Genomic DNA, 72,089 nt, shown 5'->3' with positions numbered 1-72,089 from the left:
TTTAAACATTCCAAAAATTCCTGTGAAACACCTGAAAGGTTAATAAACTTCTTGAATGTGGTTTTGAGCACCTTGAGGGGTGCAGTTTTTAGAATGGTGTCACACTTGGTTATTTTCTATCATATAGACTCCTAAAAATGACTTCAAATGAGATGTGGTCCCTGAAAAAAAAATGGTGTTGCAAAAATGAGAAATTGCTGGTCAACTTTTAACCCTTATAACTTCCTAACCAAAAAAAATTTTGGTTCCAAAATTGTGCTGATGTAAAGTAGACATGTGGGAAATGTTACTTATTAAGTATTTTGTGTGACATATCTCTGTGATTTAATTGCATAAAAATTCAAAGTTGGAAAATTGCAACATTTTCAAAATTTTCGCCAAATTTCCATTTTTTCCACAAATAAACACAGGTAATATCAAAGAAATTTTACCACTATCATGAAGTACAATATGTCACGAGGAAACACTTCAGAATCACCGGGATCCGTTGAAGCGTTCCAGAGTTATAACCTCATAAAGGGACAGTGGTCAGAATTGTAAAAATTAGCCCGGTCATTAACGTGCAAACCACCCTTGGGGGTAAAGGGGTTAATATATTTTAATATTTAAATTAATTAAATATGGTATACACTTCCTTTGTGGAGATTTGATGGTATAGAATAGGCACACTTGTGCACTGGTATTTATTTATTCATATTTAATTCATGGCTAGTACTTGATATATACATGGATTTTGAAAAAATACTATATGCACTTTGTTGAAATAAATTGTTTTGGGCTATATATCATATATTGAATAAGGAATTTAATCTATGTATGAGGCGTATTTAATTATGTATTCGGTCTTTTTAAGGTTATCTACTCATGGATATATTTAAATTTACTTGGAATAGGTACCCATATTGACAAATTTCTAACAGCCTTATTGACCCAGTTTGTACATTTGATACATGTATTGTGTTTGCTTTTTTTGTGTCTGCATTCCCTTTTTATATATGTATTGATTTTAGTGTTATGTAACTTGATGTTGAAATAAAATTTCTAAAGTCTTTTTTCATTTTGGTTTTTACTTCCGTGTTTATTTATGGGATGTGATTCTGAATCAGTTTTTATTTTTTGTGCCCCTCCTTTCCAAGCTATGTCCCTCTGTAATAAAAAGGCAAATTTACCCTACAACCAACTGGGTGTTTATCACAGAACTCTGTGGGCTTGGCCATGTTTTGATTGGCCCATCACAGAGGAGAAATAGCAAATGCCAACATTTTTGGTCAAAGGAAAAATAATTTTTTTTATTACTGGAAGGCAGCATGTTGGAGTGGAGGTTTAGCGGCACAGTGAATAAATAAATAAATAAACACTTCCAGAATTGGTGAAACTGCAGTAATTGGAGGAGCTACTTAGTTTACATTAAAATATCTAGTGATATTTAAATGTGAATGGATAGAAAATAGCAACATTATTTCTAAGGAAAAAAAAAAGTTTTTACAGCAAGACTCTTTACATAGCAGATGAAGTTAAAAAATATATTGGTTAAATATTACATAAAATAATAAAAGTCTATTTAAATGCATTTTAAAAATAAATGTATGATATGTGGCTCCCTGGAACATTGAAACATAGATTCATTGAGAAGCTGTTCCCAATGTAGTAGTGCACTGTCAACTAAAAGCTTGATTAAATATGAGTAGTTTATTTCCTTCAGTTGACTTCACCTGAGCTGTCATTGTTTTGAATCATTTTGTAAGAAATGTTCTTTTAGTGTACTTTGGGAAAGCAGTAATTCATGCATAACACAACAAGCTTCTCATACAACATCATGGTAAAGTATGCAATTCTCCATAGTCATAATGTCAACCTCACAAGATTTCTTTGTTGTCAGAACACATTTTCTGGATGACATGGTATATAATGCATTCCTTTGACCTCTGGTTAGAGTAATGTACCTTATTGAAGTACTTTAGTATTTCATAAGTTGCCAAGCAACTGTCGTCATGTTATGTTACCTTGCCACAAAAGCAGAGATAAGCAAAACTATATTAATCATTTTAAGGTTATATGATTATAATATACTAGCTGAAGAGCCCGGCGTTGCCTGGGCATAGTAAATATCTGTGGTTAGTTATAGCACCTCACTTCTCTTATTTTCCCATCACGCCTCTCATTTTCCCAATCACATCTTTCATTTTCTCCCTCACATCTCTCATTTTCTCCCTCACGCCTCTCATTCCCCCCTAACATTTGTCATTTCAACCTCACATCTGTCATTTTCTGATCACTCCACTATTTTTCCTCACTCCTCTCATTTTGCACTCACACCTTTTCATTTTCACCTCACACCTCTCATTTTCACCTCATCACCTCAGTATACAGTGGGGCAAAAAAGTATTTAGTCAGTCAGCAATAGTGCAAGTTCCACCACTTAAAAAGATGAGAGGCGTCTGTAATTTACATCATAGGTAGACCTCAACTATGGGAGACAAACTGAGAAAAAAAAATCCAGAAAATCACATTGTCTGTTTTTTTAACATTTTATTTGCATATTATGGTTGAAAATAAGTATTTGGTCAGAAACAAAATTTCATCTCAATACTTTGTAATATATCCTTTGTTGGCAATGACAGAGGTCAAACGTTTTCTGTAAGTCTTCACAAGGTTGCCACACACTGTTGTTGGTATGTTGGCCCATTCCTCCATGCAGATCTCCTCTAGAGCAGTGATGTTTTTGGCTTTTCGCTTGGCAACACGGACTTTCAACTCCCTCCAAAGGTTTTCTATAGGGTTGAGATCTGGAGACTGGCTAGGCCACTCCAGGACCTTGAAATGCTTCTTACGAAGCCACTCCTTCGTTGCCCTGGCGGTGTGCTTTGGATCATTGTCATGTTGAAAGACCCAGCCACGTTTCATCTTCAATGCCCTTGCTGATGGAAGGAGGTTTGCACTCAAAATCTCACGATACATGGCCCCATTCATTCTTTCATGTACCCAGATCAGTCGTCCTGGCCCCTTTGCAGAGAAACAGCCCCAAAGCATGATGTTTCCACCACCATGCTTTACAGTAAGTATGGTGTTTGATGGATGCAACTCAGTATTCTTTTTCCTCCAAACACGACAAGTTGTGTTTCTATCAAACAGTTCCAGTTTGGTTTCATCAGACCATAGGACATTCTCCCAAAACGCCTCTGGATCATCCAAATGCTCTCTAGCAAACTTCAGACGGGCCCGGACATGTACTGGCTTAAGCAGTGGGACACGTCTGGCACTGCAGGATCTGAGTCCATGGTGGCGTAGTGTGTTACTTATGGTAGGCCTTGTTACATTGGTCCCAGCTCTCTGCAGTTCATTCACTAGGTCCCCCCGCGTGGTTCTGGGATTTTTGCTCACCGTTCTTGTGATCATTCTGACCCCACGGGGTGGGATTTTGCGTGGAGCCCCAGATCGAGGGAGATTATCAGTGGTCTTGTATGTCTTCCATTTTCTAATTATTGCTCCCACTGTTGATTTCTTCACTCCAAGCTGGTTGGCTATTGCAGATTCAGTCTTCCCAGCCTGGTGCAGGGCTACAATTTTGTTTCTGGTGTCCTTTGACAGCTCTTTGGTCTTCACCATAGTGGAGTTTGGAGTCAGACTGTTTGAGGGTGTGCACAGGTGTCTTTTTATACTGATAACAAGTTTAAACAGGTGCCATTACTACAGGTAATGAGTGGAGGAAAGAGGAGATTCTTAAAGAAGAAGTTACAGGTCTGTGAGAGCCAGAAATCTTGATTGTTTGTTTCTGACCAAATACTTATTTTCCACCATAATATGCAAAAAAATAATAAAAAAAACAGACAATGTGATTTTCTGTATTTTTTTTTCTCAGTTTGTCTCCCATAGTTGAGGTCTACCTATGATGTAAATTACAGACGCCTCTCATCTTTTTAAGTGGTGGAACTTGCACTATTGCTGACTGACTAAATACTTTTTTGCCCCACTGTATACATGTTTGTCATCTCCCTTATATATAGTATTCATCTGTATGTCATCTCCTGTATATAGTATATACCTGTATGTCATCTCCCCTGTATATAGTATATACCTGCTGTGTGTCATCTCCCCTATATATAGTATATACCTGAATGTCATCTCCTCCTGTATATAGTATATACCTGTGTGTTATCTCCCCTGTATATAGTATATATCTGTGTGTCATCTCCTCCTGTATATAGTATATACCTGCATGTCATCTTCTATATATAGCATATACCTGTATGTCATCTCCTCCTGTTTATAGTATATACCTGTAGTTCATCTGCTCCTGTATATAGTATATACCTGTGTCATCTCCTCCTGTATATAGTATATACCTGTATGTCATCTCCTCCTGTATATATATGTACCTGTATGTCATCTCCTCCTCTATATAGTATATACCTGTGTGTCATCTCTCCTGTATATAGTATATATCTGTGTGTCATCTCCCCTGTATATAGTATATACCTGTGTGTCATCTCCTCCTGTATTAGACCTCGTTCACACGTTATTTGCTCAGTATTTTTACCTCAGTATTTGTAAGCTAAATTGGCAGCCTGATAAATCCCCAGCCAACAGGAAGCCCTCCCCCTGGCAGTATATATTAGCTCACACATACACATAATAGACAGGTCATGTGACTGACAGCTGCCGTATTTCCTATATGGTACATTTGTTGTAGTTTGTCTGCTTATTAATCAGATTTTTATTTTTGAAGGATAAGACCAGACTTGTGTGTGTTTTAGGGCGAGTTTCGTTTGTCAAGTTGTGTGTGTTGAGTTGCGTGTGGCGACATGCATGTAGCGACTTTTGTGAGATGAGTTTTGTGTGGCAACATGCGTGTAGCAACTTTTTGTGTGTCGAGTTGCATGTGACAGGTTAGTGTAGCAACTTGTGTGCAGCAAGTTTTGCGCATGGCGAGTTTTGCGCGTGGCGAGTTTTGTGTGGTGCCTTTTGAGTATGTGCAAGTTTTGTGTGAGGCAAATTTTGCATGTGTTGCAACTTTTGTGCATGTGGCAATTTTTCCGCGTGTGCAAGTTTTTCGTGTGGCGAGTTTTCCATGAGGTGAGTTTTGCACTTGTGGCGAGTTTTGCAAGAGCCTAGTTTTTGCATGTGTCGAGTTCTGCGCGTGGCGAGTTTTGAGCGGCGACTTTTGTGTTTCGACTTTTATGTGGCGAGGTTGGCGTATGTGTGGTGAAATGTGTGCTGAGGGTGATATGTGTTCAAGCACGTGGTAGTGTGTGGCGCATTTTGTGTGTGTGTTCATATCCCCGTGTGTGGTGAGTATCCCATGTCGGGGCCCCACCTTAGCAACTGTACGGTATATACTCTTTGGCGCCATCGCTCTCACTCTTTACGTCCCCCTTGTTCACATCTGGCAGCTGTCAATTTGCCTCCTACACTTTTCCTTTCATTTTTTCCCATTATGTAGATAGGGGCAAAATTGTTTGGTGATTTGGAACGCACGGGGTTAAAATTTCGCCTCACAACATAGCGTATGATGCTCTCGGGGGCCAGACGTGTGACTGTGCAAAATTTTGTGGCTGTAGCTGCGACGCCTCCAACACTTTTCCTTTCACTTTTCCCCATCATGTAGATAGGGGCAAAATAGTTTGGTGAATTGGAAAGTGCAGGGTTAAAATTTCACCTCACAACGTAGCCTATGATGCTCTCAGGGTTCAGACGTGTGACTGTGCAAAATTTTGTGGCTGTAGCTGCGACGCCTCCAACACTTTTCCTTTTACTTTTCCCCATCATGTAGATAGGGGCAAAATAGTTTGGTGAATTGGAAAGCGCGGGGTTAAAATTTCACCTCACAACATAGTCTATGACCCTCTCAGGGTCCAGACGTGTGACTGTGCAAGATTTGGTGGCTGTAGCTGCGACGCCTCCAACACTTTTCCTTTCACTTTTTTCCCCATTAATGTAGATAGGGGCAAAATTGTTTGGTGAATTGGAACGCGCGGGGTTAAAATTTTGCCTCAAAACATAGCCAATGACGCTCTTGGGGTCCAGACGTGTGACTGTGCAAAATTTTGTGGCTGTAGCTTCGACGCCTCCAACACTTCTCCTTTCACTTTTTTCCCCATTATGTAGATAGGGGCAAAATTGTTTGGTGAATTGGAACGCGCGGGGTTAAAATTTCGCCTCACAACATAGCCTATGACGCTCTCGGGGTCCAGACGTGTGACTGTGCAAAATTTTGTGGCTGTAGCTTCGACGCCTCCAACACTTTTCCTTTCACTTTTTTCCCCATTATGTAGATAGGGGCAAAATTATTTGGTGAATTGGAACGCGCGGGGTTAAAATTTCACCTCACAACATAGCCTATGATGCTCTCGGGGTCCAGATGTGTGACTGTGCAAAATTTTGTGGCTGTAGCTTCAACGCCTCCAACACTTTTCCCTTCACTTTTTTCCCCATTATGTAGATAGGGGCAAAATTGGTGAATTGGAACGCGCGGGGTTAAAATTTCACCTCACAATATAGCCTATGACGCTCTCGGGGTCCAGACGTGTGACTGTGCAAAATTTTGTGGTTGTAGCTGCGACGGTGCAGATGCCAATCCCGGACATACATACACACATACACACACACATACACACATTCAGCTTTATATATTAGACTAGATGGCAGCCCGATTCTAAAGAATCGGGAGTCTAGAATCCATATATACTTTATTTATTCAAATGTAAGAATAATACAATTAATAAATAATAGTAAGAAAGAACAAAAATAATAGGCAGTATATGGAGAAAACACCAAACAAAAGTTCAAAATTGGTGTGAAAATGTCACTGAACCACTTCACAACTAAATATATATAGTTTTGGTAAATGGTATTATCATTTTTTTGACGAAATTCGGCAGGAGCTTGAAGAGCAACGTCACTGAGGTAAAAATTCAAAAATCACACCAAAATGGCGGGCGGAGTGTGTCACAGTACGGCACGTTTCTGATTGGTCGCTCACAGCAGGCGTCAACCAATCAGACACTGGACACTGTTGACGTCACTTATCTCCGGACATTAGCTCCGGACATTAGCTCCGGACATTAGCTCCGGACATTAGCTCCGGACAAAGCCACGGAAGTTGGCACAAATTGCAGGAAGTAGTATTCTAGGCAATTATATATTAGATTACTATTTTATGATCCCCAAAAAACATATGAACTGTAGGGCAGAGTTTTATCCTCTTAGCGCCCAGGCGATTTCTCATTTTTGCTCTTTATTTCTTCCTCCTCTTCCTCCAAGAGCCATAACTTTTTTATTTTTTTGTCGATACATCGAGTTTGCATATTGCAAGACTTGTTGAAGTTTTGAATGACACTATTATACCATGTAAGGTACTAAAAAGCAGGAAATCATTCAAAGTGGAATGAAATGGGGAAAAAATTGCAATTATACCATAGTTTTTTTTGGGTTTGCTTAAACAGTTTTCACTGCATAGTAATAATGACCTGGAAAAATAATTTTCCAGGTCAGTATAAGTAAATCAAACTTGCATTTTTTATTTAAGTGGTGAAAAAAATGCAAACATTTATAAAGGGATTTCTGTCTTTCTGTTTTTACATTCTGATACCTGTAGCATTTTTATTTTTCCACCAGTGGATCTGATTGACGGCTTATTTTCTGTGTAACAAGCTGATGGCTTTATTGATACCATTTTGTGAGTAGGTGTGATATTTTTATTACTTCCTATTATATTTTTTAGTGTAGTGTTGTACCTGAAAAACTGCAATTCTGGTGATTTATTATTTTCCTGTTTACAGTGTTTAGTATACAGATTAATTTATGCTATTTTGAGAAGACAAGTCTTTTAAGTTTTAGGCTATTCCAGATATGTTATTTTTTAATTACTTAATTTATAAAGAAGGAAAAGAAGAATGATTTGAATTGTATATTTTCTTAACTTTTTGTGCTTGAAAAAAACCCTGTTTTTTTACATTTTTTATTCTTATTTTTTAAATCGTTCAGGGGACTTGAACCACATTTGTATGATCATATATACTATCTAATGCAATACCCCAGCAAGTGCAGCATATGATGAATATCTCATTCCTTGTAGCTCAGTGTGTGGCTGAGCTTCATTATAGGAACCAAGAAGGCCAGTGACCCTGGCTTTCAGCAGACCCTCCACTGCCATAGTAACCCTTTGATTCCTCTCTAAATTTATAGTTGTATTTAAGTTATCAGTAGCTGGCAAAGCTCAACTCTGTTAGACACAAATACTTGTTATTTCATTTAGCCGGGTATATCCATTCTAGGAGCATATCAGGTTAAGTAACGGAATAATATTTATACAGATTCATTAGCATCCTTTAACACATGAAAACTACTATTAGAAATCTACTTGATGGAGCATTAAATAGTTTTTTGTAGGGAAACATGTGAAAGGTAAAATAATAGATTTGCAAGAGAAAAAAAGAGCAGTGCTACATGGATAAAAAAACGAGTGATAGATCCATGTAGAATTCGTCCATTCCTTCAATAATATTTCCTGACAATGCAAGCGAGTTGGCAAGAAGCACCACAGGTGTAAAATACTGAAGAACAAACTTTCTTACATTTGATATTTTTGTTACTAACACATTTTCTTTCCTCACTATCACTGAAACCTGGCTCACCTCCTCTGACACAGCCTCTCCCGCTGCACTTTCGTGTGCTGGATTTCACCTTTTCCACACCCCCTGCCCCTTCAGCAAGCATGGCGGAGGAATTGGTTTTCTCCTGTCAGATAACTGTTCTTTCATTCAAATCCCACTGCCACCCTCTGTCATCCTCCCTTCCTTTGAGGTGCACTCTGCGCATGTACTCCCCCACTAACCTCCAACTGGCTGTCATTTATCAACCCCCAGGGCCAGCCACCACCTTCTTTGACAACTTCACCACCTGGCTACTTCATTTCCTCTCAGATGACATCCCCACTATCATCATGGGTGACTTCAACATTCCCACTGACGCTTCTATCACATCTGTCACTAAACTTCTGTCTCTCACTTCCTCCTTCGGCCTCACTCAATGGTCATCTGCAGCCACTCACAAAGATGGACACATACTGGACCTCATCTTCACCCGCCTCTGCTCCCTATCTAACATTTCTAACTCACCTCTACCTCTTTCTGACCACAACCTACTTACATTTTCTTCCCTCTACATGTCCACAATCCCCATGTGGACGTATTGCTCATGCTCAGGATATTAGATCATGCATGCTGCCCAACATTATGTACAATAAGTACACAAATACAAACACTTTATTTTCTCTCACCAGCGTTACATAGGCTGCCATATACTGACAAGAATAAAAAATGCAAGATGTATTTATTATTATTTTGGCCAAAATTCATCCTTAAAAAAGCGCTCCCATCAAAGTTGTTATCCCATTAATATATTGCAATCATTATATTATAAAGCACTGTGTAATTACAATTGCTCATTTTGCCTTTTTGCCCAGCTAATTCTTCTCTTTTCTCTGCTGTTTATTGAAACAGGATGTCTCTTGTCCCTACACAAATTATTCGCCTCTTCAAATCCTCACCAAGCTGTTCCATTCCTTCTCCGTGCCAGGGGCTTTTGCAGTGACTTTTGACTCATACAGGGAAAACTGACTTCCTGTTTCTACATTGAACTTAGAAAGATGCAGTTAGTTTTTAATCTCGTGATCCCATAGACCTAATAGAAAAGGGAAGAATTATCTGGGTTATAGGGCAAAATGAGCAATTGTAAGTAAACATTGCTATTTAATATGATGGATCTAATATATTAATAGGATAAAACATTTGATGGGGGTGCCATTTTATGAGATTTCACTGAGAAGAGGGGAGGAAAAGACTCCTACCATGAAGTCCATATACAAAGTGTGGTGGATAAGTAAGCAAACAAGTGAACACCTTGTATTGTTAGAGGTATTCATGAGACCCAGATCCAAAAATATAATAGGGACTAAAAAGATTTCCAAGTAAAGACAGTATAACGATAGAGAAAGACATCGCATCATGTCAATGAGATATCCCATACACTCTCGGTGTCATCACTCATGTATACGAGTGATTCTTTGGATAATTCATCATATGCTATGACAACATGTTTTGGGACTAGACCTAAATGTAAACGAGCACTAAGACACTTCCACTGCAAATGGAATTTCAATGCCTCACTAGACGGGAACAAACATGATATGAAGGTAGGAAGGTATTTCATTCTCTCCATATTCTAACTTTGACATGTTTACAGCGGCTAAAGATTTACATATATTTGCTAGGACACTAATTTAAAAAAAAAACATTTTCACGATCAAACTCTTCATACTGTGTTCCCTACAGAAACAGAGCAGGATGCTTTGAGAAATTTGGAGGAAAATTTGGAGGAACTTGCAACTGAACATGATGCCCTTGAAATTGGTAAGAATCCCTCTAACATATGCCCTAAATCCAAAAAATTCACAGCCCTTTCCACATGTCCCAATGTGGACCTATTTGTTCAAATTGTGCCCAAAAATTTTGAACAGATCCCTAGGCGAGTTAGGCATGACAATCTTTCAAGCAGTGAGCGTACATCCATGGATAAACCACAAAACAGGAAAGATGTAGTTATCTAGCCACTAGATAAAGGTGACAACATCTTCATTTGGCCAACTAAAATGTACAAAGCAGAAGCTTTCCACCAGCTTACTGTAGAAACGATGCCTGCTATAAATAACTTACATACAATTCTTCCGTCAGCTTCTGTACACAACTTCACAGCCTGCTAAAGTTGGCAAAATTCTATGATGTTATCTCTAAAGAACTGTTTACTGCATCACGTGTAAGGGAATCTACAATTTCTACACTATATCTGTTGCCTATGATACACAAAGAGAAAGAGACACCACCAGGTAGACCCATTGTCTCTGGTACAGGAAACTATTTGGAACATTTAAATGGGTTCATAGATGCCAAGCTACAACTAGGGTTGAGCGACTTTTGTTTTTATAGGATCGGGTCGGATTTCACAAAACCCGACTTTTTCAAAAGTCGGGTCGAGTGAAATCGGCCGATCCTATAGAAAAGTCGGGGTCGGCCGAAACCCAATGCAGTGCATTGGGTTTCTAATGGTTCCCAGGGTCTGAAGGAGAGGAAACTCTCCTTCAGGCCCTGCGATCCATATTAATGTGTAAAATAAAGAATAAAAATTAAAAATATTGTTATACTCACCCTCGGACGCGCCCTGGTTGTGACCAGGAGCCTTCCATCCTAAGAATCAGTACTTGTTGGACCTTTCGATGACGTCGCGGCTTGTGATTGGTCGAGTGAGCGGTCACATGGGCGTCACGCGACCAATCAGAAGCCGTGACGTCATCGAAAGGTCCTTCAAGCGCTGATTCTTAGGAAGGAAGGCTGCGGGTTACAACCAGGGCACGTCCGAGGGCGAGTATATACCAATTAGTATTATACTCACCCTCGGACGCGCCCTGGTTGTAACCTGCAGCCTTCCTTCCTAAGAATCAGCGCTTGAAGGACCTTTCAATGACGTCACGGCTTCTGATTGGTCACGTGAGCGGTCACATGGGCATCACGCGACCAATCAGAAGCCATGATGTCATTGAAAGGTCCTTCAAGCGCTGATTCTTAGGAAGGAAGGCTCCCGGTTACAAACAGGGCGAGTCCGAGGGTGAGTATAGCAATATTTTTTATTTTTATTCTTTATTTTACACTTAAATCTGAATTCCGACACCAATTCCCAATATCTTAAACATATCGGGAATCGGTATTGGAATTCCGATTCCAGATTCAGAAGATCGCCGACTTCATGGCCGACCCCACACAGGGGTCGGGTTTCATGAAACCCGACTTTGCCAAAAGTCGGCGACTTCTGAAAATGGCCGACCTGTTTCGCTCAACCCTAGCTACAACCCTTGGTGGAATGTATTCCATCTTTCACAAGGGACACCATAAAATTTCTCAAAAAAGTTGATGGGCTACATATTGGTGATGGTGTTAGGTCTCGAGTTCCCGCTTCTGCACAGGGGGAATCTCGAGCCATCTCCGCTGCGGTCTCCCATTCTTATCCAGCCGCAGTGGAGTCTGCTCAGCAGGGACGTCGGTCCCAGCGTCTTGCTCAGTCTCACGCTGTACAGAGAGTTACTGCTGCTTCTTCAGCTTCTGCCATTAAAGTCAGTGCTGGTCAGCAGCGAACGGACTTCTCTGGGACTAAGTCCTTGTCTGCACACACTGAGCATGCCCAGGGCAAGATCTCCCGTTGGAGATCGAGGGTCATGTGCTCAGGCTCTGCAGCACATTCCATTGGTCCTCTTGGCAGGTCTTGGAAGGGCAAAGTTTCTGTGGCCACTTCCTGTGCTGCAACTATATAAACTGCGCATGACCGCACGGCTAGTGTTCTATTGTTAATGTGTGTATGTTGTGAGTGCAAGTCGTCCTTGGATACCCCTACCCTATTGAATGTCTGTTCGCGGAAGGTGTATGGTTGCTATCTAGCGCCCGACTTAGCCTACAGCACGAATCACACATTACAGCGTCCAGTTGCTGTGACCGCCAGTACGGCGCCGTGCACTTCCTCTGTGCTTTCCTTACCCAAGCCTGGGTGGTTAGTGGCGTTCGTCAGTGCGGCACCGCATGCACTCTTGTGCCTTAAAATCGTTATTTAGTTTCCTTACACACCCAGTTGCGGTGTTATGCCAGCAAGGGTCTAATCGGACTTCAATCCTAGTTGGGGTTGAGTTCGCTGACTACTTGCTCGCGCTCTATGTGCGGTACCGCGGTCCTGTGACGCAACAGGATCGCTTCCTTCACGTTGGGTGAAGTTTAACCCACGTGTGTATACTTATGAGTACCGCCATATAGTCCGTCGTTACTTGGCAGCAGGTTCCATCTCTGCACGGTGGACCCCGGGCTGTGAACGCACCATACTCTATCTGTCTTATATTTGGTGCATTCCGCTAGCCCTAACATTACACTAGCGCCAGGGTCTGGCTAGTAATGACGGACAAACAGCAATCCTTGCGGTATATCCAGCAGCTGGAGGGTAGGTTTGCAGCTCTTGAGAGCGCAACCTCAGCTGTGGATGTTACCGCAGTTGCTGTACAGGCTGCTAGCGTGGCTGCAGCAACCCTGTCTATTGCCACCCCTGCTCCGACATTTTCTCGCCTCCCGCTGCCAGAAAAATTTTCTGGTGATAGCAAGTTTTGTAGGGGATTTGTGAGTCAGTGCTCTATTCACCTCGAGCTCCTGGCTGCACGTTTTCCCACAGAGCGGGCTAAGGTGGGATTTATAGTGTCTCTCTTGTCGGACAGGGCGTTGGAATGGGCTACGCCGCTGTGGGAGCGTGGCGATCATGTGGTGCAGAGTGCTCCGCTGTTTCTGAGAGCTCTGAAACAGGTCTTTTTAGGACCTCAAGTCACCCATGATACTGCGCTCCAACTGCTGGCATTAACTCAGGGTGAGTCCTTGGTCAGTCATTTCGCCATCCAATTCCGCACTTTAGCTTCTGAGCTGGATTGGTCGGATAAAGCTCTTATCCCCATATTTTGGAGGGGCCTGGCTGACCACGTTAAGGACGCTCTGGCCACTAGGGAGATTTCTGCCACACTGGAGGAGTTAATAACTGTCTCCACTCGAATTGACCTCCGTTTTAACGAGCGGAGGTTAGAGCGAGCCCAGTGTAGGCAGAGGTTTCGGCTGGCTCCTACCTTCGCCAAACCTCTGGAATCTCCGGTCCTGGTTCCTGAGTCACATGAGGCCAGGGAACTGTCACAAGCGGGATCTAAGTCCCGGACCGCTTGTGCACTCAAGGTCTGTCATGTTTGCCAGCAGTCAGGACATCTAGCCACCAGATGTTCTCAGCAATCGAGGAAACGTCAGCGTCTAGTGGTAGTAGGTGGAGGTACACTAGACACAGCGACGTTTGCCTCTAAATTGTCCTTTAAGGGGACAATTACTATAGGCTCATTCTCCCACTCGGTAGAGCTCTGCGTGGATTCTGGGGCTGAGGGCAATTTTATGTCTTCTGCCTTCGCCCAACGTCACGCAATACCCCTGGTTATGCTAGCTCAACCAGTAACGGTACAAGTGGTGAATGGGTCGGCACTGCCCTCACAGATAACACACCAGACCATCCCTTTTACTCTGTCCATGTCGCCATCTCATCAGGAGATTATATCTCTGCTCGTCATTCCTGAGGGAATTGATGAGGTCCTGTTGGGAATACCTTGGCTACGGTACCACTCTCCTCATATCGAGTGGTCCTCTGGCAGAATCCTGGGATGGGGCGAATCTTGTGGGGGTAGGTGTCAGAGGGAGTGCGTTCAGGTTGCTACTACAGAGGTACCCGCAGATCTTTCCTCTCTCCCCAAGCAGTGTTGGTCTTATGCAGACATGTTCTCCAAAAAGGCGGCGGAGATCCTTCCGCCCCATCGCCCCTATGACTGTCCTATTGATCTCTTGCCTGGTGCTGAGCCTCCCCGGGGTCGAGTCTATCCGCTATCTCTCCCGGAGACGGAGGCAATGTCACAGTACATCCAGGAAAATCTGGCAAGAGGATTCATTAGGAAGTCAGTGTCACCTGCTGGGGCAGGGTTCTTCTTCGTGCAGAAGAAGAATGGGGAATTGCGTCCATGCATAGACTACGGGGGTCTTAACGCCATCACCGTTAAGAACAAGTATCCTTTGCCCTTGATATCTGAGCTCTTCGATAGGCTTCGGGGAGCAAGGGTATTTACTAAACTAGATCTGCGGGGTGCTTACAACCTGATTCGCATCCGTGAGGGGAACGAATGGAAGACGGCTTTTAACACCAGGGATGGGCACTATGAATATCTGGTGATGCCCTTCGGGCTCTGTAATGCCCCAGCCGTTTTCCAAGACTTTGTGAACGATATCTTCCGGGATATGCTTTCCACCTCGGTCGTAGTCTATCTGGATGATATTCTCATCTACTCTCCAGATATTGACTCCCACCGGAGAGATGTTTGCAAAGTCTTCGACCTCCTACGGGCAAACTCCCTCTATGCCAAGTTGGAGAAGTGTATGTTTGAGCAGGAGTCCTTACCTTTGCTAGGCTACATCATCTCTGCCCAGGGATTGGCTATGGATCCTGCCAAACTACAGGCTGTGATGGACTGGCAGAAACCCCATTCTCTTAAAGCGGTGCAGCGCTTTATGGGGTTCATTAATTATTATCGCCAGTTCATTCCGCACTTCTCAACTTTGGTAGCTCCCTTGGTTGCCCTCACCAAGAAGGGGGCGAATCCCAAATTGTGGTCTGAGGAGGTCTCCAAGGCCTTTAACTCTATAAAGTCACACTTCGCTAGCGCTCCCATCCTACATCGCCCCGATGTTGATAAGCCATTTATCATGGAGGTGGATGCCTCTTCTGTTGGTGCTGGAGCAGTCCTCTTCCAAAAGGATGCTCAAGGTCGGAAGCATCCTTGCTTCTTGTTCTCCAAGACCTTCTCACCAGCAGAGAGGAATTATTCCATCGGGGACAGGGAGTTGCTAGCCATGAAGTTGGCTTTCTCGGAGTGGAGACATCTCTTGGAGGGTGCACGTTTTCCCTTCCAAGTCTTCACAGACCATAAAAATTTGGTGTACCTGCAGACAGCCCAGCGGTTGAATTCTCGCCAGGCCAGATGGTCCTTATTCTTTTCCCGGTTTCATTTCACCCTCCATTTTCTTTCTGGGGAGAAGAACATTCGGGCCGACGCTCTCTCTCGCTCCGTTGTGTCATCTGCGGAGGAGGAGGAGGAGCCTCGGCTTATTGTCCCCACCGAGAGCTTGAGAACTGTGGCCCCAGTTTCGCTAGAGTCTGTGCCCCCGGGCAAGACTTTTGTTCCATCCAATTTGCGACCGGAGGTTCTCTCTTGGGCACACTCGTCCAGGGTGGGTGGACATTTTGGTACCAAAAGGACATCTGAGTTACTGGCGAGGACGTACTGGTGGCCGCATATGGCTCGTGATGTCGCAGAGTATGTTCGGGCGTGTGTCTCTTGCGCCAAGAACAAGACTCCTCGGCAACGGCCAGCTGGTTTGCTTTATCCTCTGCCGGTGGCGGACAGGCCCTGGGAGATGGTCGGGATGGACTTTGTGGTGGGCTTACCCAAGTCTCGTAACTGCACCATTATCTGGGTGATCACCGACCATTTTTCCAAAATGGTGCACTTGGTGCCTCTTCCACGGCTACCTTCTGCACGGGCGTTGGCTGTCTTGTTCGTCAAGCATATCTTTCGCCTACACGGTATGCCAGACAAAATTGTTAGTGACCGGGGTCCCCAGTTTGTTTCTCGATTCTGGAGAGAGCTTTGTCGTCTACTCAGTATTGAGTTGAATCTCTCCTCGGCATATCATCCCGAGACGAATGGGTTGGTAGAGAGGGCCAACCAGACCTTGGTCACATATTTACGACATTTTGTTTCTGCCAGGCAGGATGACTGGGCATCCTTGCTACCGTGGGCAGAGTTTGCACTTAACAATGCCGTAGCCGACTCCACCGGTCAGACTCCATTCCTCCTAAATTACGGCCAGCATCCGCGTGTTCCTGTGCCCATGCCTGTGTCTTCTGCTGACTCCAGGGTGGCACACTGGGCTGTGGAGGCACGGGACATTTGGGACCGCACGCAGGATGCCATTCGGGCCTCCAAGGAGAGAATGAGGTCCTCCGCCGATGTTCATCGGCGCCCCGCTCCGACCTTTGCTCCTGGCGACTTGGTGTGGCTCTCCGCCCGTAACATCAGGCTACGAGTTGAGTCCACTAAGTTTGCTCCTCGCTACTTGGGTCCCTTCAAGGTTCTCGAACAGGTTAATCCTGTGGTCTACCGTTTGGCTCTTCCTCCACGCTTGGGTATCACCGACACCTTTCATGTGTCCCTCTTGAAACCCGTATACATGTCCCGGTTTTCCGAGTCATCTGCCGGGACATCGGGTTCGTCTATGGACGATTACGAGGTGAACGCTATTTTGGGGTGCAAGGTGGTACACGGCAAAAAGTTCTATCTGGTGGATTGGAAGGGTTATGGCCCAGAGGACAGGTCATGGGAGCCTGCTGAAAACATTCGGACCCCCCAGCTCATTGCTGCCTTCGAGCGTAGTAAGGCCCAAGGAGGGGGGGGCCCTAGGAGGGGGGGTAATGTTAGGTCTCAAGTTCCCGCTTCTGCACAGGGGGAATCTCGAGCCATCTCCGCTGCGGTCTCCCATTCTTATCCAGCCACAGTGGAGTCTGCTCAGCAGGGACGTCGGTCCCAGCGTCTTGCTCAGTCTCACGCTGTACAGAGAGTTACTGCTGCTTCTTCAGCTTCTGCCATTAAAGTCAGTGCTGGTCAGCAGCGAGCGGACTTCTCTGGGACTAAGTCCTTGTCTGCACACACTGAGCATGCCCAGGGCAAGATCTCCCGTTGGAGATCGAGGGTCATGTGCTCAGGCTCTGCAGCACATTCCATTGGTCCTCTTGGCAGGTCTTGGAAGGGCAAAGTTTCTGTGGCCACTTCCTGTGCTGCAACTATATAAACTGCGCATGACCGCACGGCCATGCGCTAGTGTACTATTGTTAATGTGTGTATGTTGTGAGTGCAAGTCGTCCTTGGATACCCCTACCCTATTGAATGTCTGTTCGCGGAAGGTGTATGGTTGCTATCTACTGCCCGACTTAGCCTACAGCACGAATCACACATTACAGCGTCCAGTTGCTGTGACCGCCAGTACGGCGCCGTGCACTTCCTCTGTGCTTTCCTTACCCAAGCCTGGGTGGTTAGTGGCGTTCGTCAGTGCGGCACCGCATGCACTCTTGTGCCTTAAAATCGTTATTTAGTTTCCTTACACACCCAGTTGCGGTGTTATGCCAGCAAGGGTCTAATCGGACTTCAATCCTAGTTGGGGTTGAGTTCGCTGACTACTTGCTCGCGCTCTATGTGCGGTACCACGGTCCTGTGACGCAACAGGATCGCTTCCTTCACGTTGGGTGAAGTTTAACCCACGTGTGTATACTTATGAGTACCGCCATATAGTCCGTCGTTACTTGGCAGCAGGTTCCATCTCTGCACGGTGGACCCCGGGCTGCGAACGCACCATACTCTATCTGTCATATATTTGGTGCGTTCCGCTAGCCCTAACAGATGGTACCTTATTTGTCACATGTGATATCGAGTACCTTTGTACTAACATATGCCATGTTGACGGTATACAGGCTACCAAATTCTTTTTGCAAACCTCCAATATCTCTGCAACTATGTCATCATTTATTGTACAATTACTGGAATTCACTCTCACACAACTTCTTTACGTTCAAAAGGTCCTTATACCTGCAGCTCCAAAGAGCAGCGATGGGCGCAGCCTTTGCTTCATCCTATGCCAATCTGATCCTGGCGCTGTGGGATAGTGACCCCTTCCTGTCAGATCAGCTCTCGTCAATGGACTGCATTCTCTTTTGAACACGGTACATCAATGATATTGTCCTGATCTTGCAAGGAACCAAATCACTTATCTTTCATATCTACTCTCAATTACAATAATTATAACATTCATCTGACCCATCATGCTAATAAATCATCCATTGATTTCTTAGATGTCAATATTAAACATGACATTACAAATACCTTTCAAGTGGATATATTTCGTAAGCCTACTTAAGTGATTTCATTACTACATGCTTCATCCACACATCCATCGTTCATGATTAAATCCATCCCAATTGGCCAGTTCCTCCTTCTTTGAAGAATCTGTTGCTCCGATACTGATATTTAAAAAAAGGCCCAATATCTTAGGTCCAGATTTCATGATCGGGGCTACAGTCACCGCATGGTAAAAAGAGCCTACTTGTCACTCACAGTGTGGGAAGACTAAGTGTAACACGAGGGGAAGAAGGGAAGTAAGCCCAAATACTAGGGAAAGGGGGAGTTCAGACCCCAAGGCAGATCTAATAGCACCCTACCTCCACTACCATCCCTATATTGGTTCCACACCAATCAATGAGTAAGAACCTGAGCCCTGTATATCCCTAGAGCTAGGCCCTGAATAAGGAAGGGGGATAGAAACTGGTCAGTCCCCACTGCACACTAAAGAGATGAAGGGAGGCAAACAAGTGGGAAGCAACTTATCTTGAACAGACTCACAGAGGTAACCTAAAACGTCCTCCAACAGCACCAGAGAGGAAGTTGGCCAGCTGCTATTGTTCCAAGCCTTCACAAGGGAAAATGTTAATATCACAGGCGACTTACTAAAGCTGACTGGAGTCTATAAACACCCAGGTCAAGGTGTGTCAATTAGAGCCGTAGGGAGGTTGCATCTGGGTCCAAAAGTCTGAAGGATTAAGAAGGCATCTACAATGCCCAACACAGAGACCTTCTGCAGCCATATGCATAGTGACTGTAGCATCTAACATACCCGTTACACTACCATTACACTACCAATTCACTACCATAGAGTGAAACATTCTTCACGTAACTAATTTCTCTATTCATCTAAAAAATCTCCAAGCATTAACCTAGTCTGTTTTATTACTAGATTCCATGCCCTAGCAGATGCCATGAGACAAAGTCTTCCGAAAATGTGGCTAATTTTACTTGACTCTACACTATCCACCTACCTCTCAGACAAACCTTGGATGACATTTTTCAGTGCCACAAATTTACAGGATCACCTTGCTAAAAGCCACTGTCAAGTCACCCCTCGGACTACATTCTTAGATGACCATCCTCCCCCCAATGTGGGCTGCTCACCATGCGGTTGGTGTCTGGCATGTCCTAATGTCGAATGTGCCAATACCTTCACTAACTCTAACGGTACTCGGACCTACAAAATCACCCAACCCATCACATGTACACCAAAGACGGTAATTTACTTTACTACTTGCCCCTGCTCATTGATATACATAGGTCTACCACAAGACAACTGAAGATACGCTTCCGCTAGCACGGTAACCAAGAGTGAAAATGATATCTCTGTTCTAAAGACTATTCCAAGACATTTTAAAGTTCACCATAATTGTGATACCTTTCTATTTTAAGTCTATGGCATTGACAGAATTATTAACAATACAAGGGGTGGAAACATCAGCCGTAAACTCGCACAATGTGATACAAAATGGATTGGGACCTTGAATACTGTACACCCCTTTGGCCTTAATGAGAACAATTGTTATGCCCCCTTTCTCTGACCACCATAAGCCATCTGGTTGGTTTTATCTGTTTTTCAACTTTGTTTTTTTATATATTTTTTTCTGCATGCTTGTTATGTCTGTTTAACTATTTAATATCATTATATATGTTCCCATAATTCATTCTACTTATTTTCCCTCTCAGTTTTTCTGATTATGTAGCCAGTATGTGGAGTTAATATTCCATATTCCAGTATGTAGGGCTGTCCCATACTCCTTATGAAGCAGGAATCTTCACCAACTCATCTGACATTTGAAATCTTAACAAGAATTACTTTTACTTCGGCACATATATTTTGTTTCCTTATTTCTATTATTCAATTAATCTTCTCCTATTATTATTTATTTAGCATTTTCTATTTTTTATTCATTTTTTATTTTTCACTATGCCAGTATTTTTGTAGAGGCCTTCAGCAATGTCTCCTCACTCTCCACAACTAGATCACCAGGCTTAACGTCTTCTGTGCTGCTACAGACAGTCAATTTTTTGGCAAGGGTGTCTATGATGCCCATAGTATATTTTAAAAAAATTTACCCCCCATGGGGAAATGTTTGTCAGCCCATGCACTTAGTGTATGGGAATTACATGTCTAGGAGACCTGTTCCTTTAGGGTTCACGTGTTCCATGCTGCTACAGACAGTGAATTTTTTGGCAAGGGTGTCTATAGTCCCCATGAAATATTTTTTTAAAATTTACCCCCCATGGGCAAATGCTTGTCAGGCCATGCACCCCATTACAAGTCTCAGAGACCCACCCCCCTACATTTGGGCCTACTTCTTAACTCTGTTTCCTGCACTGTCTGTTCCTGACCTGCCACTAGATGTCCAGGGTGAACGTGCTCTGTACTGTTATAGGCCGGTAAATTTTGGGCAAGGGGGCTGTGATGGCACTAGTTTATTTATGAAAAAAAGGTAAACCCCATTGGGGAATTGTGTGTCAGCTCATGCACTCCATTACAAGTCACAGAGACCCACACCCTTACATTACTTCTTAACTCGGTTTCCTGCACTGTCTCTTCCTTACCTGCCACTAGATGACCAGGGTTAATGTGCTCTTTACTGTTATAGGCCACTGAATTTTGGGCAAGGGGGCTGTGATGGCAATAGTTTATTTTTAAAAAAGGTACCCCCCATTGGTGAAACAACATCCTTGCTGGCACAGACTTCATAAAATTTGTATACCTTAAAGAGCTCACTTGAAAGCTCATTTTTGTGTTGCCTGGTTGCTCACATTGGACACAATACACTTCATATGAATTTGATAAAGCAATCCTGTTAATTTGGCTCAGTAGTTCATTACAAATATTTTTGTCCACTATATTAGTTTCTTTCCTTAAGAGCCATTACTTTAAATGTTCAATACAAAAAAGTGATAGCCGAATGTTTGTAGATGCAGAGGACTTAATCAATTTTGGCTGAGATAACTTGTATGAGGGAGATTGCATGTTCCACGGAACAGTTATGGAAAATTGAGCATGGTCACAGTTATGTTTTAGAACATCTTCACATTCTTGCAGTTCTCACTTTTATTTCCAGAATACATAGTAGCAGCTAGTTTTAACATTACTTACCTATAGATACTGGTCAAGAAGATTGTCATGATTATCCAGAGTACTCAAGCTTAAGTTTTTCTAGAAAGGTTGAATATAGATATGATTGCTGTCAATAATGTAGTGTGAATATACAAATGGTGAGTTTGAATCCAGATTGAAATATACCAAAAGCATTCAGACAAATACATAGCTGCATTTCTTGTAAAACATTTACAAATGTGTCAGACAATGCTCATAGTAACACAAACTTGAGAAATGTTTGTTTTTTCACTTCACAAACAGTACTAAGCAACTATATGTCTGTTGTTTGTCATTATAAAACATTAAGGTATACTGAACCTCTGCCTGTGGTGGTTTTATCTAAATCCTTGAGGCTTTTATATTCTAAGGGTTTATGGCCCCTCATCTGATGACTCCATGATATCTCAGTTTCATCCAACCTTGAAAGCTGGCCACTTGAAGGGCTGGGTGAAACTAGAATTACTACATAGTGTAACAGGAAAGATATATATCTTGGTACCGTGTTAGCCAGTAGATAGAAAAATATTTAGAATTGAGAGTCCTCAGTGGTTGATACCTTTTAATGGCTAACTGAAAAGATGGTAACAAATTGCAAGCTTCCAGACTACACAGGTCTCTTCATCAGGCAAAGACTAAAAGAAATTCTGAAGAATCACATATTTATGCACAACATAGCACAGAAAAAAAAGGAAAAACTATGGATAAGACAGGTGACATTGTTGAGAGAGGATCTAAAGTGATCCTTCACGGTTGACTCAGTGATTTCCAAATTAATCTAAAGGCCGTTGCCGGCAACTGAAAATGACCAGACGGAGACTCGTGCCTCTGTGTGGGGGATCGAGCAGATCTCTGGGCCCCCGTTTATTGTCTGACTTTTCATAGTCATAGAAATTATACTTCAACCAATCAGCATAAGAACATGTTCACAGTTCTTAACCTATAAGAATACAGGAAAAACTTAACCCATGAGGATACAGTAAAAATGGAAACTACAGATATGGTCATGTCTTTTTGACATAGAAAAACATATTAACAGATGCCTCAGTCTTGTATAGCGATACCCCTATGAGTCTCTTATCTGGCTCACTCGAGTTAGAATACTCAAGGTCTTTATACCAATTATGAACCATAGAGTAGCTGAATAACAAAATGTTATCTTTGTGAGAAACAGGACAGAATTATTTCATAGCAGCTGTAACCTTCTACCTAAGTAAATAACAGAATTTATCTTTAACCAACAACAAAATGGAGTCAAAGCACAAAATGGAGAATCTTTCATAATTTGTTCCTTCACATTCCCCCCTAGATAAATTTTGTTAACTAATGTCCAGCATCAGAGGTACTATCCCAAGCTATAAGCTCGAGGGGTACTGGTCTTCACATGACTGGTGCCATGTTACCAGCCATGGCTGTTGCGGCGTACCCGTCCCCCCTGTATACTAGAATTTATGAATAACAATTATTGATAACAGTAGTTGGGATCTTTTGAAGATAGCCATGCGCTTGGCTTCAACATCTTCATCAGGTAACTTTGTAAAATCGGTGTAGAGAAGAGCAGGGGTGGCAACGCTTTTGGTTTCATCATTAGTTGTCTTAGTGCAGAATTTCCTAATACATACAGAAATGCACCAAAAAACAAGTTTTAGTATTACATACATGACAAGGATAAAGGCAGCGATATGTAACAAACTTTGTAAGATTCCAGCTATCCAGCCGCAAGTCCCTCAAACCAATTGGCTGGATTAAGAAAGGAGAAGGTGTCTGCCCACCAACTGTCCTTATTACGGTCATTGTCTTTATCATATTAATCTCTGAGTCTTTGAATATCTTCTAACTCATGTGAATACTGGCAGCCATCTTAAATACAGTTAAATTTGCATTAGCAAACATAAGGGAAAAAACTTATTGTTTCAGAGCATAAGAATATATAAAAGTACAAAAGAGTATAAAGATATATATTTTCACCTTGACAATCCCCCCTAAACACTAAGTTTTTCCCTAAAAAGAAAGATCCTTCGAGACTGTCCATGTGATGGGGAAAGGGGAGGTGGATTTCTTCATCCAGACACCTCAGAAGCTCTCCCCTTGTGAGAGGCCTCCAGGCAGCTGAACCCTTCACTAGCTTCACATGGAGTTCTCCCGCTGTCCCTAAACTAAATCTCTTAGCATCATCTGAGAGTAAAGGGTATTGTCTATCTTCTTGAGGGGGACGTACTTGTGGATCTCCCCTGGATCAGTGCCATCATACTCTGGTGAGTCTACTTCTTGGTTGAGGAAGGTGCCAGTCGGAGTTGCCTCAGTGATAACCTTTTTATACAGGGGAATAACACAACAGAGGATTATCGATCCAACTACAAGAAGGGCAATTAGTACCAGACAAGCTTGTTGAAAGAATCCTTTGAGCCCACCCAACCAGCCGGAAAAGAAAGATGTGTCTACTCCAACATTAGTTTTTAATTCTGCTGCTAACCCATTTATCTTTTTAAGGGCTATCATGGTCTTTCCATTTACCCCAGAGTTCTGAGGGATATAGGTACAACATTCCTCTCCCACCATCCCACAGACTGCTCCTTTCTCAGCTAAGATCATAACAAGGGCTAGTCGGTTTTGGAGGGTCATTCTAGTATTAGGGCTCAATTCCTCAACTATACCTTGGAAAGCATCACAGGTAAAATTGACAAACCTTTGTTCACTGTAATATATGTAATTGATCCAATCAACATTTTTATTAATCTGCACCTGTGGGATTATAGAAGCAAAGCTAGCATAGATCTAGTTCTGGGCTTTAAATTGGTCAGGCACCCCCCTTGGCACTCCAATGCCATCGACATATATCAATGGATTTTCTTCATAACTCATATGGAGCTGATCGAGACCTCTCCTCTTTCTGGTATATTCATCAGGTGTCTCCGGATCCCAAGGTAAAATCTTGAACTGCATAGCTAGTTTAACAAGGGTGCATTGACCTGTCCAGGCATTAGGCAACCTAGGACGGAGCTTACCATCTCCACATAACCAATAAATGTCGTACATATACTGTGTATGATTAGCTAGCAAGTCAGTATCCAGGGAACTGTTCTCTTTACAGAAACCTGTCTCGAAGACCCCTACTGGTGTACCTGTAGTGTCGTGGGAATTATAGCAGGTATAATTATTAGCTAATACGGTTATCCCCCCTGGGACCTTTAGTTTAGGTGCTTCATGAATTAATGGGACATAATCTGAGCAATCAGTGGGCTTTAAACCCTTCAACAGATTCATAACACAGGCAGTGGTATTAAGTATATCCAATATATCCCAAATTTGATCATCTGGATAATCTGTGGCTCTAACCAATTTATCCCACATTTGTATAACTGACAATTTTATTGGCTATACCCATCTGTACTACTAATCTTTCATGATATTGTACAAACTTATTATTCAAGGATGTTGGAGAATTTAGGCTGTCCCATTCGGTTATCAATATTATTATATGGAAATACGAAAAACCAAAACATGTCCCCTTATTTGCCACTAGTCTGTTTGACCAGCTTGCAGTGCGATACGTGGATCCACGTCGGCCTTCCTTCCAGCTTTACTGACATAGGAATAATGAGGAGGACTTGGTAGGGACCATCATACAAGGGTTCTAGTCCGTGTTTTCTGACATAGCTTTTCACGACCATAAAACCACCAGGCTTCAAATTGTGACAAGTGTCGGTTTCTGCTGAATCTGGAAGGGAAGAAGAAACTAAAACATGGGTGTTAGCAACATTTTTACTAAACTGAATAACATATTGAACTGCACGGTCAGTTTCTTCTGGCAACTACTGAGACTGGAAATTTGCAACTGAGAACCTAGCACCAAACAATATCTCATATGGGGACAGGCCATGTTTTGCAATAGGGGTAGTACGAATGTATAAGAGCCCTGGCCATGGAGCCGTAGTCTCCTGCATCATTTTGGTCAATTGTCCCTTCAATGTGCCATTCAGCCTCTTAACTTTCCCACTGGATTGTGGATGGTACAGAGTATGGAGGGCTACAGTGGATCCAAGCATTGTCAGAACCTCCTGATACACATGAGAAGAAAAGGCCGGGCCTTGGTCACTTTCATCAACTTCTGGAACACCATATCTGCATATAGCTTTCATCACCAGTTCCTTTGCTGTGGTTTTTGCAGTCATGTTGGTAACGGGGAATGCTTCTGGCCAACTGGAGAACATGTCGACAACCACTAGACAATATTCATACCTTCCAGACTTAGGCAACGTGATGTGGTCCACCTGGAGCCTTTGGAAAGGATAGTCGGGCTTAGCAAGGTGCTTCGGGGTTACACGTTGAAGTTGACCGGGATTGCAGGTCTGACAGATACCTCGATGTGTGGGCCCATGCGCCCACGTGGCAATAGCAGGGTACATCCGCTTAGGGAGACACACAAGTTGGTCCTTTTTCCAGCGACCATTGTCCATACGTGCTCCATCAGCTTTCCACTGCTTCACTTCTTCCTTTGGAGACATTCTCTGCATCGTCATTAAGCGGTCTTGCGGGGTCCGGCAGAATACCTCAGTCTGTCGTAGATCATCAGGTTCCTGTAGAGTCAGTGTTTCTTGTAACTGTTTACGCTGAGAGCGTGTGGTCACCATAGCTGGTATGGTCTGTTCAACGGGCAGAAGAGCAGCGGCTTTTGCTTGCATATCCGCAAAGGCGTTACCACCAGTCTGTGGACTGTTCCATAGTACCATGCTCCTTAACTTTGATAATGGCCACCTGGGTAGGTAATTCGATTGAGTCCATGAGGGTTTTAACAGCTTCAACATTCTTCACTGAGTCCCGGCGGTAGTGACAAACCCTCGATTGGCCCATAGGGCTCCGAAATCATGAGCAATACCAAATGCATACTGTGAGTCCGTATATATTAGCCCGCCTGTCTTTGGCCAGAACACATGCAGTAGACAGAGCCTGACGTTCTGCTTCTTGTCCTGACAGGGAGGGAGGGAGTGCAGCTCCGTGCACTACAGTGTCTTCCGTAGTAACAGCTTATCCGGTGTGGAATCTGCTAAAATCATCACCATATCTGGAACCGTCTTTCAGGGCATTGTAGAGAGGTTGCATTATGCGGGATGCGTCCGTTATTCACTGACAACAATAAGTATATAGTCCAAGAAAACGCTGGAGCGCAGTCTCATCTTTTGGAAATGGAAGGGAGCTGACGGCTATTTTTCTTTCTTCTGTGAGGTGTCTGGCACCCTGAAGGAGACAGTGACCCAAAAATATCACTTGACCAAGGCAGAACCGAAGTTTCGAGGCCGAAACCCGACAGTTCAGATCTGCCAGATACTTGCGAAAACTAACAGTGGCAACAATGGCTTCCTGCTCTGTCTGTGCACACAACAAAAGATTATCCACATACTGAAGCAACGTGACATAAGCATATTCTAACTGACAGGGTTAAAGACACTCGCCCATATTTTTTTGCAAACTGATTGGGAAAGGGCGTGTAGGATACACATCTCATTATATTCATCTGCATAGGGGTTATATAACGTAAGGACCATCTGACCATCATCTTGGCTCACCAACTCTCTAGGTCTGCTCAGGTGCACTTATACGTCCATCATATTATCTTTGTCTGTAAAATGGGAAAGGTTTATTCTCAGGGTCAGCCAATTATTTTAGCATAGCTAGCTAGTCAGAGGGCTTCCAGGGATAATTGTTATGAAAGGCAATTCAGAATCACAATGGACATGGAGGTCAGAGCACATACAGTGAACTGACAATAACCCAAAATAATAGAACGAGCTCTGAGACGTGGGAACTCTGCAGACCGCAATCCCTAAGCCTATCAAACCACACTAAAGGTAGCCGTGGAGCGCTCCTGACCAGAAACTAGGCGCCTCGTCACAGCCTGAGAAACTAGCTAATCCTGAAGATAGAAAAATAAGCCTACCTTGCCTCAGAGAAATTCCCCAAAGGAAAAGGCAGCCCCCCACATATAATGACTGTGAGTAAGATGAAAACACAAACATAGAGATGAAACAGAATTAGCAAAGTGAGGCCCGACTAGCTGAACAGAACGAGGATAGGGAAGATAACTTTGCGGTCAGCACAAAAACCTATAAAAATCCACGCAGAGGGGACAAAAAGACCCTCCGCACCGACTAACAGTACGGAGGTGGTCCCTCTGCGTCTCAGAGCTTCCAGCAGGCAAGAAAAACCAATAAAGCAAGCTGGACAGAAAAATAGCAACAAAAAAACATAAGCAAAACTTAGCTTTGCAGAGCAGCAGGCCACAGGAATGATCCAGGGAAAAAACAAGTCCCACACTGAAACATTGACAGGAAGCATAGATCAAAGCATCAGGTGGAGTTAAGTAGAGAAGAAGCTAACGAGCTCACCAGATCACCTGAGGGAGGAAACTCAGAAGCTGCAGTACCACTTTCCTCCACAAACGGAAGATCCCAGAGAGAATCAGCCGAAGTACCACTTGTGACCACAGGAGTGAATTCTGCCACAGAATTCACAACAGATACAACTCCTGTATCTGTCTTACACTACCTGATATGGTTGGTTCTCTGGTGGTGGGGGTGACATGACGACTGGTTGGGGGTGACATGACATGCTGGTCTACAGCTCCTTCCCAAAAGGATTACTATCAGCTTACTCCCAAAAGTTAATGTCCCCACTACCCACTAACCACAATCCTGTGTCAGCTTCTTATATCACTACATGTGATCTTGTCTGGACAGGATTCAGCGTAATTCACTTAGGTTGGGTTGCAGCACAGATTATACAAGTATTTCTCCAGTCTGGGTTTGTCTGACCGTAATATTTACAAGTCCATCTGTCTTGTCTTGGTCTGAGAATTAACATGGCGAGGGAGATTTCCAGACACAGGGTTAAAATAAATATTGGAGTATGAGACTGGATTTGTGTAAGGGAGGGGGGCTGGAGCTGAAGTCTTCTGCTTGGGCCACTGATAAGGAACAAGCTGGGAGCTGTGTCCTTGCAGCTGTGGGGGGGGTGGGGCTGAGAGCAGTGGGGGCTAGAGAGTGCAGCTGCTGATACAGAATGGGTTAAGTTCTTCTGGAAACTTTGTACTACTTTTTTTTTTTTCTCAATGCATTGCCCAGAATGGAAGTCTCAGTATCGGGTCTCATTGACATTATTGCCTCTTTCAATTCAGATTTAAGGCCGGACATCAAAGCTACTGCAAAAAGGTGTGAATGGGCTTTATTATACAGTGAAAACCCCAAATCTTTAAGTACTACCATAAGACGACCATAGAACTTCTCGGCAGTCTCCCCTTTGTCCTGTGTGACATCTGTGAGGGAGTAGCGTGGTCCGCTCGTCTATCTTGTGCCCAAACCTTTAAAGCATTACAGAAATCAACATCACTCTCATAGGTTCCCCCTCAATAATTGGAAAATACCCCTCCCCAGCCTTCACATGGAGTAAGTGTAACAGATCTCTCCAGGGAGTGGAATAAATCTCTCGATTCGCTGCTATTTGTCTATAGAAAACCATGGGGGATATTTCTGAATCGGGTAACTAAAGTAGGAGGGGGTGGATACTCATAACCACTAGCAATACTAAGCATACCAGGGACTGGTGCTGGCGGTGGCTGATAATAAGTGCCGTCAGCGTTTAGCAAGGGAAAGGTGGGGGCTACAACTCCGGGTCTTCTTGCTTCACAATTGTAACAGACCTGTCTCCACTGAGAATTAGTAACTCCGCATACATCACAAATCCACCCGGCAGGATCATAGGGTGGGGGCACACTGAGTTTTGGCAACCCAGAATATATTGGTGCTTTGGGATTTAGGGGCACGGAGCTTACAGTCGGGAGGAGAGGCTTGATTTCCTAGGGAGGGACCATATCATCTAACAGGGAGCCCCCCTGTTTCAGATTATTATTTTTTAATTATTTGTCTTTCTAACACATTACCCTCAATCACTTTCTCAATTCCTTCCTGCACCACAAAACATTCAGCCACTTTCTCAGTCTTTGTCATAGTAGTAGACAGCTTCCCTTTTTCAACGTAACAAAAACAAATCCGAATTCACTTTCTCTGTTAATCCTTAATTTGCTATATATCAACCACTCAACTTGAAGCAGATAAATCTTTTACCAATCTTTTAATTACACTGATAACCAAACTATCATACAAGTTCCTTCTAAAACAAGACACCATATTTTACTTTAAACTTACAATAATTCTTACTACACAAGGAGAGGATGCAGCGACTCGCCCCCTCCATACCAGAAACACGGAACAGATAAGAACATCACAGCATTCCTCAACACAGAAAGCAGAAAGACACAGCGCAGTTGTTTGACCCCTCCCATCGGGAAATCTACACATAAACAGAATACAGCAGTTCTCAGACTTAATTAATTTCTACAAAACCTTCATCACACAATTCATATGCCAGAACACCTTAGAAAAACCAATGATTGAGAATATTTTCCTCATCTTTGGGCTAACAGTATCAGATTCAACACACAAATTCAAAGTCTTCTCTTACTTCCATGGAAACATGATTCTCCTTTAGAGCTAAATATCCTTACCTAGTTGTGCACAATACCGAGAGGCCTTTACGGTTTGTTCCACTGGGTCTCTCTGTCCCCCGCTGGGACAACACAAAAACGCGGTACTCAGTGAAAGGAGGAGGGCGTCTTAGACTTCCCTCCGAATACCTCTGGATATATATATTGTATACTTCTATATATTCCTGAGTTACGTATCCTACCCAATCTTCGATCACCTCACCGCGCCTGATTCTTACAATGATCAGGAATTCAGGATATTTTGACTATAAAGAGAATTACATCACTGGTCAATCCGGGGTGTCCGTCCCTTATGAGGTACGGTTCGAGCACTGGGCTCCCAACGGAACTACACCTCTATATGATTCCACCCAAAAATCACCCACCATCGGGGACAAACCTCAGATCCTCTTTGCAGCAACAAACACAGGAAAACCACACCAAACGGTCAGTCTGGACAGTATAACTGCCAACTTACCGTGGTTGTTGTGGGGGATGATCAGTCCCAATTTTCCAGTGCCCGTGTCCGCTCCGAGGGTCCTTTGTCTGGTTGTCCTCCGGGGGCAGAGGCGTTCCTGGTTGGGGCCCCACGTTGGGCGCCAAGCTGTTGAGGGAGGATCTAAAGTGATCCTTCACGGTTGACTCAGTGATTTCCAAATTAATCTAAAGGGCGTTGCCGGCAACTGAAAATGACCAGACGGAGACTCGTGCCTCTCTGTGGGGGATCGAGCAGATCTCTGGGCCCCTGTTTATTGTCTGACTTTTCATAGTCATAGAAATTATACTTCAACCAATCAGCATAAGAACACGTTCACAGTTCTTAACCTATAAGAATACAGGAAAAACTTAACCCATGAGGATACAGTAAAAATGGAAACTACAGATATGGTCATGTCTTTTTGGCATAGAAAAACATATTAACAGATGCCTCAGTCTTGTATAGCGATACCCCCATGAGTCTCTTATCTGGCTCACTCGAGTTAGAATACTCAAGGTCTTTATACCAATTATGAACCATAGACTAGCTGAATAACAAAATGTTATCTTTGTGAGAAACAGGACAGAATTATTTCATAGCAGCTGTAACCTTCTACATAAGTAAATAACAGAATTTATCTTTAACCAACAACAAAATGGAGTCAAAGCACAAAATGGAGAATCTTTCATAATTTGTTCCTTCACAACATGAAGCAGAATTAACATGAGTGATAAACAGTTATGTCCATAAATATTGGGCCAGTTCTTAGATAAGGATTGTTTTATTGTCCTCTGATTAGGGTCTCTGTTGTGATGACCCCTCATAGTCTGAGGGGCAAGTTCCTTAGTTGATGTAAAAAGACTTAAATCTGTGTGACACATTCATTCCTGCATTAAGACTGTCAAAGGTCTTCATCAGTTTATATTCCTAGACTCTTCTGTCTCTCTGAGATTTGAAGCTACCTTTTAACACAAGTAATTTCATGTCCATAATGTTATGATTTGGTAGACAAAAATGTATTGCCACAGGTAGATCCATTCTTTTTTCTCTTATTGTGTGGCGGTGAGAATTCATTCTTGTTCTAAGCTTTTGCCCTGTCTCCCCCACATACAGACCCCCAGTTGGACATTTAGTACAAATAATTAGGTACACCACATTAGAAGTGATGCAGCTGAAAGTACCTGGGATCTTGTAGTCCTAATGTGAATTGGGGATCTTTATCTTGTCCGTGGTCATTATAAATGGACAGGTTTTAAATTTTTTCTCATTGCAAGGAAAGGTACCTGCAGCTGTTGGAGAGGACAGGGAGCTCTTGACAATTATGCTTCTTAGATTTGGGGGCTGCATAAAACACAGTAGTGGGGGGTCTGGAAAAATGGATTGTAAGTAGGCATCTTTTTGTAGTAAAGGTTGTAATTTCTGTGCAGTTCCCCTTAGCACCTCCAGATTTGGATTGTAGGTAACTACTAGAGGCACCCGGTTATTTTCTTCTTTAGCATTGTAATGTAGAAGGTGATTCCTTGATATTCTAGTGGCTCTTGTAATCTGGTTTTCAATTGTTCTTGGATGGTATCCCTGATTCAAAAAGGTCTTGGATGGAAACTGTCCCTTTTAAGATATGCTGGACGGTCGATTGGCTTCTGATACAGGGATGTCTCTATTTTATTGTTCTGCAGCTTAATGATGGTGTCCAAAAAGTTAATTTCAGTGCAGGATATACATGTGAGACACACTAGATAGCATAAAAGCCGGTAATTCGATTGTCGGCTTTTGCTATCTCCTTATCAAACCGGACAGGATATGAGACATGGTTACCATACAGTAAACCATTTCATATCAGTTATATTTTTACATATTCCTCACTAATAATGTTAATAGTGTGTGTGTGTGTGCAAAACTTGGGAGCTTTAGGTGTTAACATAAAGGGTTAAATCATGGAAAAAACTGGCGTTCACAATTTTCTCCACCAGAGTGGGAAAGCCAGTGACTGAAGGCAGATATTAATAGCCTAGAGCGGGACCATGGTTATTGCCCCCCTGGCTAAATACATCTGCCCCCAGCCACCCCAGAAAAGGCACATCTGAAAGATGCGCCTACTCTGGCACTTAGCCACTCTTTTCTCACTCCTGAGAAGCGGTGGGATATGGAGTAATAAGGGGTTAATGTCACTTTGCTAATGTAAGGTGACATGAAGCCAGGTTAATAATGGAGAGATGTCAATAAGACACCTATCCATTATTAATCCAATATTACTAAAGGGTGAAAAAACACACACATTATGAATAAAGTATTTTAATGAAATAAATAAACACATGGGGTTTTAATAACTTTATTGTACGCTCAATCCAAGTGACAACCCTCGTTCTTCTGAAAAAAAAGGAAAATAAAAAAACAACAATATCCCATACCTATCCGCTGTACAATCATGTCCCACGATGTAAATCCAACTGAAGAGGTTAAAAAAATTACAAACAGGAGCCTGCTAATGCAGCCACCCCTGGCTGTAAAAACTGGGGAATGAATGGAATGCAGCTTTGTTGACTTGCGGTGCTGCTCCCCCTGGTGGCATAAACACATATGAACTCTAGCGTGAGAAAATATTCAGAAAAATCCCCACGCTAGAGTTCCTGTTTGTAAATTTATGAGAAAGGGGTTAGGTACAGAGTTTAGATATCATTTACAGTAAACAAATTTACAATGACAGACTGGTACAGAGGGGAGAGGACCCTGTCCTTGCAGACTTATATTCTATGGGATAATGGGGAAGAGACAGAAGGTCAGGGGTGCGGAAGCTCTAGTGATGGTGAGGCAGCAGCTCTGGTGGTGGTGAGGTGGCAGTTCTGGTGGTGGTGAAGCGGCAGCTCTGGTGGTGGTGAGGCGGCGGAAAGGTTATTGCAGGCTGTAGGCTTTCCTGAAGAGATGGGTTTTCAAGATCCGACATCATCTCTTTAAAGGTCCAGTGTCCCTCCTCCCCATCACGCCCCATGTGGAAGTGTGTATAAAACATTTATCGGGGCTTAGGGATGCAGGACAGAACCTTCTTCACCAGTGTAAGTTGCATAGCACGGACCATTTTGCCTCACCTACCCTTTTTTCATGTGGAGTTCTACTGCACATTTTACTATTGCACTAGCCAGGCATATCATTTGGGGCTTTTTGCTCCTAGCCTCGTAACAGCAGATGTTGACTTAGGTTAAATCTCTACAAAAATATATGCCTGAAATTGTTAATTAGATTTACCTTATGACAGTATATATTTATCTGATGATATGCCCTGATACGAATATATACCCTTTATGATTATCATCATGGTATTAAAACATTTTTGATTATCTCATTTAATGTGACCTTCAGCTAGATTTTGGATTCACCATATTGATTTAACCCTTTATGCACTGGCACTTTAAAACAACCTGTGGCTGTTTTTTTACAAATTGATGATTTAATTATTTATACAATTTGGGATATATTAGTGCTAGATATCATTCTGTATGGTTGGTAATACAATTGTATATTTTGATAATATAAATCAACTCTATTGAGCTGCAAAGGATTTTTTTGGTACATTACGAATTCATTAGTCTGTATGCGTAATTGCATTCTTGCATAATAATTACTTAAGAGGGTCTCTACCATAAAACATTCCTCACACAAGAGGCATTTGTTTTTGATTATTTTTAATGTGTTTAATTTGTTTGCAATGGTATAATAAAGGATCTTTTTTGATGACTATTTTTGTTCACATCTGGCTACTCTGCATCTTTAATATTGAAGTGAGCATAGTGGCAGAACCTGATTTAAAAAATTGTCTTAGTGACACAATACTGTGACATGGATCACAGTTTTTGATTTAAGTTATACCATTTTGGAATGCAGATTTAGCTGGATTGGTGTGCAGATGATACATCACATTAGCAGAGTCCCTGAAGTTCAAGAAAAGGAGACCCCCCAGCAAAATTACCTCCATTTTATGAACTGTCCTCAATGAACTCATCTAGAAGTGAAGGGATTATGTCAACCAAATTCTATTATTCTATTATAGCAGATGAAGGATTCAGTGGAATGGGCGTTAGGTGAGTATAACTAAATGGCTGCACATCTAGTTGGAAGAATGCCTCACATCGGGTACCACAGGGTTCTGTCCTGGGCCCTATATTGTTCAACATATTTATCAATGATTTAGATGAAGGAATTGAGGGAAAACTGATCAAATTTGCTGATGACACAAAGCTAGGAGGTATCAAACAAGATATAAATAAACTGGAAAAGTGGGCAGCAACTAACAGAATGGTTTTTAGCAGCGAAAAATGCAAAGTATCACATATGGGCAATAAAAATGAAAAAAGCATATACAGAATGGGAGGAATAGAGCTAAGCAACAGCAAATGTGAAACAGACTTGGGTACAGTAATAGATCACAGACTGAACATGAGTCAACAGTGTGAACAAGCAGTAAAAAAGGCAAATACAATTATGTGATATATCATCAGAAGCATACAATCTAGATCAAGTGAAGTCATTATCCATCTCTACTCCTCTTTGGTCAGACCTCATCTGGAATACTGTGTCCAGTTTTGGGCACCACATTTTAAAAAAGACCTCAACAAACTGGAGCAAGTTCAGAGAAGAGCAACTAGAATGATGACCGGTCTGCAAACCATGTTCTATGATGAATGGTTACAGGATTTGGGAATGTATAGCTTGCAAAAAAGAAGACTGAGTAGAGACTTAAGTGCTGTCTACAAATATCTCAAGGGCTGTCACATTGTAGAAGCATCATCTTGTTTCTCATTTGCACAAGGAAGGACTGGAAGCAATCAGATGAAACTGATTGGGAGGAGACACAGATTAGATATTAGAAAAAATTTTTTTACAGTAAAGGTGATCAACGAGTGGAACAGTCTGCCACGGGAGGTGATGAGTTCTCCTTCAATGAAAGTCTTCAAAGAGAGTCTGGACAGACATCTGTCTGGCATGATTTAGTGAATCCTGCTTTGAGCAGGGGGTTGAACAAGATGACCCAGGAGGTCCCTTCCAACTCTACCATTCTATGATTCTATGTATTAGGTGGTACATAGAATTGTAACTTTTTGGGTCATCAAAAAGCCCCAAACTATTGAACATTACAATGTTGTTTTAACCTCAGATTTTTTAAAAACATTTTACAAGAGTTAGTAGGTATAAATGGCTTAATAATTTGTTACACATTTTATCCCAAATTCATCCATACTACCGTTCAAAAGTTAACGGTCATTTAGAAATTTCCTTATTTTTGAAAGAAAAGCAGTTTTTTCCAATGAAGCTAACATTAGATGATTCGGAAATACACTCTATACATTGTTAATGTGGTAAATGACTATTCTAGCTGCGAAAGTCTGGTTTGTAATGCAATACCTTCATAGGTGTACAGAGGGCAATTTCCAACAACCATTACTCCAGTGTTCTTATGGTACTTTGTGTTTACTAACTGTGTCATAAGGCTAATGGATGGTTAGAATACCCTTGAAAACCCTTGTGCAAGTATGTTAGCACAGTTGAAAACAGTTTGGCTGATAAGAGAACCTATATATCTGACCTTCCTTTGAGCTCATTGAGAACCTGGAGCATTACATTTGTTGGTTCCATTAAACTCTCAAAATGGCCAGAAAAAAGAACTTTCATGTGAAACTCATTAGTCTATTCTTGTTTTTAGAAATTAAGGCTATTCCATGAGAGAATTGGCAAGAAACTGAAGATTTCCTTCAACGATGTGTACTACTCACTTCAGAGGAGAGCACAAACAGGCTCTAACCAGAGTAGAAAGAGAAGTGGGAGGCCCCGCTGCACAACTGAGCAATAAGACAAGTACATTATCGTCTGTAGACTAGAGAAATCGACACCTCACAGGTCCCCAACTGGCAGCTGCATTAACCCCTTCACGACATGCGCCGTACATCTACTGCGCATGCCGTGAATCCCCCTTTGATGTGGGCTCCGGCGGTGAGCCCACATCAAAGTCGCGACATGTCAGCTGTTTTGTGCAGCTGACATGTGCGCGCAATAGCGGCGGGTGAAATCGCTATTCACCCGCCGCTATTAACCTGTTAAATGCCGCTGTCAAACACAGACAGCGGCATTTAACTACCGCATCCGGCCGGGCGGCCGGATATGACGTCATCGCCGACCCCCGTCACATGATCGGGGTCGGCGATGCATCAGGAAGGTAACCATAGAGGTCCTTGAGACCTCTATGGTTACTGATGCAGGTCTGCTGTGAGCGCCCTCCTGTGGTCGGCGCTCACAGCACACCTGCATTTCTGCTACATAGCAGCGATCTGATGATCGCTGCTATGTAGCAGAGCCGATCAGGCTATGCCAGCATCTAGCCTCCCATGGAGGCTATTGAAGCATGGCACAAGTAAAAAAAAAATGTTTTTAAAAATATGAAAAAAATATAAAAAATATAAAAGTTTAAATCACCCCCCTTTCGCCCCATCCTAAATAAAACAATAAAAAAAAACCAAACCTACACGTATTTGGTATCGCCGTGTTCAGAATCGCCCGATCTATCAATTAAAAAAAAGCATTAACCTGATCGCTAAACGGCGTAGCGAGAAAAAAATCCGAAACGCCAGAATTACGTTTTTTTGGTCGCCGCGACATTGCATTAAAATGCAATAACGGGCGATCAAAAGAACGTATCTGCGCAAAAATGGTATCATTAAAAACATCAGCTCGGCACGCAAAAAATAAGCCCTCACCCGACCCCAGATCACGAAAAATTGAGACGCTACGGGTATCGGAAAATGGCCCTTTTTTTTTTTTTTTTTTTAGCAAAGTTTGGAATTTTTTTCACCACTTAGATAAAAAATAACCTAGTCATGTTAGGTGTCTATGAACTCGTAATGACCTAGAAAATCATAATGGCAGGTCAGTTTTAACATTTAGTGAACCTAGCAAAAAAGCCAAACAAAAAACAAGTGTGGGATTGCACTTTTTTTGCAATTTCACCGCACTTGGAATTTTTTTCCCGTTTTCTAGTAAAAGACATGGTAAAACCAATGGTGTCGTTCAAAAGTACAACTTGTCCCGCAAAAAATAAGCCCTCACATGACCATATTGACGGAAAAATAAAAAAGTTATGGCTCTGGGAACGAGGGAAGTGAAAAACGAACACGCAAAAATGAAAAAGGGCCGCGACTTGAAGGGGTTAAATAGTACACACAAAATGCCAATGTCAACATCTACAGTGAAGAGGCGTTCCCAGGATGCTGGCCTTCAGGGCAGAGTGGCAAAGAAAAAGCCATATCCGAGACTGCCTAATAAAAGGAAATGATTAATATGGGGAAAAGAACACAGACATTGGACAGAGAAAGATTGGAAAAAATTGTTAAGGACAGATGAATCCAAGTTTCAGGTGTTTGGATCACACAGAAGAACATTTGTGAGATGCAGAACAACTGAAAAGATGCTGGAAGGGTGCCTGACGTGATCTCTCAAGCATGGCGGAGGTAATGTGATGGTCTGGGATTGCTTTGGTGCTGGTAAAGTGGGAGATTTGTACAAGGTAAAAGGGATTTTGAATAAGGAAGGCTATCACTCCATTTTGCAATGCCATATCATACCCTGTGGATAGCGCTTGATTGAAGCCAATTTCATCCTACAATAGGACAATGACCCAAAGCACACCTCCAAATTATGCAGTAACTATTTAGGGAAGAAGCAGGCAGCTGGTATTCTATCTGTAATGGAGTGGCCAGCGCAGTCACCAGATCTCAACCCCATTGAGCTGTTGTGGGAGCAGCTTGACCGTATGGTACGCAAAAATTGCCCATCAAGCCAAACCAACTTGTGGGAGGAGCTTCTGGAAGCATGGGGTGAAATTTCTCCAGATTACCTTAGCAAACTAACTGCTAGAATGCCAAAGGTCTGCAATGCTGTAAAGGGAGCATTCTTTGACGAAAGCAAAGTTTGAAGGAGAAAATTATTATTTCAAATAAAAATCTTTTTTTCGAACCTTGTCAATGTCTGGACTAGATTTTCAATTCATTTGGCAACTCATTTAATTAATAAAAGTATGAGTTTTCATGGAAAACAAATTGTCTGGGTGACCCTAAAATTTTGAACGGTAGTGTATGTGGCTACACATTACTTTGTGGGCACGTGAAATAGCGAATAGCTCAGCAGCGAAAGAACAATATTTGATTTTTGGAAAGTAGGTTTCCCTTGAATAGTTTGCAGGCTTTATTTGCAGAGCCTGTGATGTGGTAGAGCAGCAGAAAATGCATACAAGTGACAACATATTGGAAATTATACCCGTTTCGGTGCTGTTACTCTTAAGCCCAATCCAGAAATAAGCACCAGTTGGTGTTGCAGAGTGATGTTGTCAAATATACCAGCTTCGTGCCAAATACATTGTGTGCAGGTTATATTTCTGTAGACATGCATCCTGTTAATTGCTAAGTTGGCTCTCACCACTGCCAAATATGAAAACTTTAACTGCGGTTTAGGCACACTGTGGTACTTAGCAAGAATGGGGGCATTTATGTTTATGGGCATAGATTTAGTGGGATTCTTTTTGGTAGAAGCTTTTGTCCTACCAGTGATGTGGAAATTCTCTAAATTAAGGTTGACATAAATGAGAGCTTGTTTTTCTTGGGTGTACTTAAAACGTTTATTATTATCATTTTGGGGAACATAACAGTTTGGATCATTTTTATGGGTCAATTCACATTTATCCCCTGCTCAACACTGAGCACTTAAGTCAAGGTTTACATCCAAATCTGCAAAATGTGTGATTGAGATGAATCCCATGACAGAACCATTCACTATTTTGAGGTAGATGGCGACCCTTTGATCATCTGTTCTGGTGATGACATTTTTTTTAGATATTCAGAAAGATGTGGTCGATGGTGCTTTTATAGATGCCTAAAAATATAATACACTGATGGTAAGAGACTGAAACTCCAATGTGTTTAGTATTCAGTATAGAGCACAGGTTAAATGTGAACCGAGCCTTATTGCGATTTTTCGAAGGTGGAATGAGCAGATCACTTGAAGTTCAAAAAAACTTTTTTCCTCAGGTCAATATAATTACAGTGATACTAGATTTATATAGGTTTCTAAGTTTTTCTAATTTTACACAGTCAAAATCCTACTAATTTTTTTTTTCTCATACCATATTTTGAGATCCATATTTTTCCATTTTTATGCAACAACAAAATGATCTGAAGGCTTTCTTTTTTTTGCAGGATGAGTTGAAGTTTTTATTGGTACTATCATAAGACACAAAGCATTCTTAATCACTTTCTATTTCTTTCATTGGAAAGCATATTGAGCAAAAAATAGCAATTACATTTTATGTTTATTTTTACACTTTATTAAAACTGATAACACAGTCTTATTCTTCAGGTCAGTACAATTACAGCAAATCCACATTAATATGTTTTTTACTGTGTTGTGACTTTTGCACACTCAAAATACTTTTGAAGGGAAAAAATGTTTATAAATTGCCATTTTTATTTTTCAGCTAATCTAGCTGATTGGGGGAAGATTTTTTGCTGGACAAGAAGGTATTTACAATTATAACATTTTTTACATATATTCGACTTTTTGATCACGTTTTATTCCCAATTTTGTGGGACAGAATGTTAAAAAAGCGGCATTTTTTTACTTTTTTATATTTTTCTGGTATTTTGACTGCGTTAATCATTTTCACACATTTTAGGAAGGAGAAAAAACTTGACTTTTGAGTTTGGGAACACAGTTTCCTGTTTTCTATAGGGTTCCTTATAGGACATTATCTACAATTATTTATTAACTATAGTTTAACATTTTTAATTTCTTTATGTTCATTTATTTTTTTTCAGTGAAGCTTAAATCTAAAAAGTGGAAAATCTTTAGATATTTAAAGATATTTGAATTCTCCCAAAAGGCAATGCATGTTTTGCAAATTTAAACATTAAATCTTTTTTAATTTATTTTCCATAGCATGTGCACTTTTTATGTGTAGAAAAGAGTTGTACTGCACATATTTTTAAATAGGAAGCATTATATATAAGTGCAATCCTAAGTTTCAAAAAAGTTAGTTTTGTTATATTTTTTTGTTTGAAAGTATGTGATAAATAATATCACCTCAACTTTTTCATTGCTATTGTTTTGAATCATGATTGAAGCTGCAAAAGTGACTTGTGAGTAGCACAAAGGTAGCATAAAAATAAAATAAATCTAAATTATATTGCAGTAGTACTGTTGAGTAATGCATGAGTTAGTTCTAATACATTTTGTAGGAAATTGATAAGGTATATAATAAATCTTTATTTTATTTTATTGTTTTTCTTCATTGTATAATTATTTTTCATCATGAAATTGCCAGAAATTGTGTTTAAAACAAAAATCTTACTAATATTTATTTTTCAAACAGACTTATATTATAAAGTTTTCCATGCAATATAGAGAAAAACATACTAAACAGAAAAGTTGTAACACATACAGTTTAAATTAAAACAATGAAGAATTATAACAAGCATTATACAGTAGAAACCTTGAGCAATAATAGCGACACACATAAAATATATTTGGTATGAAATAAATTTTCTGTATGCCACCTCACTGCTGGCATTGAAAATATGTCACACTAAAAAATTGAGCAAGAATCTTGTCGATCTTACACATTTTTGACTCCTTTAAGAAACTGCCATTTAATAAAAACCTTTCAAAATTGGACTATCAAGAAGACCGTTGTTCATTTTGCTGTAAATTTGATATACATTGTACACAGATTTTGTGCAAATATCTTTCAAATTACTTGGTCTCCTTATTTTCTGTGCCGAATAGTATCTTTTATGGCTACTACAGGAAGGACATGAGGACATCAGGACACAGGCAAGGCATCAGGACATCAGGAATACCGAATAGACATCTGGGACACTGACGTGGCAGCCCAGGTCGTCGGCTGGGACACTGTTGTGGCAGCCCAGGGCATCAGTTACATCAGGACATTGGACACAGGAAGGACATCAGGACACAGGCAGGGCATCAGGAATACCGGATAGACATCTGGGACACTGGCGTGGCAGCCCAGGTCCTCAGCTGGGACACGGGTGTGGCAGCCCAGGACATAAGTTACATCAGGACATCGGACACAGGAAGGACATCAGGGAACACGAGGTCATCAGGACGCAGGCAGAACATCAGGGTACAGACAGGACATCAGGACATCTGGACCCAGGGTCACTGGCAGACATCAGACATCAGTTGTTCAGTTCTGGACATCTGACACAACCTACAGGCACCACCACAGTCATCAGGCTCAAAGCCGTAGACAGGGGTCATCAGGTTCCAGACTGCGGCCATCAGGCTCGGGCCATCGGACCTAGGAAGGAACTCAAGCCAGATGGTGCTAGATCCGCAGGATTGTTTGGCCTGCCAGGAGCTAGCACCACATGGTATCCAGAGCACAGAGTAGTAGATGCTCAGCAGAAACACCGGTTACAAGATACTCAAAGTCACTGGGTGCGAGACTCCAGATGCATTGGTTTCCAGGAACATAATCACAGCAGACACAGTTCAGACAGGTTCAAGTACAGGACAGGTACAAGATCAAGGATTCGGGCCTGGATGTACCGCCTCCAGGACAGGCACCAGAATAGGACAAAACAGGAATCAAGGCAAGGACTTTGGTACCAAAACATAGACAGGAGAGGTGCAGGAACACAATGACACATAGCAAAGTTCAGGAGCTTTGTGAGTAGCTCAGGCACTGCCAATAGGGAAGGGGAACTTTATATAGGAGCTGCTGACTGGGGTCAGCTTTCCAAGTACACACACTAACCCTGATAAAAGCAGAATAGGTGTGGCCGTGCATGCCCTTAGCACAAACAGAAACCATTACAGCACAATCAGTGCAGAAACTGAGCTGTGGCTGCATGCCATGACACACGTGGAAAGTCATGCACCAGCTGCAAATGTTCTTCCCTGACGAAGCCTGGTCCGCCGGGCGATACACGTGGGGCATCACCACACCAGGTTGTATCTTTGTGGGAGGTTATCTCCCGTTTACCTTCTGTGACCCAGTGATTTCACCATATATAGGTTTCCCATTAGCCATTGTTTGGGCTCGCCCTTTTTTTTTTTTTTTACTTCTGCTTGGGACATATTGTTGTGCCTACTATTGTTTTGTTGGCCTGGCACTGTGTGCATCCTGGCTTACTATTTTGGCACCATCCCGCTATTTACAATTTTGCGCTGTACCCCATGAGCCATTTGGGTTAATTTTGGGTTACCTTATTACACTGTATTATGGTCCGCTTTTCCTGTGTGTTTTTGAAGATGCTTATATGTTTTTAATTATGTTTTTATTGTTTATGGTGTGTTTTTTCTTTGATCTGTCAATAAAATCAGCTTGTATTTTATGTATTTTGTTGCTCATTAATTGCAGGTGTGCGACTTGTTGCAGTAATGCTTTTCTCTTTGGATTCTCAGTATAGTGTTTATTACTGTTACCGCACCCTCATAAATGTCTTTATATAATTATATGGCAGTGCGCCCAATCCCCTTTTAGCTTTGCCAGCTGCAAATGACCTCGCAACCCGCGGACAGCTTCCACAGCAGCAACCAGGGACTGCACTAGCAGATGGTCATGCAGCAGAGCAAAGACCTAACCACCCATGTATAGCTACGCAGCAAAGCAGGGAACTGAGAAGGCTCCATACAGGTAACAGCCAACAGTATCCCAGCTCATTTAGGGGGAAAGGAGCAAAGGGTTAAAGCAAAGACATGCATTTTCACACCAAAAACCAGATACAGACAGAATGGCATGACACTCAGCTACTTAATTGTGCTGTCTGGTCCAGATAGCTGCCAGTCATTGCTTTCAGCTGTGTGGCTTGTTTACTCTGTGGCTTGTTCTCAGCATTCTGACTTTCTAATACTTTGTTGCCAGACCCTGGATTTTCCTTTGGACCTTGGACCCATTTGTATTACCCTTTCACTCTCTTCCTGGCATCCTGCTATCTTCCTGGTATTCTGACATTGGACAGTTTCCTGACTATGTCTTTTTCTCTTCCCTCTGTTTATGACTGTGAAGATCTGAGGTTGTGGGTTGTAATAATCACCTAGGAAGGTAATCGATGCAACTATTTTTATTTCTTTGATCCATGGCTTTACAACAACTTTGGTTTGGTTACAACAACTTTGGTTAGATGGACAAAATACATTGACCCCAATTCACGAGATTCCCTCCCGTAAGCCCCACTGTGTCCATATCAGGCGATACTCACGTTCTCCCAACTTTTGGTTGACCCACAGATTTTGTATTTCCCGCAAGTATAGTCTGTATTCACAGTCCATGCTCCTCCGGATGACAGGTAGAACAACTGAAACCCATGTATCCATCAGCAACAGATCTTAAGAAAGTTCCTGAAATCCAGATGACAGATCACTCAACAGGAGCAACTGATCTCCAAACTCCATAAGTCATCCATTCATGTGCTCCAGAACCTCATCCTAGAGCCTCTCCCTTTGACATCACTCTCCCCAACTCCCTTACTAAATAAGTGGCTTCTTCCTCCCTCCCTGGGATCAGCCCCCTGAATAGGAAGAAGTGTTCACACATGTCCCTTAAACATTTGCTTTTAGCTCAAAGAATGAAGAATATTCCAGAAGCCCATCACCTGGGACTGCATGTGAGACCCCCTGTGGTGATGGCTCCCCTGAGTCTACTATCCCAATCCACACAATGGGCCTTGTGGCTCAGAGAACAATGGCTTGAGGCCCTGAGATAATGATGAGATTAATTGAATGATTGCTTTACATTTACCTTTAGCAATCTCCTGTCTGGCCTTATGTTTACATAAGATCCAACCAGATTTCTTCTTATGCTTGCTGTCACTTAGGGTACCGTCACAGAGTGCAATTTTGATCGCTACGACGGCACGATTCGTGACGTTACATCGTCGCTAAATTATCGCTCCAACATCGTAGACTGCGGTCACACTTCACGATGCATGGCGCTGGAGCGATAATTTCATGACGTATTTGCGATGTAGAAGTCGTATGGGACAGTCGTACGGTCGTGTCACACAAGACGATTCAGAGCAAATTTTGCATAATCTGTGCGTGACGTTGTTCACTAGGGGCGTGTTGTGCTGCTAGCTAATGTGCTGATAGGCCACAGGTTCTGTGCACACAATTGGTTGGAAAATTTGTCACCTGAGCGCTATTGTTCCCAATGCCACCTCACAGCTTTCAAAATTTCCTTTCTTCACTTTGTACTTGGACACTTGGTGGATCTGGACGTCGGATTTTGTATTTCCCAGAATATTCCACGCTTTGCACCGCAGCTTTGAGGTATGTAAAACCGCTTGGGCGTAGTCGATGGAACGCTGTATGGCCGGCATGAGTGCTTCGTTCCGCCGCTGAAGCGTAGCGGATGGTATGCTGTTGTGACTGGTGGGCTAGAGCATGGCAGATGGAACGCTGTATGGTCGGCATGAGTGCTTCTTTACGCCGCTGAAGCGTAGCGGATGGTACACTGTTGTGGGTTATGGTGGCCTAGGGCGTGGCAGATGGAACAATGTATGGCCGGCATGAGCCCTTTGTGCAGCTGATGTAGCGAAGCGGGTGGTACGCTGTTGTGGGCTATGGTGGCCTAGGGCGTGGCAGAGGGGAAAATGACTGGTGTTTTTTAAAGTGGGGTTTGCACCTCTGTGACCTTTTTTTTTTTCACCTTTCGCTGTTGCTGTTTTAATGTACTATTTGTCAAATGCCTAACTTTATGTATTTTTATTTTTACAGATGTCAAACCGTATAGAATTTATCCGCGAGTTCCTTGAGATTTACCAGTCTTTTCCATGTCTTTGGAAGATAAAATCGCCAGACTATTCAAACAGGGAAAAGCGTAAGGCCGGATATTCTAAGCTGATAGAATTGTACTATCTCCATGCACCTGAAGAGCAAGCCACCGAAGCAGTAGTTAAGAAGAAAATTCAGGCGCTGCGCACGGTGTGGAGGAAGGAGCTCAATAAGGTCTTGCACAGTACCAAATCCGGGGCTTCAACTGAAGACGTGTACGTACCGAAGCTCTGGTATTTCGATTATCTTAATTTTCTGCGTGACCAAGAGGTGCCACGGTCATCAACGTGTTTGCGCTTGTTGGCACCTGTGGAACCTACCGTATCTGAAAACCCCGTCGAGCTGAACTTACAAGGGCAACAAGTAAGTACCTCTTTGCACCACTGGTTCACCAATGTGTACCTCTTTGCACCACTGGTTCACCAATGTGTCCTATAATTAGATATAATTTTTCAGATTTTCTACATCTAATTATACCATCAATTAGAAGTTTTACCATTTTTCTGAACAGATCATAACCCTGTTGCAGAAAAGTATTACATGGCGACCTTCATAACCCATACCATCTAAACTTATTGCTAATAGTATCGGTTTCAGCTACAGATAAGTATTCTTGCTGTAAGTATTCCGACCCAAAATTGGTAATCAGGTTGCCCTACTAGTCAGAACTGTGGAGTGAACAGTTATAAATAAATGTTGAATGATAAATATTACTAATAAAATAATATATAGCAAAATTTCCGCATGTATACGAATATATATTTTTTATGCGGTTAGGGTGGTGTACATCGTTTTTCTTTTTTTTTTAATAACTTCTTATTTTATTTTCACCCTAGGAGGACAGTGCACAGGACAGTGGACAGGACAGTGCACAGGACAATGCACAGGACTGCTCCACGAGTCAAATAGTGGAGGCTGCACCTGCACGGAGTCAATGGAGGCAGGGATCAAGGAAGCGGAAAGCCACCTCAGATGTCTCCCATGAACTGTTGACCCTGGCCAAAAAGGAGTTGACGAAGAATGCCAGCCCTGCTTTGGAGGGTTTTGGACACTATATCGTTGATAAACTTTCTAAAATGGAAGAAAGGCAGCGAACTCTAACGGAGCGGCTTATTTTTGAGGCTGTTAGTAAGGGTTTGGATGGCAGTTTGGATGAAAACACACGGTTGGTTTCTTCCCGTCCAATCGAGCGGCCAGAGTCCGCATATTGTCCACCATATTGGCCACAAACACCAGTACGGCCCAATTTCCCCGTGTCCCACTTTGGCCCGTCACCCCAAAACTCATACCCGACAATGCAGTCTCACATTTCTTCGCCCATCAGGCACCTTCATGTTCGCAACGAAGATTCGGTGTATCACGATTTGTGATAGTTTTTTTTCTTAAGGATTTTTAAATTGTAATGTTGTTAATAATTGGTTCATAATAAAAACTTTTCATTTAACTTCACTCTCAACAGCTTGATTGGTGGGATATATATATATTTTTAAATTAACAAACTTTTTTTAACTGAACAACACACAACCTAAAATGTACAGACACTTGGTTTCTATTTTGGCCCCGCCTCCAACTGTTGGCACATGTCCCGAAGCTTCTGCAGCTCCCCCATTGCCACATTCTGCTGCTCCTGAATCCGCGCCATAGTGTAGATAAGCCTTTCTATTCTGGCTTCCAGATCCTCCTTGTTCACACTGACGTCAGCTGTGGGTCAAAAAACATAACATTAATAACACAGTAGTCTCCCGATGTGTCTTTGCTTCTGTGAAGGAAAAAAACAAAACTGTCAGCATATATGGCAATACTGACTGCGGGGGGGGGGGGGGGGGGGCGTGGGGGGTGAAAGAGGGGGCCTGCAACCAAATCAAAATCACTTTATTGTGGGAACCTACTTGGATGTTGAGGCACGGAGGGCACTTCGGGATCAGAGTCCGTGTCGAATGCCTCGTGCTGTCGGCGGCGGCGCTGTTTCTTTGCCTCTGTGAAGGTAAAAAAAAAAAGGTCTGTCAGCATATATGGCAACACTGGCTGCCGGGGGAGGGGGGGGGGAAGAGGGGACCTGCAACCAAATCCAAATCACATAATTGTGGGAACCTACTAGGATCTGTTGTTGTTGACCCGGAGGGCACTGGGACAGTTGACCCGGAGGGCACTGATACAGAAGAGGCTGTGTGGGATGCCTCGTGGCGGCGGCGCTGTGTCTTTGCCTCTGTGAAGGAAAAAAAAAAGGTCTGTTAGCATATATGGCAACACTGGCTGCCGGGGGAGGGGGGGGAAGAGGGGACCTGCAACCAAATCCAAATCACATAATTGTGGGAACCTACTAGGATCTGTTGTCGTTGACCCGGAGGGCACTGGGACAGTTGACCCGGAGGGCACTGATACAGAAGAGGCTGTGTGGGATGCCTCGTGGCGGCGGCGCTGTGTCTTTGCCTCTGTGAAGGAAAAAAAAAAAAAGGTCTGTTAGCATATATGGCAACACTGGCTGCCGGGGGAGGGGGGGGAGAGGGGACCTGCAACCAAATCCAAATCACATAATTGTGGGAACCTACTAGGATCTGTTGTCGTTGACCCGGAGGGCACTGGGACAGTTGACCCGGAGGGCACTGATACAGAAGAGGCTGTGTGGGATGCCTCGTGGCGGCGGCGCTGTGTCTTTGCCTCTGTGAAGGAAAAAAAAAAAAAGGTCTGTTAGCATATATGGCAACACTGGCTGCCGGGGGAGGGGGGGGAGAGGGGACCTGCAACCAAATCCAAATCACATAATTGTGGGAACCTACTAGGATCTGTTGTCGTTGACCCGGAGGGCACTGGGACAGTTGACCCGGAGGGCACTGATACAGAAGAGGCTGTGTGGGATGCCTCGTGGCGGCGGCGCTGTCTCTTTGCCTCTGTGAAGGAAAAAAAGAATAAGGTCTGTCAGCATATATGGCAACACTGGCTGCCGGGGGAGGGGGGGGGGGAATAGGGGACCTGCAACCAAATCCAAATCACATTATTGTGGGAACCTACTAGGATCTGGAGGCGTTGAACCTGAGGGCTCTGGGACATCAGAGGCTGTGTGTGATGCCTCGTGGCGGCGGCGCTGTCTCTTTGCCTCTGTGAAGGAAAAAAAAAAGTTCGGTCAGCAGATAGCTGTGCCACATAGTGCTCTTCACCGTTCATACTGCCCCATAGCTGAGACACATAGTGGCTCTGCAACGTTCAAACTGCCCCATAGCTGTGACACATAGTGGCTCTGCAACGTTCAAACTGCCCCATAGCTGTGGCACATAGTGGCTCTGCAACGTTCAAACTGCCCCATAGCTGTGCCACATAGTGGCTCTGCAACGTTCAAACTGCCCCATAGCTGTGACACATAGTGGCTCTGCAACGTTCAAACTGCCTCATAGCTGTGACACATAGTGGCTCTGCAACGTTCAAACTGCCCCATAGCTGTGGCACATAGTGGCTCTGCAACGTTCAAACTGCCCCATAGCTGTGCCACATAGTGGCTCTGCAACGTTCAAACTGCCCCATAGCTGTGACACATAGTGGCTCTGCAACGTTCAAACTGCCCCATAGCTGTGACACATAGTGGCTCTGCAACGTTCAAACTGCCCCATAGCTGTGACACATTGTGGCTCTGCAACGTTCAAACTGCCCCATAGCTGTGGCACATAGTGGCTCTGCAACGTTCAAACTGCCCCATAGCTGTGCCACATAGTGGCTCTGCAACGTTCAAACTGCCCCATAGCTCTGACACATTGTGGCTCTGCAACGCTCAAACTGCCCCATAGCTGTGACACATAGTGGCTCTGCAACGTTAAAACTGCCCCATAGCTGTGACACATTGTGGCTCTGCAACGTTCATACTGGCCCAAAGCCCTATAAAAATCCATGCAGCGTACCCCCCATTTCCATGAATCACCCAATTAACCCTTCTGCGTGCCATACTTTTGGGTACCTGCGTACTGACCTCTGCGAATCTCCTGGCGAAGCTCCTGCAGGCACTCTGGGCTTTTGGACTTGAGATCGCCCCATTTTTTAACAATCTGGGCCTTACTGCGAGTTATCCCAAACCGCTTCCTGAGGCCCTCAGACACCACACGGACAACTTCCTCCTTGTGCTGGTTGCGGTGCAGCACCAGCCCTGTGGTTTCGTACTGCATCCGATCCATTGTTCCAATAAGGAACTTGAGCTCTGGGATGCCCATAGGAGGATCACGGCGACTGGCAGTCATTATCAGGATGTCAGGGAACCAAAACAAGCTAGCGCAGGCACGCCGGAACGCTGTAACGTCATCACGCCGTCATAGACCACGAGCGTACATTACGTGCCGCTCCGGCGTTATATAACCATCCTTCGAACGGCATTTACTATGTGCGTTCCTTCCGTACCGCTCAGCCGTCACAAATGTGACCCTGTCCATAAACGGCAACGCTATTGCGATGCCGATCGCGCGGCAGGACGGCGGAGTCAAGCTCCTCCTCTGGGCGTTGCCGTTCAGGGTCATTCAATCTAAAATGGCGGCGAGATTGCGTTCTGCTCCTCTGGGGCAGACAGAGCTCCTTTTTTTTGTGAGCAAGATGGATGCCCTGGATTATGAGGGTCTGGAGAGTCGCCCTGCCCACCCAAACATCCACAAGCGGGAAGTGCTTGGCCGCATTAGCAGCATGATGAAGAGGAGGTTTGGCGTCCGCCACAGTCAGCTACAAAACGCCACAAATTTTTGCTGAGTTGCGTGCGGAGGCAAGGCGAGGCAAGTACTAGTATGGGGGGATTGGGAGATGCACGCTGTCAGGAGGGGGGGATTGGGAGGGAGGCTTGCGCTCATGGTTGCCAACTTGACCTCAAATGAATTTAAAAACATGCCCCGTTTTTGTAAAATTTACTTATTGTCCAAGCAGAATATGCGTTGTCCGTGAGAAAACTTGTCCGGTAAGGGGTTCCCTAATCTCAACCACCATCTTGAAATTATTAAGATGTCCGTAATTTTTAGTTTCTCAATTGACCAAAAATATTATCTGAGGAGGTTGGCCTACTGATGAAATAATACGTTTTCCAAAGACAGGAAGACCATTGAACACCAGAGCCCACAGACATGTCAGAGTATCGCACCCCTGTAAAGTGTGATCTCTATTTTATATTTCAGTATATTGTTAGCTTTGATCTGCAGCACTCAACATTTGTGTGTAAACATTGTGATTCTTTACTTTATGTGTAGAGAGACAGCGGCGGCAACTGATACCAGCCATTGCCACCAGTACCCCATCTTCTGACACCAGTGGGAGCCCACCGCCCGGGACATCACGTAAGTTAACAATCATTGATTGCATTTTTTTAACAGCATACGGGACATAAGAGGGTAGCTGAAATATTTGAAGACATTACCGGCGCAGTAATGACCATGTGGCCTACCACACCTCCACCATCTGTTGCGACCATGCACCCTCGCACCCCTGTGAAGTGTGATATAAATTTTCAGTTTCAGTATATTGTTAGCTTTGATCTGCAGCACTCTACATGTGTTTTTAAAGATTGCGTTTGTTTACTTTATGTGTAAAGAGACAGCGGCGGCAACGGATACCAGCCATAGCCAGCAGTACAACACCTTCCGCCACCAGTGGGAGCCCACAGCCCGGGATGTCAAGTAAGTTAACAATCATTGATTGCAATTTTTTTACCTGCATACGTGACATAAGAGGGTAGCGGAAATATTTGAATACATTACAGACGCAGTAATGACCAGGCGGCCTACCATGCCTCCACCATCTTTAGAGAGCAGGCGGCCTCGCACCCCTACACCACCCTCAACACCTCCCTTCCGCCACTCCTCTTCCTCTCCCGGGTTGGCGGCATTCTCCCCAGAAGTTACCATACGTAAGTGACCAAAACAGCGAGCGCTTCCCAACGACGTGTTCCATAGTTAACCAGATCTGTTATTATTTCCTTTTAGGTGCTGCAGCAGTGGCCAGATCTCTGGGATGGGAAATAAGCAGCTCTGGTTCTGGCAATGAAGAACCGGCGTCCCTTCTCCGTAAGTATCAAGATAATACGAGTGGTTATCTGCGGGATGTCACAATAGACAACTAAAACTGTAAAATTTAATAAAATAAACATCGCCCTGTGGGGCCAGACCAAATTGAAATTTACAACACACTAAATTTGGTCCTGCCCCAGAGGTCGAGATGTATTTTCAGCGGAATCACCATCAGTTCTCCAACCTCTTCTATCCACAGAACCGCCCACCGTGAGAGAGCTCATGGCGAGACAATTGTGCCTGGAGCGGACAGCAGCGCTCCTGCAGCAGACAGCAGCGCTCCTCCAGGCTCAAGTAGAGCAGCAGGGCGTGACGCTGCGACACCTGTTGGGCCGTGGAAGGAGATAATTTTTTTTAATTTTTTTTGGTTATGTAATATTTTGTTGTTAAATAGTTAAATACCAAGAAATTGTTACAAAAAAACTAAAAATCTTCGCATTCTTTCTTTAATGTTTACCGAGCTATAAGGGTTAACAGCACCATTTTATAGGCATCTCATCTCATTTAAAGTAATTTAGAGAGGTTTATATGATTTAAAATACGATTCTGTGTGGGTAAACCATTGTTTGGGTGCATGCATGGCAGAGCTTGAAATGGAAGGAAGTCGCCATTTGACTTTGGAATGCAATCTAGACCGATCACTATAACGTACTATCCCGTCAATGGAGATTATCGAGTCACAGGACACCTTGACGGCATAGGACGTCATATGAGTTGACCACTTTATCTAAACTGAACAACCAAGAATTACGGGAGTAATAAATACAATTTAATTTTATTACACAAAAGACAGTGACCTACTCGCCATATTAAATTGTGGACACGAAAGCATAACCTACATATTGTTGAGTAAACAGCAAAGCAAAAAGAAATATTTTTTTATACGGCGCGATCCTGCCAGGGTACAGCTCCAGAACCATTAAAGTACTGACAGTATTTTTCTCGACAGTCCCTTGCATCGTCTGCCTGTCTGCCAGATCCAAGTGCTTGAAGAGCTGTTAAATTATCAGGTTGTGTACGCCATTCCCCGGGCACAATATCTCCGGTTCTTGGGTCCACTGCATCAATAAACGAAGGAGGAGAATAGGAGCTCGTATCATGACTAGTGTTGAGCATTCCGATACCGCAAGTATCGGGTATCGGCCGATATTTGCGGTATCGGAATTCCGATACTGAATTCCGATACTTCCCGCGTATCGGATACCGGAATCGGAAGTTCCCAGAATTCAAATTGAACGCAGCAGCCAATGAGGAATGAATGAAAGTGTGGGCACATCCTGTTTAGCATGGTGGGCATGTAAGTACTGGCAAGGCTGGGATTGGCTGCTGAAATGATGTCACTCTGCACTATAAAAAAGCGCTGCCGCCATTTTGCGCTCACTCTGCTGTGATTTCAGTTAGGGACAGGACGCTGTGTTCTAACTGAGGGCCAGTCGAGCTAGCTAATTGCTTTATTTTCCTTTCCAAAGGCTAATTTAGCAAAACGCTGTGTGTTCTTCACTGTTCACCTTGCTCTTGCCTTGCAGCGCTGTTTTAACAGCGTTCTGCAAGGTCTCTGTGTGTGTGTGTGTGTGCAGCTCACTCTGTAGTCTGTGTGCAGCCATATACCCGGTTGTATTCAGCTCAGGGGGGGTTCACACTGCCTCACACAGTTGTTCTTTTTTGCTCTTAGTGCAGCCTGCTGCACATTTTTTCTCAAATTTCCTATTAGTGTTTTTCCACCAGTCTCCAGCTCTATTGTGGAAAAACACTACATAGGATAACCTAGAGGGGGGTTTTTGGGCCTTGCAGCGCCGTTTACGGCTGTCTGCACGGTCTCCGTGTGAGCCCAGCTCGCCCTGTAGTCTGTGTGCAGCCATAGCCGGTTGGATTCAGCTCAGGGTTCGTTACTGGCTCATACCTTGAGAAAAATTTTCCTTTTTTTCAAATAGTGCAGCCTGTTTAAAATTTGAAAAAAAAAATTCCTATTAGTGTCTTTCCACTCGTATCCAGCTAAATAGTGGAAAAACACTATATAGGATAACCTAGAGGAGGGTTTTTTGGCCTTGCAGCGCCGTTTACGGCTGTCTGCACGGTCTCCGTGTGAGCCCAGCTCGCCCTGTAGTCTGTGTGCAGCCATAGCCGGTTGGATTCAGCTCAGGGTTCGTTACTGGCTCATACCTTGAGAAAAATTTCCCTTTTTTTCAAATAGTGCAGCCTGTTTAAAATCTGAAAAAAAAAATTCCTATTAGTGTCTTTCCACTCGTATCCAGCTAAATAGTGGAAAAACACTATATAGGATAACCGAGAGGAGGGTTTTTTGGCCTTGCAGCGCCGTTTACGGCTGTCTGCACGGTCTCCGTGTGAGCCCAGCTCGCCCTGTAGTCTGTGTGCAGCCATAGCCGGTTGGATTCAGCTCAGGGTTCGTTACTGGCTCATACCTTGAGAAAAATTTTCCTTTTTTTCAAATAGTGCAGCCTGTTTAAAATTTGAAAAAAAAAATTCCTATTAGTGTCTTTCCACTCGTATCCAGCTAAATAGTGGAAAAACACTATATAGGATAACCTAGAGGAGGGTTTTTTGGCCTTGCAGCGCCGTTTACGGCTGTCTGCACGGTCTCTGTGTGAGCGCAGCTCGCCCTGTAGTCTGTGTGCAGCCATAGCCGGTTGGATTCAGCTCAGGGTGCGTTACTGCCTCATACCTTGAAAAACAATTTCCTTTTTTTCAAATAGTGCAGCCAGTTTAAAATTTGAAAAAAAAAATTCCTATTAGTGTCTTTCCACTCGTATCCAGCTAAATAGTGGAAAAACACTATATAGGATAACCGAGAGGAGGGTTTCTTGGCCTTGCAGCGCCGTTTACGGCTGTCTGCACGGTCTCCGTGTGATTTAAACTAGCTCTGTAGCCCGATCTGCACCAAAAAAAAGGTTAAGTTCACCAAACACAACTTACACTTGTGTAGGCCACATTTGCAAAATAATAAAGTTTAGTCCACAATTTACAACATTAGTGTTTCTTACACCTGTTAGGAGGAGCATTACAGGAATAAGCACACTAAGGCCTTAGTACTTTTCTGCTTATCTTTATCTGTCAACCAAGATGAAGAGGGCAGGGAGTAAGGCACGTGGGCGTGGGCGCGGAGCAGGGAGAGGAGCAGGGAGAGGACGTGGTGATTCTGTGCCTGCTGTGGGCGCCGGTGACTCGTCGTCACTCAGTTTCAGCAGGGAACAGTCCTTCATGCGCAGCTTTGTCGGAGAGCGCCGTGCACCGCTGCTGCGTGAAGACCAAATTGAAGCCGTTGTCGGGTGGATGGCAGCTAACGCCTCGGCATCGACTTCAGTTAGTGCCACATCCTCTCAGGCACAGAGCACTGGAGAGCAGCCATCTGTCTCTTCACCACCTGCCAAATTGGCCAGGCAGTCAGAGAGCCCAGGACAGGAGCCGTCTCTACTTCTGTTCTCTGAATCTCTTGGCTTGGAAACAGGGGGCCAGCCAAGCAGCATTGGAGAAATGGAAGAAGAGGCAGTGTGCAGTGATGCCCAACACCTTTTTCTCTCTGACTCTGAAGAGGCAGGTGGGCCAGTGCCTCCGGTGACCACAGCGCAGTACGCATCTGATGATGAAACTCAGGTGCCGCTTTCTCGTGCGTACTGTGCTGCTGAGACTACCCAGGAGGAGCAGTTGGTGGCAGAGGGTAGTGGAGATGATGAGGTCCTTGACCCATCGTGGCGTGAGGAACAGGAAGGTGGTGGGAGCAGCTCAGAGGAAGAGCTTCCTCTTACGGGCCAAAGAGGGAGAGGGAGGGGGAAGACTGCGGAGCCTGTAGCCTCCACTTTGGCACCCGTTAGGAGCCTGTCTCTTTCCAAAGCCAAAAAGGGCGCTCCCAAGACTTGCAGTGCCTGGTCCTTTTTTGACACAGTTGCAGATGACATTTGTTTTGTCAAATGCAAGCTGTGTCATCATAAAGTAAAAAGAGGGAAAAATGTCAGCAACCTCAATACCACAAATATGTGGAAACATGTGCGGACCAGGCACGCGGTGGAGTTACAGAAACACACTGAAGATGTAGGCCAACCAACAGCGGCAGCTACCACCTCTTCAGCTCGTGTTGCCTCTTCCTCCAGCTCACGCACAGCTGGTTTGGCTTCCTCCCAGAGACCTTGTGTAATTCCACCCACAGCACCACCTTCCCAATCATCCTCACACTCCCAGTCTACTCTACAGCCATCGGTAGTACAGGCATGGGAGAAAAGGTGGGCATTCTCGGCCAACCACCCCCGAGCACAGGCTCTGAATGCAGGCATTGCCAAACTGTTGTCCCTGGAAATGCTCTCGTTCAGGCTGGTGGAGACTGACAGCTTCCGTGACTTGATGGCATTGGCAGTCCCACAGTACAAGGTGCCCAGCCGCTTTTACTTCAGCAGGCAGGCTGTCCCTGCCCTGCACAGGCATGTTGAGGCAAACATAAAACATGCGCTACTGAACGCCGTCAGTAGCAAGGTCCACCTCACCACCGATGCGTGGACCAGTCAGCATGGACAGGGGCGATATGTTTCCCTCACTGCCCATTGGGTTAATGTTGTTGAGCCAGGTACAGATCGTGCGAGTGGCGCAGGACGTGTCCTGCCCACTCCAAGGATTGCAGGAATCCAGTCTGTACGCATCGACTCCTCCTCTTACACCAGTTCCTCTGATTCCTCTCTGCAGGATCCGTCACAGTCCACCCCCACATGGACCCGTGAACGTTTACCTATGACCGACATGAGCACAGCCGTGGCCAAACGTCAGCAGGCCGTCTTGAAACTAGTTTCATTGGGGCATCGAAGCCACACAGCGCAGGAGCTCTGGAATGCTATAAAGCAGGAGAGCGATGTGTGGTTACTGCCAGCGAATCTCCAGCCAGGCATGGTAGTGTGTGACAATGGCCGAAATCTGGTGGCAGCTTTGGCCCTTGGCAACCTCACTCACATCCCATGTCTGGCACATGTGCTCAATTTGGTTGTGCAGAGTTTTCTGAGGGACTATCCGGATCTTGATGCCCTGCTGCACAAGGTCCGCCTAGAGTGTGCTCACTTGCGGCGTTCCAGCTTGGCCAGATCCCGCATTGCTGCTCTGCAGCGCCGATTCCGCCTTCCGGAACACCGCATCATATGTGACCTACCTACCCGGTGGAATTCCACGTTACATATGTTGGAGCGGTTGTGTGAGCAGCAGCAAGCAGTTATGGAGTACCAGCTGCATCAGGCGCAAAGAAGTCGCAGTCAGCGCCGATCAGACTTCACAACCACAGAGTGGGCCACTATGAAGGACGTCTGCCAGGTTTTGCGTCCTTTTGATTATTCCACGCGGATGGCAAGTGCAGATGATGCACTAGTCAGCATGACTGTCCCCCTTATCTGCCTGCTTCAGCAAACTTTGCAAGGGTTAAGGGATGATGTGGTGGAAGAGGTGGAGGATGAGGAGTCACCTTTTCCATCAGCTTCTGGAGAGTCAGCGCCACGTGGTTCCTCACAAAGGGGTACGCAGGGGCCAATTTGTGAGGAGGATGAGGAGGAGTCAATGGAGGAGGAAGAGCTCCGTCCAGAGGAGGGAGCGACACAATTGTCCAGTGGTCAGTGTGTACAGCGAGGGTGGGGTGATGACGAGCGGGCAGAGATCATGTCTCAAGCAGGGGACAGCGTTTCTGGGCCGGTTGGCACTCTGCAGCACATGGTGGATTTCATGCTGCAGTGCCTGAGAAACGACCGCCGCATCGACCACATTCTCAACATGCCTGATTATTGGGTGTTCACCCTCCTCGATCCTCGCTACCGGGACAACGTCCAAAACCTCATCCCTGCGTTGACCCGGGAGCGTAAATTGCGGGAGTACCACGACACACTGGTGAATTCCATCATCTTCTCCTGTCCAACTGAGAGGAGTGCTGCTAGTGCTTTACAAAGCAGCTCAGTGCGTCGAGGCAGTGGGGGAGGCTCTGCCCAAAGAGGGAGCAGAAGCAGTGCCTCTGCCCAAGGCAAGCCCAGTATGGCACAACTCTGGCACACTTTTGTGTGCCCGCCCCAAATGTCTACACCATCACCGGCGGCTCCAGTCAGCAGGAGGCAACGGTTCCGTCAGATGGTGACAGACTACATGGCTTGCCCTCTTACTGTACTCCCAGACGGCTCTTCCCCGTTCAAGTTTTGGGTCTCTAAGCTGGATACATGGCCAGAGCTAAGCCAGTATGCATTGGAGGTGCTGGCTTGCCCTGCGGCTAGTGTCTTATCGGAACGTGTCTTTAGTGCCGCAGGTGGTGTACTAACAGACCGTCGCATGCGACTATCCTCCGATAACGTTGACCGGCTTACTTTCCTGAAAATGAACCAGGCCTGGATCTCGCAGGAATTTGCCACTCCTCTGCCTGATTAAGTAATTGGGTGTCATCCAGGTCTCCTGCTGTGTTCATCTTTCTACCACCTGAACTGCTATTCCTGGGCTCCAACACCGCCAGTTGCGGCTCAGAAGTGCAGGCTGCACAGTAAAAACATACGACCCAGTGTTATTGGGTGTCAGTAACGTCAGCTGATCCCCAGCTGTGTAGCCGGCAATGTGTCCTGCGACCGCCACGCTGGCACAACAACCTAAATGTAAGGGAACCTGTCCCCCCCCCCCCGTCGTTTGTTACTGAAAGAGCCATCTTGTGCAGCAGTAATGCTGCACAAGGAAAAGGTAGCTCTTTTTTTTTAGCTCTTTGCACACGCAGAACTTAACACTTATAAAATGTGTTCACTGATACCGTTATACCGTCCCGGAGCTGGGACTTTCCTTCGTAATGTGACGCAGCACAGCCGTCATTCCTACCCCCTTGGTGCCATGCGCTGCCTCCTCAGCGTTGTTTTAAGCTGTCACGGAGCCTGCGCTGTTCTGTTACCCCTTGGGCATGCCCTATTTGCGCTGCCTGTCTTCTGACATAATTTGGTGTCAGGCTGGCTGCGCCTGTGCGGCCGCGGTGCCCGAGATCCCGCCTCGCAGTGTCTTCTGATTGAGTCACACTGCGGGCCTGGGATCCATGGGCATGCGCAGTGCATATCTTCCCCTCGGGCTCTCGCTCATTTCCCTCCGCCTTCTTTAGACTGTGCGCCGTCAGCTGATCCCTAGCATGCCACGGCCGTGACACCGCACAGTCTGAAGAAGAGGGAAGGAGGGGAGTGAGAGTCGAGGTTATGCACTGTGCATGCCCATGGTTCCAAGGCCCGCAGTGGGATTACGTTAGATGAGACTGCGAGGTGGGATCTGGAGCAGCGTGGACGCACAGGCACTGACAGCCTGACACCAAATTATGTCAGAAGACAGGCAGCGCTAATTGGGCATGGCCAAGGGCTAACAGAACAGCGCAGGCTCCGTGGCAGCTTAAAACAACGCTGAGGAGGCAGCGCACGGCATCAAGGGGATAGGAATGACAGCTGTGCTGTGTCCCATTACGAAGGAAATTCGCACCTCCGGAACGGTTTAACGGTATAAAGGGACACATTTTTAGTGTTTACTTCGGTGTTTGCAAGGAGCATAATTAAAAGAGCAACCTTTTCCTTTTGCATCCTTAGTGCTGCACAACATGGCTCTTTCAGCTACAAACGTCTTGGGGGGGGGGGGTTAAAGGTTTCCTTTCAACTTGCTCCAATCAGGCTTCGGCCTACACTCTGTTCCTCTGCTCCTCCTGCTGTCCCTGGGCTCTAACACCGCCAGTTGGTGCCTGGAAGTGCTGTGTGCACAGTCAACAGTCGCTCCTCTGTTATTGGGGTTCAGTAACGTCAGCTGATCCCCAGCTGTGTGTGCGGCAATACCTCCAATCTGCTCCTCCTGCTGTCCCTGGGCTCTAACACCGCCAGTTGGTGCCTGGAAGTGCTGTGTGCACAGTCAACAGTCGCTCCTCTGTTATTGGGGTTCAGTAACGTCAGCTGATCCCCAGCTGTGTATCCGGCAACGTGTCATGCGACCGCCACGCTGGCACAACTAAAATGTAAGGGGACCTGTCCCCCCCCCCCCTAGGCGTTTGTTACTGAAAGAGCCACCATGTGCAGCACTAATACTGCACAAGGGAAAGGTCGCTCTTGAAATTATGCTCCTTGCAAACGCTGAACTACACACTCATGTAATGTGTCCCCTCACACCGTCCAACCGTCCTGGAGGTGGGACTTTCCTTTGTAATGTGACGCAGCACAGCCGTCATTGCTACCCCCTTGGCACCGTGCGCTGCCTCCTTAGCGTTGTTTGATTCCGTCATGGACCCTGCGCTGTTATGTTATCCCTTGGCCATGCACAGTTTGCGCTGCCCGTCCTCTGACATCATTTGTTGTCGTCCTGGCTGCGCCTGTGCGTCCACGCTGCCCGAAATCACACCTCGCAGTGTCGTCTAATGTGATCCCACAGTGGGCCTGGTATCCATGGCCATGCGCAGTGCATATACTAGCCTCTCACTCCCCTTCTTCACGCTTCTTCAGACTAGGCGGCGTCAGCTGATCCCTAATAGCATGCCACGGCCGTGACGCCGCACAGTCTGAAGAAGCAGGAAGGAGGTGAGTGAGAGGCGATGATATGCACTGCGCATGCCCATGGATCCCTGGCCCGCAGTGGGACTACATTAGATGACACTGCAAGGTTGGATCTCGGGCAGCTTGGACGCACAGGCACTGCCAGCCTGACACCTACATGATGTCAGAAGACGGGCACCGCTAACTGTGCATGGCCAAGGGATAACATTACAGTGCGGGCTCCGTGACAGAACCAAACAACGTTGAGGAGGTGGTGCCCGGCACCAAGGGGGTTGGAATGACGGCTGTGCTGTGTCACATTACAAAGGAAAGTCCCACTTCCGGGATGGTTTGACGGTGTGAGGGGACACATTATATGAGTGTGTACTTCAGCGTTTGCAAGGAGCATAATTTTCGGAGCCACCATTTTCCATGTGCAGTATTACTGCTGTACAAGATGGCTCTTTCAGCAACAAATGCCTGGGGGGGGGGTTAAAGGTTCCCTTTCAACTTGCTCCACTGCAGGCTTCGGCCTACACTCTGCTCCTCTTTGATTCCCTGGGTTTCAACACTGTCAGTTGCCACCTGGAAGTGTTGTCTACACAGAAAAAAACACTAGGTGATGTGTCAGTGGGGTTCAGCACCGCCAGCTGTTCCCCTGCTGTGTAGTCGGCAACGTGTCCAGCACAAGCCACGCTGGCACAACAGAACAAAAGCTGCCACCAGTGCAGGCTTCGGCCTACACTCTGCTCCTCTCCTCCTCCTGCTGACCCTGGGCTCAAACACCGCTAGTTTTTGCCCGGAAGTGCTAGCTGCACAGAGAAAAACACCAGCCAATGTGTTAGTGGGGTTCAGCAACGCCAGCTGTTCCCCTGCTGTGTAGCCGGCAACGTGACCTGCAAACGCCATGCAGGCACAGGAACTGAAATTAAAAGGGAACCTGGCCCCACCCCCCCAGGTGTTTCTATGTATAACAGCCACCTAGTACAGCAGTACTGCTGCATTTGTACAAGGTGGCTGACTTTTTCTCCTTGCCCACGTGGAACTCAACACGTACAAAATGTGTCTCATTGAGACCATTCCACTGTCCCTGAGGTGTGACTTTCCTTTGTAATGATACGCAGCACCCCCCTTGGTAGCGTTTCCCGTCTTTTGTCATCATGGTTAGCTGGCTGCGCCTGTGCATCCGCCCTGCTAGAAACAACGCCCCTCGTTGTCATATTTATTTTGTCAGCGAGGGTGTGGTTTATGGGCACGAGCAGTGCATATGTTCGCCTGTCTTAACTCATCTCCTTCCGCCTTCTTCAGACTGTGCGGCCTCCTGGCCGTGGTAGGCGATAAGGGATCAGCTGAGGCCGCCCAGTCTGGAGCAGGTGTAAGGACATGTGTAAGCGGCAAACCTATTTACTGCACAAGGCCACGAATCCCAGCCACGCAGTGTGATTTTTGTGAAAACACACTGTGGGTCTGGGATTCATGTCCATCGCTAACCGCAACGGCCGACATGAAATGAGGTCAGAAGACAGGAAGCGCTCACAGCGCATGGCCAAGGGATCACAATAGCGCAGACTCCTGTACAGCAAATAACAACGCTCAGGAATCTGCGCCCAGTACCTAGGTGCAAATTTTGACACCTGTGCTGCGTCTCGTTAAAAAGACAAGTCACGCCTCCACAACTGTTTGACAGTATAATGGGCTAAATAGTGTACGTGTTTAATTCAGCGTGTGCAAGGAGCAAAATTAAATAGAGCAACCTTTGACTTGTGCATCATTAATGCTGCACAAGGTGTGGCTCTTGTACCTTGCAACACCTGAGGGGGGGGTTAAAGGTAACCTTTGAAATTGGTTCAACTAGGCTTCGGCCTACACTCTGCTCCTCTCCTCCTCCTGCTGACCCTGGGCTCAAACACCGCTAGTTTTTGCCCGGAAATGCTAGCTGCACAGAGAAAAACACCAGCCAATGTGTTAGTGGGGTTCAGCACCGCCAGCTGTTCCCCTGCTGTGTAGTCGGCAACGTGTCCAGCACAAGCCACGCTGGCACAACCGACCAAAAGCTGCCACCAGTGCAGGCTTCGGCCTACACTTTGCTCCTCTCCTCCTCCTGCTGACCCTGGGCTCAAACAACGCCAGTTTCTGCCCGGACATGCTAGCTGCACAGAGAAAAACACCAGCCAATGTGTTAGTGGGGTTCAGCACCGCCTGCTGTTCCCCCGCTGTGTAGCCGGCATCGTGTCCAGCACAAGCCACGCTGGCACAACCGACCAAAAGCTGCCACCAGTGCAGGCTTCGGCCTACACTTTGCTCCTCTCCTCCTCCTCCTGCTGACCCTGGGCTCTAACACCGCTAGTTTTTGCCCGGACATGCAATCTGCACAGAGAAAAACACCAGTCAATGTGTCAGTGGGGTTCAGCAACGCCAGCTGTTCCCCTGCTGTGTAGCTTGCAACGTGACCTGCAAACGCCACGCAGGCACATGAACTGAAATTGAAGGGAGCCTGCCCCCCACCCACAGGTGTTTCTATGTATATCAGCCACCTTGTACAGCAGTACTGCTGCATTTGTACGAGGTGGCTGACTTTTTCTCCTTGCCCACGTGGAACTCAACACGTACAAAATGTGTCTCATTAGAGACCATTACAATGTCCCTGAGGTGTGACTTTCCTTTGTAATGACACGCAGCACCACCCTTGTTAGCGCTGCCCGTCTTTTGACATCATTGGTTAGCTGGCTGCGCCTGTGCATCTCCCCTGCTCGAAACAACGGCCCTCGGTGTCTTATTTTTTTGGACAGCGAGGGTGTGATTGATGGGCATGTGCAGTGCATATGTTTGCCTGTGTTCACTCATCTCCTTCCGCCTTCTTCAGACTGGGTGTCCTCATGGCCGCGGCAGGCGATAAGGGATCAGATGAGGCCGCCCAGTCTGAAGCAGGTGTAAGGACATGTGTGAGCGGCAAACCTATTTAGTGCACCAGGGCACGAATCCCAGCACCGCAGTGTGATTTTTTAAAAACACACTGTGGGTCTGGGATTCATGTCCATCGCTAACCGCAACGGCCGACATGAAATGAGGTCAGAAGACAGGAAGCGCTCACAGCGCATGGCCAAGGGATCACAATAGCGCAGACTCCTGTACAGCAAATAACAACGCTCAGGAATCTGCGCCCAGTACCTAGGTGCAAATTTTGACACCTGTGCTGCGTCTCGTTAAAAAGACAAGTCACGCCTCCACAACTGTTTGACAGTATAATGGGCTAAATAGTGTACGTGTTTAATTCAGCGTGTGCAAGGAGCAAAATTAAATAGAGCAACCTTTGACTTGTGCATCATTAATGCTGTTCAAGGTGTGGCTCTTGTACCTTGCAACACCTGAGGGGGGGGTTAAAGGTAACCTTTGAAATTGGTTCAACTAGGCTTCGGCCTACACTCTGCTCCTCTCCTCCTCCTGCTGACCCTGGGCTCAAACACCGCTAGTTTTTGCCCGGAAATGCTAGCTGCACAGAGAAAAACACCAGCCAATGTGTTAGTGGGGTTCAGCACCGCCAGCTGTTCCCCTGCTGTGTAGTCGGCAACGTGTCCAGCACAAGCCACGCTGGCACAACCGACCAAAAGCTGCCACCAGTGCAGGCTTCGGCCTACACTTTGCTCCTCTCCTCCTCCTGCTGACCCTGGGCTCAAACAACGCCAGTTTCTGCCCGGACATGCTAGCTGCACAGAGAAAAACACCAGCCAATGTGTTAGTGTGGTTCAGCACCGCCAGCTGTTCCCCCGCTGTGTAGCCGGCATCGTGTCCAGCACAAGCCACGCTGGCACAACCGACCAAAAGCTGCCACCAGTGCAGGCTTCGGCCTACACTTTGCTCCTCTCCTCCTCCTCCTGCTGACCCTGGGCTCTAACACCGCTAGTTTTTGCCCGGACATGCAATCTGCACAGAGAAAAACACCAGTCAATGTGTCAGTGGGGTTCAGCAACGCCAGCTGTTCCCCTGCTGTGTAGCTTGCAACGTGACCTGCAAACGCCACGCAGGCACATGAACTGAAATTGAAGGGAGCCTGCCCCCCACCCCCCCAGGTGTTTCTATGTATAACAGCCACCTTGTACAGCAGTACTGCTGCATTTGGACAAGGTGGCTGACTTTTTCTCCTTGCACACGTGGAACTCAACAAGTACAAAATGTGTCTCATTACAGACCATTACAATGTCCCTGAGGTGTGACTTTCCTTTTTAATGACACGCAGCACCCCCATTGTTAGCGCTGCCCGTCTCCTGACATCATTGGTTGGCTGGCTGTGCCTGTGCGTCCCCCCTGCCCGACACAACGCCCCCCGTTGTCTCATATATTTTGACTGCGAGGGTGTGATTGATGGGCACGAGCAGTGCATATGTTCCCCTGTTTTCACTCCCCTCCTTCCGCCTTCTTCTGACTGTGCGGCCTCATGGCCGCGGCATGCGATAAGGGATCAGCTGAGGCCGCCCAGTCTGAAGCAGGTGTAAGGACATGTGTGAGCGGCGAACATATTTACTGCACAAGGCCACGAATCCCAGCACCGCAGTGTGACTTTAGGAAAAGCCACTGTGGGTCTGGGATTTATGGCCATCGTTAACCGCACCGGCCAACATGAAATGAGGTCATGAGACGGCCTGCACTAACAGGGTATTGCCAAGGGATAACACAAGAGCGCAGTTTCCTGTACTGGAAATAACAACGGTAAGGAATCTGCGCACAGCACCTAGGTGTAAATTTGTACACCTGTGCTGCGTCTCCTTAAAAAGACTAGTAGTCACGCCTCCACTACTGTTTGACAGTATAATGGGCTAAATAGTGTACGTGTTTAATTCAGCGTGTGCAAGGAGCAAAATTAAATAGAGCAACCTTTGACTTGTGCATCAATAATGCTGTTCAAGGTGTGGCTCTTGTACCTTGCAACACCTGAGGGGGGGGTTAAAGGTAACCTTTGAAATTGGTTCAACTAGGCTTTGGCCAACACTCTGCTCCTCTACTCCTCCTGCTGACCCTGGGCTCAAACACCGCTAGTTTTTGCCCGGAAATGCTAGCTGCACAGAGAAAAACACCAGCCAATGTGTTAGTGGGGTTCAGCACCGCCAGCTGTTCCCCTGCTGTGTAGTCGGCAACGTGTCCAGCACAAGCCACGCTGGCACAACAGAACAAAAGCTGCCACCAGTGCAGGCTTCGGCCTACACTTTGCTCCTCTCCTCCTCCTGCTGACCCTGGGCTCAAACAACGCCAGTTTCTGCCCGGACATGCTAGCTGCACAGAGAAAAACACCAGCCAATGTGTTAGTGGGGTTCAGCACCGCCAGCTGTTCCCCTGCTGTGCAGCTTGCAACGTGACCTGCAAACGCCACGCAGGCACATGAACTGAAATTGAAGGGAGCCTGCCCCCCACCCACAGGTGTTTCTATGTATATCAGCCACCTTGTACAGCAGTACTGCTGCATTTGTACGAGGTGGCTGACTTTTTCTCCTTGCCCACGTGGAACTCAACACGTAAAAAATGTGTCTCATTAGAGACCATTACAATGTCCCTGAGGTGTGACTTTCCTTTGTAATGACACGCAGCACCCCCATTGTTAGCGCTGCCCGTCTCCTGACATCATTGGTTGGCTGGCTGTGCCTGTGCGTCCCCCCTGCCCGACACAACGCCCCCCGTTGTCTCATATATTTTGACTGCGAGGGTGTGATTGATGGGCACGAGCAGTGCATATGTTCCCCTGTTTTCACTCCCCTCCTTCCGCCTTCTTCTGACTGTGCGGCCTCATGGCCGCGGCATGCGATAAGGGATCAGCTGAGGCCGCCCAGTCTGAAGCAGGTGTAAGGACATGTGTGAGCGGCGAACATATTTACTGCACAAGGCCACGAATCCCAGCACCGCAGTGTGACTTTAGGAAAAGCCACTGTGGGTCTGGGATTTATGGCCATCGTTAACCGCACCGGCCAACATGAAATGAGGTCATGAGACGGCCTGCACTAACAGGGTATTGCCAAGGGATAACACAAGAGCGCAGACTCCTGTACAGCAAATAACAACGCTCAGGAATCTGCGCCCAGTACCTAGGTGCAAATTTTGACACCTGTGCTGCGTCTCGTTAAAAAGACAAGTCACGCCTCCACAACTGTTTGACAGTATAATGGGCTAAATAGTGTACGTGTTTAATTCAGCGTGTGCAAGGAGCAAAATTAAATAGAGCAACCTTTGACTTGTGCATCATTAATGCTGTTCAAGGTGTGGCTCTTGTACCTTGCAACACCTGAGGGGGGGGTTAAAGGTAACCTTTGAAATTGGTTCAACTAGGCTTCGGCCTACACTCTGCTCCTCTACTCCTCCTGCTGACCCTGGGCTCAAACACCGCTAGTTTTTGCCCGGAAATGCTAGCTGCACAGAGAAAAACACCAGCCAATGTGTTAGTGGGGTTCAGCACCGCCAGCTGTTCCCCTGCTGTGTAGTCGGCAACGTGTCCAGCACAAGCCACGCTGGCACAACAGAACAAAAGCTGCCACCAGTGCAGGCTTCGGCCTACACTTTGCTCCTCTCCTCCTCCTGCTGACCCTGGGCTCAAACAACGCCAGTTTCTGCCCGGACATGCTAGCTGCACAGAGAAAAACACCAGCCAATGTGTTAGTGTGGTTCAGCACCGCCAGCTGTTCCCCCGCTGTGTAGCCGGCATCGTGTCCAGCACAAGCCACGCTGGCACAACCGACCAAAAGCTGCCACCAGTGCAGGCTTCGGCCTACACTTTGCTCCTCTCCTCCTCCTCCTGCTGACCCTGGGCTCTAACACCGCTAGTTTTTGCCCGGACATGCAATCTGCACAGAGAAAAACACCAGTCAATGTGTCAGTGGGGTTCAGCAACGCCAGCTGTTCCCCTGCTGTGTAGCTTGCAACGTGACCTGCAAACGCCACGCAGGAACATGAACTGAAATTGAAGGGAGCCTGCCCCCCACCCCCCCAGGTGTTTCTATGTATAACAGCCACCTTGTACAGCAGTACTGCTGCATTTGTACAAGGTGGCTGACGTTTTCTCCTTGCCCACGTGGAACTCAACACGTACAAAATGTGTCTCTTTGAGACCATTCCACTGTCCCTGAGGTGTGACTTTCCTTTCTAATGATACGCAGCACCCCCCTTGGTAGCGCTTCCCGTCTTCTGACATCATTGGTTGGCTACTTGCGCCTGTTCGTCCGCCCTGCCTGAATAAAATGCTCCTCGTTGTCTTAATTATTTTGACTGCGAGGGTGTGATTGATGGGCACGAGCAGTGCATATCTTCGCCTGTCTTAACTCATCTCCTTCCGCCTTCTTCAGACTGTGCAGCCTCATGGCCGCGGCATGCGAGAAGGGATCAGCAGAGGCCGCCCAGTCTGAAGCAGGTGTAAGGACGTGTGTGAGCGGCCAAAATATTTACTGCTCAAGGCCACGAATCCCAGCACCGCAGTGTGACTTTAGGAAAAGCCACTGTGGGTCTGGGATTTATGGCCATCGTTAACCGCACCGGCCAACATGAAATGAGGTCATAAGATGGGCAGCGCTAACAGGGCATTGCCAAGGGATAACACAAGAGCGCAGACTCCTGTACAGCAAATAACAACGCTCAGGAAGCTGCGCCAAGCACCAAGGCGTTATTTTGGACACCTGTGCTGCGTCTCATCAAAAAACCAAGTCACGCATCCACTACAGTTTTACTGTAGAATGGGGTAAATTGTGTATGTCTTTCATTCAGCGTGTGCAAGTAGAATGAAATAGAGCAACCTTTCACTTGTGCAGCATTAATACTGCACAAGGTGTGTCTCTTGTACTTTGTAACACCTGAGGGGGGGGTTAAAGGTTTCCTTTGAAATTGGTTCAACTAGGCTTCGGCCTACACTCTGCTCCTCTCCTCCTCCTCCTGCTTCAACACGGGCTCTAACATCGCAAGTTTTTGCCCGCAAGTGCTAGCTGCACAGATAAAAACACACGCCATTGTGTTAGTGGGGTTCAGCAACGCCAGCTGTTCCCCCAGTGTGTAGCCGGCAAAGTGTCCTGCAAACGCAACGCAGACACAAAGCTGCCTCCAGTGCAGGCTTCGGCCTACACTCATCTCCCCCTGCTTACCCTTTGCTCCAACACCGCTAGTTGGGGCTCTAGGAAGACAATCTTTAATAGGCAAGGCAACGCATCCGGGTTCCAGCACCGCCAGCTGGTTCTCGGCAGTGTTCTTGTCACAGGTACTCCCTCGTGCCAAGCCTGGTTTCAGCACCGTCAGCTGTTTCCGGGTTGTGTCAACTTCACTGAGACGCCTATGCTTGCCCCGTCGTGGGGCGGTCGAGTTAGCCAACTCCAGGGTGCCTCCAGTTTAGGAGCTTCCTATGTGGGCTGCGTGAACTGGTAGTCAAGGCTGGTTCTGTAGTGCCAGTAGGCCCAGCTCCCCCTGTAGGACTGTTGGGGTTCGGTAACTGCGGCTGCCTCGCGGCCTAGCTGTTCTCTCCTCTCCTGTGGGCCTTCGGGTCCACCACCTGGTTCCAGCACCGTCAGCTGGTTCCGGGCCGAGCCTTTGGCTTAGGTGCCTCCTCCTGGGTATCCGAGTTCCGCCAACGCCAGGCGGTCCTTGGTAGTGCTTTTAAGCGCGGGCACCTACAGCTTAGTAACCGGGTTCCAGCACCGTCAGCTGGTCCTCGGTCGTGCCATTGGCTCTTGCACACTGGGGCAACGCATCCGGGTTCCAGCACCGCCAGCTGGTTCTCGGCAGTGTTCTTGTCACAGGTACTCCCTCGTGCCAAGCCTGGTTTCAGCACCGTCAGCTGTTTCCGGGTTGTGTCAACTTCACTGAGACGCCTATGCTTGCCCCGTCGTGGGGCGGTCGAGTTAGCCAACTCCAGGGTGCCTCCAGTTTAGGAGCTTCCTATGTGGGCTGCGTGAACTGGTAGTCAAGGCTGGTTCTGTAGTGCCAGTAGGCCCAGCTCCCCCTGTAGGACTGTTGGGGTTCGGTAACTGCGGCTGCCTCGCGGCCTAGCTGTTCTCTCCTCTCCTGTGGGCCTTCGGGTCCACCACCTGGTTCCAGCACCGTCAGCTGGTTCCGGGCCGAGCCTTTGGCTAAGGTGCCTCCTCCTGGGTATCCGAGTTCCGCCAACGCCAGGCGGTCCTTGGTAGTGCTTTTAAGCGCGGGCACCTACAGCTTAGTAACCGGGTTCCAGCACCGTCAGCTGGTCCTCGGTCGTGCCATTGGCTCTTGCACACTGGGGCAACGCATCCGGGTTCCAGCACCGCCAGCTGGTTCTCGGCAGTGTTCTTGTCACAGGTACTCCCTCGTGCCAAGCCTGGTTTCAGCACCGTCAGCTGTTTCCGGGTTGTGTCAACTTCACTGAGACGCCTATGCTTGCCCCGTCGTGGGGCGGTCGAGTTAGCCAACTCCAGGGTGCCTCCAGTTTAGGAGCTTCCTATGTGGGCTGCGTGAACTGGTAGTCAAGGCTGGTTCTGTAGTGCCAGTAGGCCCAGCTCCCCCTGTAGGACTGTTGGGGTTCGGTAACTGCGGCTGCCTCGCGGCCTAGCTGTTCTCTCCTCTCCTGTGGGCCTTCGGGTCCACCACCTGGTTCCAGCACCGTCAGCTGGTTCCGGGCCGAGCCTTTGGCTAAGGTGCCTCCTCCTGGGTATCCGAGTTCCGCCAACGCCAGGCGGTCCTTGGTAGTGCTTTTAAGCGCGGGCACCTACAGCTTAGTAACCGGGTTCCAGCACCGTCAGCTGGTCCTCGGTCGTGCCATTGGCTCTTGCACACTGGGGCAACGCATCCGGGTTCCAGCACCGCCAGCTGGTTCTCGGCAGTGTTCTTGTCACAGGTACTCCCTCGTGCCAAGCCTGGTTTCAGCACCGTCAGCTGTTTCCGGGTTGTGTCAACTTCACTGAGACGCCTATGCTTGCCCCGTCGTGGGGCGGTCGAGTTAGCCAACTCCAGGGTGCCTCCAGTTTAGGAGCTTCCTATGTGGGCTGCGTGAACTGGTAGTCAAGGCTGGTTCTGTAGTGCCAGTAGGCCCAGCTCCCCCTGTAGGACTGTTGGGGTTCGGTAACTGCGGCTGCCTCGCGGCCTAGCTGTTCTCTCCTCTCCTGTGGGCCTTGGGGTCCACCACCTGGTTCCAGCACCGTCAGCTGGTTCCGGGCCGAGCCTTTGGCTTAGGTGCCTCCTCCTGGGTATCCGAGTTCCGCCAACGCCAGGCGGTCCTTGGTAGTGCTTTTAAGCGCGGGCACCTACAGCTTAGTAACCGGGTTCCAGCACCGTCAGCTGGTCCTCGGTCGTGCCATTGGCTCTTGCACACTGGGGCAACGCATCCGGGTTCCAGCACCGCCAGCTGGTTCTCGGCAGTGTTCTTGTCACAGGTACTCCCTCGTGCCAAGCCTGGTTTCAGCACCGTCAGCTGTTTCCGGGTTGTGTCAACTTCACTGAGACGCCTATGCTTGCCCCGTCGTGGGGCGGTCGAGTTAGCCAACTCCAGGGTGCCTCCAGTTTAGGAGCTTCCTATGTGGGCTGCGTGAACTGGTAGTCAAGGCTGGTTCTGTAGTGCCAGTAGGCCCAGCTCCCCCTGTAGGACTGTTGGGGTTCGGTAACTGCGGCTGCCTCGCGGCCTAGCTGTTCTCTCCTCTCCTGTGGGCCTTCGGGTCCACCACCTGGTTCCAGCACCGTCAGCTGGTTCCGGGCCGAGCCTTTGGCTAAGGTGCCTCCTCCTGGGGTATCCGAGTTCCGCCAACGCCAGGCGGTCCTTGGTAGTGCTTTTAAGCGCGGGCACCTACAGCTTAGTAACCGGGTTCCAGCACCGTCAGCTGGTCCTCGGTCGTGCCATTGGCTCTTGCACACTGGGGCAACGCATCCGGGTTCCAGCACCGCCAGCTGGTTCTCGGCAGTGTTCTTGTCACAGGTACTCCCTCGTGCCAAGCCTGGTTTCAGCACCGTCAGCTGTTTCCGGGTTGTGTCAACTTCACTGAGACGGCCTATGCTTGCCCCGTCGTGGGGGCGGTCGAGTTAGCCAACTCCAGGGTGCCTCCAGTTTAGGAGCTTCCTATGTGGGCTGCGTGGAACTGGTAGTCAAGGCTGGTTCTGTAGTGCCAGTAGGCCCAGCTCCCCCTGTAGGACTGTTTGGGGTTCGGTAACTGCGGCTGCCTCGCGGCCTAGCTGTTCTCTCCTCTCCTGTGGGCCTTCGGGTCCACCACCTGGTTCCAGCACCGTCAGCTGGTTCCGGGCCGAGCCTTTGGCTAAGGTGCCTCCTCCTGGGTATCCGAGTTCCGCCAACGCCAGGCGGTCCTTGGTAGTGCTTTTAAGCGCGGGCACCTACAGCTTAGTAACCGGGTTCCAGCACCGTCAGCTGGTCCTCGGTCGTGCCATTGGCTCTTGCACACTGGGGCAACGCAATCCGGGTTCCAGCACCGCCAGCTGGTTCTCGGCAGTGTTCTTGTCACAGGTACTCCCTCGTGCCAAGCCTGGTTTCAGCACCGTCAGCTGTTTCCGGGTTGTGTCAACTTCACTGAGACGCCTATGCTTGCCCCGTCGTGGGGCGGTCGAGTTAGGCCAACTCCAGGGTGCCTCCAGTTTAGGAGCTTCTATGTGGGCTGCGTGAACTGGTAGTCAAGGCTGGTTCTGTAGTGCCAGTAGGCCCAGCTCCCCCTGTAGGACTGTTGGGGGTTCGGTAACTGCGGCTGCCTCGCGGCCTAGCTGTTCTCTCCTCTCCTGTGGGCCTTGGGGTCCACCACCTGGTTCCAGCACCGTCAGCTGGTTCCGGGCCGAGCCTTTGGCTTAGGTGCCTCCTCCTGGGTATCCGAGTTCCGCCAACGCCAGGCGGTCCTTGGTAGTGCTTTTAAGCGCGGGCACCTACAGCTTAGTAACCGGGTTCCAGCACCGTCAGCTGGTCCTCGGTCGTGCCATTGGCTCTTGCACACTGGGGCAACGCATCCGGGTTCCAGCACCGCCAGCTGGTTCTCGTGCAGTGTTCTTGTCACAGGTACTCCCTCGTGCCAAGCCTGGTTTCAGCACCGTCAGCTGTTCTCCGGG

At 46.1% G+C, this 72,089-nt stretch overlaps 1 long non-coding RNA gene across 1 annotated transcript; it reads right to left on the bottom strand.

Moving 5' to 3' along the window:
- Positions 1-23,245: 23,245 nt before the first annotated feature.
- Positions 23,246-30,805, bottom strand: LOC138657877 (uncharacterized). The gene is made up of 2 exons (XR_011317235.1): positions 30,731-30,805; positions 23,246-23,327 (listed from the first exon to the last, which is right to left on the bottom strand). It is a non-coding gene; the product is annotated as an uncharacterized lncRNA (long non-coding RNA).
- Between the last annotated feature and the right edge of the window lie 41,284 nt (positions 30,806-72,089).

The sequence above is a fragment of the Ranitomeya imitator genome, chromosome 1 (assembly GCF_032444005.1).
Source record: "Ranitomeya imitator isolate aRanImi1 chromosome 1, aRanImi1.pri, whole genome shotgun sequence".
Classification (NCBI taxonomy): Eukaryota; Metazoa; Chordata; class Amphibia; order Anura; family Dendrobatidae; genus Ranitomeya; species Ranitomeya imitator.
The sequence above is the reverse complement of the archived record's forward strand: the minus strand, read 5'-3'. Positions and strand labels throughout refer to the sequence as shown.